Source organism: Salvelinus fontinalis, chromosome 35 (assembly GCF_029448725.1).
Source record: "Salvelinus fontinalis isolate EN_2023a chromosome 35, ASM2944872v1, whole genome shotgun sequence".
Lineage (NCBI taxonomy): Eukaryota > Metazoa > Chordata > Actinopteri > Salmoniformes > Salmonidae > Salvelinus > Salvelinus fontinalis.
In genome coordinates this window covers 26,426,020-26,487,128 of record NC_074699.1, presented here as the reverse complement: position 1 = coordinate 26,487,128, position 61,109 = coordinate 26,426,020, and the positions used below count along the sequence as shown (strand labels likewise).

Below are 61,109 nucleotides of genomic sequence, written 5' to 3'. Positions count from 1 at the left end.
TTATGGGCTGTGATGTTGAGGTTTCCGCAATTACAGTGGTGGAAGTGGTTGTTGGGCCGGAGGTGACTTCTTTAGGTGGCTTTGTGGATGTTGATGGAATTGTCTCCGTTCTGGTTTCTTCATCTGTTGCAGTTCCATGTGTGGTAGGTGTAGTTACCTCAGTAGTTGCGGTGGTTGAAGTCGTGGGAGTGTAATCAATGACAACTGGCCCTATTGTTTCTCCACCTGTTGCTGTGGGCTGTGATGTTGAAGTAGAGGTTTCCGCAATTACAGTGGTGGAAGTGGTTGTTGGGCCTGTGGTGACTTCTTTAGGTGGCTTTGTGGATGTTGATGGAATTGTCTCCGTTGTGGTTTCTTCAACTGTTGTAGTTCCACCTGTTGTAGGTGTAGTTGTAGTTGTTGTTAAAGTAGTGGGATTGGATGTAATGACTGTTGGCCCTGATGTTTCTTCACCTGTTGCTGTGGGCTGTGATGTAGAGGTTTCAACAATTACAGTGGTGGAAGTGGTTGTTGGGCCGGAGGTGACTTCTTTAGGTGGCTTTGTGGATGTAGATGGAATTGTCTCCGTTGTGGTTTCTTCAATTCCTGTAGTTCCACCTGTGGTAAGTGTCGTTGGTGTGGGTGCAATTGTAGTTGTTGTTAAAGTAGTGGGACTGGATGTAATGACTATTGGCCCTGATGTTTCTCCACCTGTTGCTGTGGGCTGTGATGTTGAAGTAGAGGTTTCAACAATTACAGTGGTTGAAGTGGTTGTTGGGCCGGAGGTGACTTCTTTAGGTGGCTTTGTGGATGTAGATGGACTTGTCTCAGATGTGGTTTCTTCAATTCCTGTAGTTCCACCTGTGGTAAGTGTCGTTGGTGTGGGTGCAGTTGTAGTTGTTGTTAAAGTAGTGGGATTGGATGTAATGACTATTGGCCCTGATGTTTCTTCACCTGTTGCTGTGGGCTGTGATGTTGAAGTAGAGGTTTCAACAATTACAGTGGTGGAAGTGGTTGTTGGGCCGGAGGTGACTTCTTTAGGTGGCTTTGTGGATGTTGATGGAATTGTCTCATTTGTGGTTTCTTCAACTGTTGTAGATCCACCTGTTGTAGGTGTAGCTGTAGTTGTTGTTAAAGTAGTGGGTTTGGATGTAATGACTGTTGGCCCTGATGTTTCTTCACCTGTTGCTGTGGGCTGTGATGTTGAACTAGAGGTTTCAACAATTACAGTGGTGGAAGTGGTTGTTGGGCCGGAGGTGACTTCTTTAGGTGGCTTTGTGGATGTAGATGGAATTGTCTCATTTGTGGTTTCTTCAACTGTTGTTGTTCCACCTGTTGTAGGTGTAGTTGTAGTTGTTGTTAAAGTAGTGGGATTGGATGTAATGACTATTGGCCCTGATGTTTCTTCACCTGTTGCTGTGGGCTGTGATGTTGAAGTAGAGGTTTCCGCAATTACAGTGGTGGAAGTGGTTGTTGGGCCGGAGGTGACTTCTTTAGGTGGCTTTGTGGATGTTGATGGAATTGTCTCATTTGTGGTTTCTTCAACTGTTGTAGTTCCACCTGTTGTAGGTGTAGTTGTAGTTGTTGTTAAAGTAGTGGGATTGGATGTAATGACTGTTGGTCCTGATGTTTCTTCACCTGTTGCTGAGGGCTGTGATGTTGAAGTAGAGGTTTCCGCAATTACAGTGGTGGAAGTGGTTGTTGGGCCGGAGGTGACTTCTTTAGGTGGCTTTGTGGATGTTGATGGAATTGTCTCATTTGTGGTTTCTTCAACTGTTGTAGTTCCACCTGTTGTAGGTGTAGTTGTAGTTGTTGTTAAAGTAGTGGGATTGGATGTAATGACTGTTGGCCCTGATGTTTCTTCTCCTGTTGCTGTGGGCTGTGATGTTGAAGTAGAGGTTTCAACAATTACAGTGGTGGAAGTGGTTGTTGGGCCTGAGGTGACTTCTTTAGGTGGCTTTGTGGATGTAGATGGAATTGTCTCCGTTCTGGTTTCTTCATCTGTTGTAGTTCCATGTGTGGTAGGTGTAGTTACCTCAGTAGTTGCGGTGGTTGAAGTCGTGGGAGTGTAATCAATGACAACTGGCCCTATTGTTTCTTCACCTGTTGTTGTGGGCTGTGAAGTAGAGGTTTCAACAATTACAGTGGTGGAAGTGGTTGTTGGGCCTGTGGTGACTTCTTTAGGTGGCTTTGTGGATGTTGATGGAATTGTCTCATTTGTGGTTTCTTCAACTGTTGTAGATCCACCTGTTGTAGGTGTAGTTGTAGTTGTTGTTAAAGTAGTGGGATTGGATGTAATGACTGTTGGTCCTGATGTTTCTTCACCTGTTGCTGTGGGCTGTGATGTTGAAGTAGAGGTTTCAACAATTACAGTGGTGGAAGTGGTTGTTGGGCCGGAGGTGACTTCTTTAGGTGGCTTTGTGGATGTTGATGGAATTGTCTCATTTGTGGTTTCTTCAACTGTTGTAGATCCACCTGTTGTAGGTGTAGCTGTAGTTGTTGTTAAAGTAGTGGGTTTGGATGTAATGACTGTTGGCCCTGATGTTTCTTCACCTGTTGCTGTGGGCTGTGATGTTGAACTAGAGGTTTCAACAATTACAGTGGTGGAAGTGGTTGTTGGGCCGGAGGTGACTTCTTTAGGTGGCTTTGTGGATGTAGATGGAATTGTCTCCGTTCTGGTTTCTTCATCTGTTGTAGTTCCATGTGTGGTAGGTGTAGTTACCTCAGTAGTTGCGGTGGTTGAAGTCGTGGGAGTGTAATCAATGACTATTGGCCCTATTGTTTCTTCACCTGTTGTTATGGGCTGTGATGTTGAGGTTTCCGCAATTACAGTGGTGGAAGTGGTTGTTGGGCCGGAGGTGACTTCTTTAGGTGGCTTTGTGGATGTTGATGGAATTGTCTCATTTGTGGTTTCTTCAACTGTTGTAGTTCCACCTGTTGTAGGTGTAGCTGTAGTTAATGTTAAAGTAGTGGGATTGGATGTAATGACTGTTGGCCCTGATGTTTCTTCACCTGTTGCTGTGGGCTGTGATGTTGAAGTAGAGGTTTCAACAATTACAGTGGTGGAAGTGGTTGTTGGGCCGGAGGTGACTTCTTTAGGTGGCTTTGTGGATGTAGATGAAATTGTCTCCGTTGTGGTTTCTTCAATTCCTGTAGTTCCACCTGTGGTAAGTGGCGTTGTTGTGGGTGCAATTGTAGTTGTTGTTAAAGTAGTGGGATTGGATGTAATGACTGTTGGCCCTGATGTTTCTTCACCTGTTGCTGTAGGCTGTGATGTTGAAGTAGAGGTTTCAACAATTACAGTGGTGGAAGTGGTTGTTGGGCCGGAGGTGACTTCTTTAGGTGGCTTTGTGGATGTTGATGGAATTGTCTCATTTGTGCTTTCTTCAACTGTTGTAGTTCCACCTGTTGTAGGTGTAGTTGTAGTTGTTGTTAAAGTAGTGGGATTGGATGTAATGACTGTTGGCCCTGATGTTTCTTCACCTGTTGCTGTGGGCTGTGATGTTGAAGTAGAGGTTTCAACAATTACAGTGGTGGAAGTGGTTGTTGGGCCGGAGGTGACTTCTTTAGGTGGCTTTGTGGATGTAGATGGACTTGTCTCAGATGTGGTTTCTTCAATTCCTGTAGTTCCACCTGTGGTAAGTGTCGTTGTTGTGGGTGCAGTTGTAGTTGTTGTTAAAGTAGTGGGATTGGATGTAATGACTATTGGCCCTGATGTTTCTCCACCTGTTGCTGTGGGCTGTGATGTTGAAGTAGAGGTTTCCGCAATTACAGTGGTGGAAGTGGTTGTTGGGCCGGAGGTGACTTCTTTAGGTGGCTTTGTGGATGTTGATGGAATTGTCTCATTTGTGGTTTCTTCAACTGTTGTAGTTCCACCTGTTGTAGGTGTAGTTGTAGTTGTTGTTAAAGTAGTGGGATTGGATGTAATGACTGTTGGCCCTGATGTTTCTTCACCTGTTGCTGTGGGCTGTGATGTTGAAGTAGAGGTTTCAACAATTACAGTGGTGGAAGTGGTTGTTGGGCCGGAGGTGACTTCTTTAGGTGGCTTTGTGGATGTAGATGGAATTGTCTCCGTTCTGGTTTCTTCATCTGTTGTAGTTCCATGTGTGGTAGGTGTAGTTACCTCAGTAGTTGCGGTGGTTGAAGTCGTGGGAGTGTAATCAATGACAACTGGCCCTATTGTTTCTTCACCTGTTGTTGTGGGCTGTGAAGTAGAGGTTTCAACAATTACAGTGGTGGAAGTGGTTGTTGGGCCTGTGGTGACTTCTTTAGGTGGCTTTGTGGATGTTGATGGAATTGTCTCATTTGTGGTTTCTTCAACTGTTGTAGATCCACCTGTTGTAGGTGTAGTTGTAGTTGTTGTTAAAGTAGTGGGATTGGATGTAATGACTGTTGGTCCTGATGTTTCTTCACCTGTTGCTGTGGGCTGTGATGTTGAAGTAGAGGTTTCAACAATTACAGTGGTGGAAGTGGTTGTTGGGCCGGAGGTGACTTCTTTAGGTGGCTTTGTGGATGTTGATGGAATTGTCTCATTTGTGGTTTCTTCAACTGTTGTAGATCCACCTGTTGTAGGTGTAGCTGTAGTTGTTGTTAAAGTAGTGGGTTTGGATGTAATGACTGTTGGCCCTGATGTTTCTTCACCTGTTGCTGTGGGCTGTGATGTTGAACTAGAGGTTTCAACAATTACAGTGGTGGAAGTGGTTGTTGGGCCTGAGGTGACTTCTTTAGGTGGCTTTGTGGATGTAGATGGAATTGTCTCCGTTCTGGTTTCTTCATCTGTTGTAGTTCCATGTGTGGTAGGTGTAGTTACCTCAGTAGTTGCGGTGGTTGAAGTCGTGGGAGTGTAATCAATGACAACTGGCCCTATTGTTTCTTCACCTGTTGTTATGGGCTGTGATGTTGAGGTTTCCGCAATTACAGTGGTGGAAGTGGTTGTTGGGCCGGAGGTGACTTCTTTAGGTGGCTTTGTGGATGTTGATGGAATTGTCTCATTTGTGGTTTCTTCAACTGTTGTAGTTCCACCTGTTGTAGGTGTAGCTGTAGTTAATGTTAAAGTAGTGGGATTGGATGTAATGACTGTTGGCCCTGATGTTTCTTCACCTGTTGCTGTGGGCTGTGATATTGAAGTAGAGGTTTCAACAATTACAGTGGTGGAAGTGGTTGTTGGGCCGGAGGTGACTTCTTTAGGTGGCTTTGTGGATGTAGATGAAATTGTGTCCGTTGTGGTTTCTTCAATTCCTGTAGTTCCACCTGTGGTAAGTGGCGTTGTTGTGGGGGCAATTGTAGTTGTTGTTAAAGTAGTGGGATTGGATGTAATGACTGTTGGCCCTGATGTTTCTTCACCTGTTGCTGTAGGCTGTGATGTTGAAGTAGAGGTTTCAACAATTACAGTGGTGGAAGTGGTTGTTGGGCCGGAGGTGACTTCTTTAGGTGGCTTTGTGGATGTTGATGGAATTGTCTCATTTGTGGTTTCTTCAACTGTTGTAGTTCCACCTGTTGTAGTTGTAGTTGTAGTTGTTGTTAAAGTAGTGGGATTGGATGTAATGACTGTTGGCCCTGATGTTTCTTCACCTGTTGCTGTGGGCTGTGATGTTGAAGTAGAGGTTTCAACAATTACAGTGGTGGAAGTGGTTGTTGGGCCGGAGGTGACTTCTTTAGGTGGCTTTGTGGATGTAGATGGAATTGTCTCCGTTCTGGTTTCTTCATCTGTTGTAGTTCCATGTGTGGTAGGTGTAGTTACCTCAGTAGTTGCGGTGGTTGAAGTCGTGGGAGTGTAATCAATGACAACTGGCCCTATTGTTTCTTCACCTGTTGTTGTGGGCTGTGAAGTAGAGGTTTCAACAATTACAGTGGTGGAAGTGGTTGTTGGGCCTGAGGTGACTTCTTTAGGTGGCTTTGTGGATGTAGATGGAATTGTCTCCGTTGTGGTTTCTTCAATTCCTGTAGTTCCACCTGTGGTAAGTGTCGTTGTTGTGGGTGCAGTTGTAGTTGTTGTTAAAGTAGTGGGATTGGATGTTATGACAACTGGCCCTGATGTTTCTTCACCTGTTGCTGTGGGCTGTGATGTTGAAGTAGAGGTTTCAACAATTACAGTGGTGGAAGTGGTTGTTGGGCCGGCGGTGACAATTTTAGGCGGCTGTGTGGATCTTTCAGTAGTAGTATATGTAGTTACCTCTGCATTTGTTGTGGGTGCCTTTGTAGTTGAAGTTGAAGTTGATGGCTGTGATGTTGAGGTAGAGTCTTCAACATTTACAATTGTAGATAATGATGCTGTGGTGTGTGTGAATATCTCGGATGCAGTTGTATTGATAATCTGGGAGGTAGGCTCTGTTGTCATTATTCCACCTGTGATGGCCGATTCTGTTATTGTTGAGGGCTGTGTTGTTGATGTTAAAGGCCACAATGTACCTGTAAAGTAAGGTAGTGTTTTTGTAATTGACGCAATCGAAGTCACTGAAGGTTTGGTTGTGACATGTGATGTCGTTGTTATGGTACCTGTGGGGACTACTTTAGGTGGCTTTGTAAATGTGATGGTCTTAGTTGTGGTTTCTTCCATAGTTGAAGTTTCAGCTGTGGTCGATGTAGCTACTTCTCCACTTGTTGAGGGTACCGTAGTTGTTATAGCTCCAGTTTTCGGGTTGGGAATTGTGACTGTACTTGTTCCAGATGTTGTAGTTGAAGGATTGAATGATGAAGTTGTGGTGCCAATAGTGATTTCAGGTGTTGTCTCCATTGTTGTGGATGACCAAGTAGATGTTGGTTCTGTTTTTGACAAATATATATATTTTGTTAACTATGCCAGAAAAATAACATTTGAATTTACCAAGTATTTACAATACTTACCAGTCATATTCAATTTGAACATATCGTCAATATGAATTAATCTCATCACTACCACCTAGGGTCCACCCGAACCTGAATACCCGAGACCCCACCAGGGGCCCGAGCTGGTACGGGTCCAAAATTCTAACTATTCCTTCGGGTCCGGGTCTTGTCATGTTTGATTGTCATCGGGTCTTGGGTCTATGTAATTACAGGTGATTGACGTGAGTGGACCTGAATGGACCCGACCACAGCTCTGCATAGCCTGTACCATATTTATTTTCCACTAATATGGTGAATTTATTGACTTATAGAAGGCCTAGGCAAAATATAAAGACCTATTAATTAACCAGAGGAGCATCTTGGCTGATAAATATAATTTGTTTGTCACTTGGGTCCAATCAGGTCTGGTCTAGACCTGGATCCGTTAGGGTATGGGTCGGATCTAGGTCTGGTTGTCGTCGGGTCCATTCGTGTTTGGGTCTGATTGTTCTCGGGTCTGTTTGGGTCCAGGTCCCACTTTATTTTAAATGATCGTGTCCGTTCAGGTCCGGGTCTGATTGTCCTCGGGTCCGTTCGGTTCCGGGTCCAACTGTTTGGACCCGAGAAGACCTCTACTACCATCTTACATACAAATTGCTATTCATTTCACATCAAGATTTTCATTTATCAGTATGGTAGTTAGCAAGAATTGGGCTGAACTTTAATCATTCAAGAGTTTCTCTGCTTACCAGGTGTTGAGAAGTGGAAGACAGTTGTGGGCTTTAGTGTTGTCGTAGAGACCTGTGTTGTTGTTGTTGTGGTCAGAGGGGAAGTTGTGGTTGGTACTGGAGTTGTGGTCACTTTACAAGGGGAAATGTTCCTGGTAATGGTTCCGTTTGCAGCACAAACAGCAACTATGCAGTTACCAATCCCATCTGTTGTATTGTAGAGGGTTGCTCCATATGGCTGTTGTTTACCATTATGCAAGCATGTACAATCTGCAGGGGGCAAAGTATTTTACAATTAGATTTAATCAATGTTGCTTTGATCATTGTTAAATATGTTACTTTTATTTGGGGATGTCATCCTTACCATTTACATTATAACTACAACTCACTCCAGTCATTGTACAGGTGCTTTATTAAAAGAAGAAAAATAATTTAAACATTTGAATTATTCCCAGTTTCAACTGAATAAGATATACATTTTTGTTCAAAATACCATTATAGAGGTTAAACTAGTCAGGGCTTGGTAATAAAGTACTGTAAGTTGTGAAATGGTTGGGGAGCAGGGCACGTTTTCAGATTGCAATATAGCCATAATTGGCATCACTATGGAAAAACTAGCATGACCTTCCCATCTTAGACAAACCCCTACCCAACCTCTTCCCTAAAATTCACGCAAAACAGAAAACCTAATACTTTCACAGTTGTAACATTCAGAATAGGCTCTGAAATAGTACAGGTACTGTGAACTGAATTATTCAAACATACCACGTTTCACAATTTTGTGCCGGAAGATTCTGTCCATTGGTGTACTGGTTTCCTTCATAGTCATAACAGCCACATTGTTCCCTCTCCACACACTTCATTGTCTCCTCATTGAAGTAAGGTTGTGCCGCAGGACAGTTAGGATAGCAGCCTGTAATAAGCACAATAGCCAAGAGGTTACAAAAGGTCAAGTCTTGTTAAGGATAACAGTAGTCAGGTAAATGTAGCCTGAGGCTGCTCAGACACACAGCATGTAGATGTATAACAATTGTTGGGGTCAGTTTCAGTTACAATTGTTATTCAGAAATAATATCCAAAATGAGACAAAATATGAGTTAGACGGTCATATCCCTACCTTCCAATGCTGGTATTAAACTAGAACAGTCTCCGGAAGGGTTTCTGCAGGTCTTCATACACTGAGCTCCACATGCCTTGTAGTGCCACTCACATTCTCCAGTGGGGTTGTAGTAATCACAGAACAGTGCTGTTTGTGGTGTACAAAATATGGTGGACAAAATTTTTGTCATGATTTGAACTAGAATAATGATGCCTTTCCATGATCAACTGTCCTATATGATAATGTGTCAACCTAGTCCAGTATTGAATTGACAAGCGCCTTATTGTAGTTGAAAATCACATTCACTGTTGATTGTGAAGAAACTTACGGCAAATTCGAGGGGTTCTCCAGGCTACGCATGCTCCAGCTTCATTGCAGGCCTCTGCATAAGCTGCCACAGCGGTACAGAAGCACTCACAGTCTCCACCACTGTCACAAGCACATGAGTCTCTCACACAAGCATCGTAGTAAGGAGAGGGGTCCACCTTAAAAGCACAGAAATGTGTTGTAAGATATACAGAAGTTGCATGGTGAAGTACATTTCTTTGTCCACAAAAGACAAATCCACATATCTTACTAGTAGTATATCCTAGTTGAATATATCCATACCTGGTTCTGGCAGGCTGCGAAGACATCACTCTTAATGATGCTGCACTGTTTCTGGGCCCAAGACGCTCTGTACGGGTTGGAGGCACATGGGTGCACTACAGCGGATACACTTGGGCAGCTTGATGAAACTTTCCAGCTGTTTCCAAATTCCACCGGATCAACAACAGTCGCTTGGGCTCTAGTGGTGAAGTCATTGTTTGCGTTGCCATCATAGTTTCCACACAGACCACACACTTGCCCCTGAAGAAAAGAGATCATGAATGAAAATGATTGATTTGGCAGGGTTCTACAAAAGTCTTGGTAATATCAGTTTTGACTGAATTCTGAATTCATTTCTTCATCAGAGTATTTTAATGTACCTGGTATTGTGGGCTAAGCTTGATAAAGAGACTGGTCTTCTTGTCCCACATGAGGATTAGACCACTTTTGACTTCAATGACCAGATAATTCCCCAGAAGGCTGATCTGTTTAGGAAACTGCTCTTCTGGAGTACTCCTGATAACTTCAGCGTTCCCATCTGCCAGTATTAGCTCACTGGTCTGAAGAAGAGAAATATGTTTTCATACATAACTTGGTCTAAAATCGGATCTCAACCTGATGTTTGGTTGATGATTTGTTGATTTTTCTTTACATGAGGGATGGAATGTACAGTATTGTGTGAAGTCAAGTTGCTCATTACCCCCAGGAAGAGCTTAATGGTCTTGGAGCAGGTGGTGCCTTTAGTTCCACAAGGAACATTCTCAGTGAGAACTCTGAAGCTGCCACTGCCATTAGTATTGCCACAGTAGTCCTGTGCGAAAGGAAAATATTCTTAATATGGTTAAAATTCACACTTTTCAATGCTGATACAATTCTACCAAATAAAGAGACACAAACCTGAATGAGAGTGTATTCACAGTTTCCATTAAAGTTGAACCTTTTCTCATCAAAGGTGATATAGTGACCCTCTCCGTAGATTGCACAAACTCCATCACAAAGATGTGTGGTACACTGCCATTGACTGTCCTTGCAAGTACTGTGAACAACACACACATATAATGTCAGGTTTTTCATTATTTGTAAGTCTGTGTTCCATATGTTTTCTCCCCCATGAGTTGTAAAACACAAAACAGGCATACCATGTATTGCAGTCAACCTTAAGGGTCTCTCCAGCTTGGTAAGTAGCTCCATTGTGAGAACAAGGACAAAGTTCCTCCTTGATGCAGTCTCCATTCCCATCAGACACCAGTCCGTTGGGGCACATACAACCTGATGTGCACTCTGTGCTAATCTAAAGGGATTTAACCAAACAAAGTACATAAATAAGTCATGGCAAATGAAAGAGATGTGGACTATGTTTTTGTACGCAGGGGGCGTGTCTATTTGACATAATTTCGATTTTCCAAGGATTTTGTTCATTCAACACGAATCTGTATAATAGTCTCAGTGTTTGACAATCCCATTTAGAGTGAATGGGGGACTCACACAGGTCATATCCAGAGTTGTGCAGCTCTTCTGACACTCTGAACCTGAAGCTCCTGGAGGTGCAGTTGAGCAGTTGAAGAAAACCATAGGCAGTGTGCATACTGGGGATATATGAGAATACAAGTAAAAAAAAAAAAAACGATTTTCAATTCTCAAACAAGCAGAATATAATTGTAATATGTACAGAAATATTCACAGTCATTAATCACAATGTCTTGTGATTGCTTGAATCCTCTTGGTTCATTTCAAATGTACCTGTTTTGTGAAGGATACATGTAAAGTTAAATAATATCGAACCATATATTCTATAAATAACTACTAAATTGGAAGCAAAGAACATAAAACTTACTAAATAGTCTTGCTCCCCCAGTGCAACTCAGTGTCCCTTGTCTGCAAGTGCTGTAAAACAGTTACAGTATTAATAGTTATAGTTAGATAATCAAATGAACAGCAAATATCATTATGCCATAATTTAATTCACAGCATTGAATATATCCATCAAGTTTCATTAGTACTTGTATTTATTTTGGTCTCCTAGCTTTATACGTATGAGGGAGGTGCTTACCAGGTGGCACCGTCTCTGCTGATAGTCTCTCCTGCAGGGACCACCGAGCCCTTGTCATAGCAGGGACAGTTGGTGGGGGCAACACACTTGGCAGCCTCGTCCATGTAGGTGCCCTCTGCGCAGCCACAGCCGTCCACCGGAACAAACTCCACCTGGCAAGATTGGTCTGTCATGCTCAGGGAGCGGCAGGTGCGTCCACAGCTGGTCATGTTGTAGGTATAAACTGTTTGACTGGGGCAAGTGGCAAATTTATCTGAGAAAAGTAATTAGATATGAGTAGTATTAGCAAGACCATTTTTTGTTTCCTTATATCTTTGTATTTGTGCAGTTATTTATTCAGGTTATTTGTATTTAGTAACTCAACCCTACGGTTGTTGTTTCAGTAAATCATTCTATTGTAATCCATTTGCAGCACTTATTAAAATCACACATTGATGCCGTGCTGTCTACTCACTGCAGATAGTGTCTCTCCAGCCGCTGAGCTGGATACCCTCGGCAGCACAAGCGTGGACATAAGAGGAGACGGCAGCACACATGCAGTCCTCACTCTTCTCACAGTTACAGCTGTCATACATGCAGTTCTGTTGGAAAAAGGGTCAAAGTGTGTCAAGACTATAACCTCATCACATAAGAGTTTAATGGTTTTACTTTGTGATTGTATCCTTCTTAACTAACTTACGGTTTTGTAGGTGTCAGGTCTTATTTCAGAATGGCAAGGGGAGAACACTCCTTTAGGATCCGATAACATGGAACACCAGTGCTGGGCATATTTCTCTGTGAAAAAGACAATCATAATTTCAACATATGCATATACTATCTCATATACATTTGTTATAATCATTCAACAAGTGATTCATCTGTAGGCTTAATAAATATGTACCATTTTCAATGCTCAAACTGCAGGGGTTTTCAAAGCTAGTCTTGACATCGGGGCAGCTAGACATGGTCTTCCATGTGTTGGCAAAAGCTACAGCTGTGCCCTCCACCAATCCACTGATGACTCTGAACTCATCTGCCTGAACATCATTGTAGTTTCCGCAAAGGCCTGTGGAAAAATAATTGAAGCCATATGATGTATTATATTTTTATGAATAGAGATACTGAAGAAAAAGGTATGAAACTGGTGGATGAATCTGAAGCATACCACAGGTTGTTCCTTTGTAGGATGAGATGGCAGTTATGTAGATCTGCATAACTGGTGAAAGCTGGATCTGAAGTTGAACTCCAAGAGTTGTCTGTATAACAATGTAGAATGAGGAGGGCTTGAAGACGGTCACTTCAGCTGCAATACATGAAATAAATAGAGTGACATCATTAAGGCTTCATCTAGTGAATATAAATGATATGGTGTTCATACACGGATCCACAACACAGTTTAATTTGGCATTACAATGGATTGTCTCACCTGTATTGAGTGGGAGCTGAGAAAGAATCTGATTTACAAAAACACTTCCACATGACTGGACTCGGATCACCTGTGAATTAGAGAAGATAATGTATTCTATAAAATTGAAAAAATAAATATTTATTGAACAATCCCCTCAAGACACAAACATTACCATGCATGAGCACTTGAAAAGATTGCAAACAGCCAGGCATTATTTGCCAAATCAGGGCAATTTTAAATAACCTTATTGTGTGTTTAGTCAAAAAGGTTGACTAAAAGCGGTTTTGTTTGGGAATGAGATGACAGGTCATTGTGTTATTTGCTCTGAAACATATTTGGAGAGTTGCCTTACGGTGGATCTGCTGGAGAGGGAAAGGGTAACAGCCCTCATACACGTCTCAGTGTCAGTCAACCCACACTTCACAATATCTCCCAGCACGGTGAATTCAGTTCCATTGCATTGCTGAAAGAAAACAAGCATGAGTTTAAACGCAAAAATTTGTAACGAGAGTGACTCGTTTGAACCCATTTCTACATCAACATATGGCTTGAGGAAAATCTATTTTACCTCACCCTTTCACCTTAGTTTGCACTGAAAACTTATTAAGATTTTCTTCTTGCTTCTATTGCTTTGCTATGCTGCACCACATGCACTGACCTTGGTCAGAATGTAAGAGCAGTCCCCATGGAAGGTGTAGGCTTTCCCATCATAGGTGTTGATATGGGATCCTCCCTCCACAGAGCAGGTCCCAGGACAGTCCTTGTCCGTGCAGGTCCACTGACCGCCAGCACAGGAGCTAAAGGGAACATTTATACAGGCTCATCTCACAACTGCATTCATACAGTATTTTAGAAATATTTACGTGGATATAGTTTTGATAATCACACTGTAGAGTTTGGCATGATTCATGAAAATGAGGCATGGGATATGTCATGTATAAATCAGAATATGTACTTGGCCTACCATTCTTTACAGTTGCTGGTATAAGATTCTCCAGATTTGTATACTTGTCCATTGTGGACACAAATGCATTCGCTCACTGGAATACAGCCACTGTTGTTGACATCATCAAAAACAGTACCTTTTTGGTGAGAGATCAGACAGAATTTAGTAGATTTAAGTTATTCTAATGTGTTCTTTACACAGAGAACTTAATTGATTCCAGGAAGTAACTGAGAGAAACAACCAATATTTATGTATATCATTATCAAAGACTTTGCACACATTGACATCAACGGCATAATGGGTAAAAGGTGTGGTGTTTTCATGATGTGCTTAAGGTTAACTTGTACAACAGAGTTGAACCTATGTGGTACCTAGAGGACAGAAGCAGCCGCCTGTACAGTGGTCTTCACACAACTGGCTGGCCTCTGGGTTGGAGCAGGTGTCAACACAGGGGCTTCCACACTCCTGGTACTCCATGTTGTAGGGGCATGTCTTATCTGAGAAAATAAACATTGTGATTAACAGTTTCCTTAAAATAGATTGTGAACATGATCATTAAGTGTTTGGTGGGCATGTTGAAGAGTATCTGCATGCTTACAGCAGAACTGTTCAGTCCTCCATTGCTGGGGCTTCCCCCCTGCGTGAACACACTGACGGGAGTACTCTGAGATGGTGTTGCACAGGCAGAAGGAGTTGGTGCTGTTATCACAGTGGCACAGGTCAGCCAGGCAGGTCTCGACGAAGGAGTCCTTGTCTAAATAATTAGTGCAGCTACTGAAAGCTGCACTGGAGAACAGCTGCTGACAAAATTCCTACAAATAGAGACAAACCACAAAAGGTTACCATATAGAAAACATTTGATGGATCACATGGATTAATTACCATTTCTAACTTCTATTAATATTGTTTTGTATTCTTCTTTTGTGGTGTGAAATGGAATACCTCATCTCCACAACTCTCCTCAGAAGTTAGCGTAGGCTCCTCACAGACTTCCAGAGGACCATCCAGTTTCCAGAGGTTTCCATAGTCAGAGCTAGAGAGTTTCCCACCTGCAACAGCACAAACATTGACAATTAGCTTTTCCACCTACACTATGTAATGCAGTTACATTTCAATAGTTTTGGTAGTTTCAGAAATTATTTTACCATTGATGATGAACTCGTTGTATGTTTGGACTTCATTGAAGTCACCACACAGTCCGCAGGTCTGGTTTCTGTACTTATCGTTCATTTCAATCTGTAGAATGACCAGACCCAATGTGTATACTCAACAAAATCTCATCCTGTTCAGCACTATTCACATGTTCAGTCTTGGCTATCCTCCACGTTACCAAACTTTATTTTTATTAGTCTTTGTATTAGGGAGTGACAAAAAATCTCATTCAAATGTACAAATATTTGCAAACACGTCATCAAATAAACATTGGAGCATGAGCCTGTGTGTGTATAGCCTATACATCTTCACAGATCCTGTTAAATTCATCCTCGTTCTTCAGGTAATTCTGCCTATCAATGTTAACATATCTGGAGGTGAGTAGACAGTGCTTCAGCCAACATGAGACAAAGTGCAGCCAAAAATAGGTGTCTTTCACTCACAATCAACTGCTGATCAATGCCATTGACGGCAAAGATGATATGCTTTTAATCTGAAGACAAATTAAACATGGTTAACTAATCAACCATTGGAGATTAGAAAATTATAAAAGCAGGTATTTTACCATTAGGGAGTCATCCTTGTTCCAAACAGCAACCAGCCCCAGTTTGGCTACGACCTTCACATTAGATGTAGTCTTCACGATGCTGACTCCAGACAAGCTGAACGGCAGGGTCACCCTTCAGGAGGAAGAAGATACTTAAAGGTCATCCTATACATTATGATTGTAATGTTTATTAAACTCCAGAATGTAGCACATAAAATCCTCAAGAGAGGTGCTTGCAGAATGGCGAATCGGTCAAATGACAGGGAAACTCACGTCTGCCCATTGACCACAACAACACCCTTGGATAGCTCCACCACTACACCATCCAGCTTCATGGTGATCTTGCTAATGGTGGGCTGGTTGTCCACCACCTGCCGCCTCATCTGGATGTTGAAAGCCTCATAGCTGCTCTTACACAGTGAGGTCAAAACATGGTTGCAGGTGGAGGGGAGCTGGAAAAAGTACCCGTCGAAGGTCTTGAAGTGGTAGTTACCCCATGTGCTGCAGACCTGGTCATTGTGTGAGGCATTCACTCCTTAGGGACAAGGAATACAAATGTCAGTTCCTTCTTAGCTTATTGATGGATACTCAGTCATTTATTTGGTGTACATTCAGTCAGTCATTTACCTGAAAATGTGGGTATCGTCGTGGTCATTGTCGGGATGATTGTTACACTTGTGGTGGGGCTCACTGAAATAAAAGCAATTCATGAGTATTTTACAATATTATATGTACATTACGGATGGAATTCAATCATTGCAGATATAGATTGTTGCACTGCGCTTTTAGAAGTGTATTTGATTTGCACAGCAGTATGTCCGGACGAAGGGACATTTGAGGCATGATGTGACCCATTCAATATTTACGGCGAACATAAGGCTCAATTCAATCCATATTGCCAAAGTTCAGCGCTATCGTGCAATTGAATTTTAAACGGAATGTTCCTGCGTTCGCAGAGTTTGTGTTCAAGGTAAACGCTGCATATGTCGGCTCAATCGGAAATTACCTTCACATTTCAAGTACGGCGATAGGGATTGAATTGAGCCCCTAGTTTACCAAAAGCTGCATGGTTAATGTGGCACTTCATTTCACTTGACAATTGTCAAGTCAAACAGCTGCAAGGGGCTAACAATTGTAAAATCAATGTTTCAGGGTCTTCTGTGCCTGAACTACTTTGATGTTCTATGAATTGCATAGGTGGGGTCAAAGCTTTTGGAATGCTCAGCCCTGGCTGACAGGTCATCTGACACATGCAACAGGCCTGAAGATTCCTTAATCAAGTGTCATCTGCTGTCTAAACTATACACATTGAATTCCAATGACAGTTCAGTTCCTATTTTACATATTTAGGCATCAAATTTTTCCTGTCAGTATTATTTGAATAATATCAGACATACTTACCACAACTATTATTTTAACGATATACATTTGAGTTTTTGACTGTATTCTGTTCTTGTTTTCATTCCCGATCTAAATTTGGTTTGAAAAGTATTAACTCGCACCCAGTGGGGGGAGTGCTTTATGTATTTATAACACTATACACTATGCTACAACCACTCATTATAACAATCACTAATGAGAATGATACAAAGTTACAGATGTTTCACCACTAATGTGTAGCATTTTCAAATTTAGACAGAAACAATCTCATAAACAAATGTGTATAGGGAACAGAAATAGGATGAACATTTCAATGAATAATGTAATAATATGATCGTAGTAAATGTGTTTCCTGCCTAAAAGCAGAAAACAGGGAAACCGTTATTACTGATTGCGTAAAAACTGCTACTGTAAGCCGACTGTTGAATTCTTCAAAATGCTTGTATAATACATGTAATACATGTTCTGTGTGTTAGTACATTTCTGAATAGCTAATACATACATTTTTTTTACATAATGAGATTTTACTCAAAATATATATGTTATCAAATCTGAAAGTTACCTAATCGTACTAAACTTGTGGTTACAGCTTTTAAAACCTATCAACCTGCTGAGTGTCAATAATCATACTCATTTGGTGTTGTCCTGAATACTTACTATTTGTAATTAACAATTAGTCTGATTTGTGAAATAATATGTAGATTTTACAGATTTGTCAGATTTTTTTAAATGTAGAATAATTATATTCTAGTAATAATCAGAACAGTTTCTGATTTAGGCAAATTAATGAATATTCTACCAACCTGTTTGTGTTGATCTGATCAGTAGTGCCAGGCATATCAGCCTCCATATCGGTGTATCCTTGGTTGTCCCCATGGTGATCCTGTGGGAAGTGAACAGGTCCTACACAGGTGATATGAGAGAGGTGCTTAGGATGGATCTGGTCTTTATAACCACCTGTATTTGAGGAGGGACCTTAAAGGTTAAAACAAAGGTGGGGCCAAAGGTTAAACATGACTCAATGATGACTTTAAGACTTCAATGTTCTGTCTTATGAGGTTTTTCAGTACATTAACAGTACATTAAGCATGAGCATTTACATACAGATTTAGCTGTTTTCATTAGGTATTCTATTATTGGGATTATTTGTGTACCCCTATTGTTATTATAAACTCAGGTGGTTCATAATGTCCTTTATTATAGACCTATACATCTATATTGCACAAGATACGTTACTTAGTCTGATGTGATTTCCTTTTTTACAAGGAGAGGTGCCTTCCTTCCTCATTCAGTATCTATTTATTTCAGGCAGCATCTCCACTCCAGTGGTTTGAGCTTTTGGTATTTGGTATTGTATTAGGATCCCCATTATCCCGAAAGCAGCAGATACTCCTCCTAGTGTCCACAACACAGTACATGTTTTTTTATTTATGTAATGTATATTTTAATGTATAATTACAGATATGTTCATAATAAATAAGTAGTGAGGTTTAATAGAACAAAATGGTGTATCTCCACAGCCATCATAAACTCAGCCAATGTATAGCGGATTATTAATACATTAATCCACTCTATTGGCTCAGTATCTTGAGCAAACATTGTACAAATGCAAACATTTGTCTCTCTGCTGTTGCTCAAAGGAACGATCGGGCTAATTGTATTCATAGTTAGTATTCATAGGCTAGTGTGTCTCACCAAGCTGATCCAGGAACTGCATCCTGATAAAAAATTATAAAAACATAATTTTAAATAATAAAAAAATAATTTTAACACATTAATGTGTATTTTTGCACAACTATTGTAAGTACTATTTCACAACTATTATAACGTTAATCACTTCAGCTTTCTCATATGGCCACTAAGTCTATCAACAGTATCAACCTATTATTTTTGGTGTGTTTTTAAACTCAACAGGAATAACTAGTTTGTATATAGCACATACTGTAACGTAGGGTAGGGTAGGGTGTTAGCCCACCGAATCAGTTGGTCCCGAACACCAAGCGGCAGGTACTTACGCCCAGCAAAGACACTGAGGAGGCGCAGGCTCCGCCCGTAACGCCCGCTCGATGTCCGAGTCCACCTCCCATACCACTGGTGCCATCAGCCTCGAGGCTGGAAGGATGGGAGTAGGCTCGGTGGACCGATCTTCCGTGTCATAAAGACGGGACAGCGCGTCGGCCTTTACGTTCAGGGAGAACATGGTCCACCTTGCCTGACGTGGATTCAGTCTCCTAGCTGCCCGAATGTACTCCAGATTCTGATGGTCAGTATAGATGAGAAAGGGGTGCCTAGCCCCCTCAAGCCAGTGTCTCCACACCCTCAGGGCCACTACTAACAACTCCCGGTCCCCCACATCATAGTTACGCTCTGCCGGGCTGAGCTTCCTCGAAAAGAAAGCGCAGGGGCGGAGTTTTGGTGGCGTACCCGAGCGCTGTGGTAGCACGGCACCCACCCCAGCCTCGGAGCGTCCACCTCCAATATGAATGCTAGAGAGGGGTCCGGGTGCGCCAACACGGGTGCATCCGTGAACAGCGCCTTCAACCTATTGAAGGCTCTGTCCGCCTCTGCCGACCACCGCAAATGCACCGGCCCCCCATTCAGCAGTGAGGTAATGGGAGCCAGTACCTGACCAAAACCCAGGATAAACTGGCAAACCCCAATTGGCAAACCCCAAAAACCGCTGCACCTCCTTCATCCTTGTATGGAGTTGGCCAATTACGCACGGCCTTAATGCGGTCACACTCCATCACCACCCCCGAGGTGGAAATGCGATAACCCCGGAAGGAGACGGCTCGTTTGGAGAACACACACTTCTCAGCCTTGACTTATAGGTCATGCTCCAGCAGTCTACCAAGCACCTTGCGTACCAGAGACCCATGCGCGGCGCGGGTTGCGGAATAGATCAGAATATCATCGATATAAACGACCACGCCCTGCCCGTGCAAGTCCCTGAGAATCTCGTCTACAAAGGATTGAAAGATGGCTGGAGCATTCTTTAACCCATACGGCATGACGAGGTACTCATAGTGGCCCGATGTGGTACTAAATGCGGTTTTCCACTCATCTCCCTCCCGAATACGCACCAGACTATACGTGCTCCTGAGATCCAGTTTTGTGAAAAACTGTGCTCCGTGAAATGATTCCACCGCCGTAGCGATGAGAGGTAGTGGGTAACTAAACCCCACTGTGATGGCATTTAGACCTCTATAATCAATGCACGGACGCAGACCTCCCTCCGTTTTCTTCACAAAAAAGGAGACGGGTGAGATAGAGGGCCGAATGTACCCCTGTCCCAGAGATTCCGTGACATATGTCTCCATAGCCAACGTCTCCTCCTGGGACAATGGGTACACGTGACTCTTGGGAAGCGCAAAGTTTACCTGGAGATTTATCGCACAACCCCCCCCTCCCCCCCCCCGGTCGATGAGGTGGTAATTTAGTCGCTCTCTTCTTACTGAAAGCGATTGCCAAATCGGCATATTCGGGGGGAATGTGCACCGTGGAACCCTGGTCTGGACTCTCCACCGACGTGGCACCGATGGAAAATCCCAGATACTTTCCAGAACACTCCTCTGACCACCCCTGGAGAACCCCCTGTCTCCACGAAATCTTAGGATTGTGACTAGCCAGCCAGGGAATCCCCAGCACCACTGGAAACGCAGGCGAATCAATAATGAAGAGACTAATTCGCTCCCTATGATTCCCCTGCGTCACCATGTCCAGTGGAACTGTGGCCTCCATGACCAACCCTGACCCTAATGGCCGGCTATCTAGGGAGTGCACGGGGAAGGGAGAATCTATATGCACGAGCGGAACACCCAGCTTGATGGCGAGTCCGCGATCCATAAAATTCCCAGCTGCACCTGAATCGACTAGCGCCTTATACTGGGAAGAGGGGAAAAGTTCAAGAAACAAAATCAAGACAAACATGTGACCAACAGGGGGTTCTGGGTGAGTTTGATGCCGACCTGGGGTGACCGAGAAGCGTTCCGCCTGCCATCTCGACTCCCAGACGGGCCCCCCTCCTCCTCCGGTACCCCTCGGCACGCCGCCCCCCCCCCCCCCAACTCCATAGGAATGGGAGCGGGGGCGCTGGATGGTGGAACGAACAGGACCCTCTCCGAACGCCCGTGGGCAGCCAGCAGATTCTCCAGCCGGATAGACATGTCGATAAGTTCATCAATGGAGAGAGCGGTGTCCCGACACGCTAGCTCCCTGCAGACGTCCTCCCGGAGACTACACCGGGAGTGGTCTATCAGGGCCCTGTCGTTCCACCCAGACCCAGCGGCCAAGGTCCGGAACTCCAAAGCGTAATCCTGGGCGCTCCTCTTCTCCTGCCTAAGGTGGAACAGTCGCTCTCCCGCCGAATTCCGGGTAGTGCTCCTTTGCCGAGTCTGGGCCATTCCAGACCGCGTTTGCCCACTCCAGAGCACGACCCGTCAGGCAGGAGATGAGGACACTCACCCTCTCCGCTCCCGAGGGAGTGGGCCTCACGGTCGCAAGGTACAGTTCCAGTTGGAGCAAGAACCCCTGACACCCCGCCGCCGCTCCATCATAGTCCCTCGGGAGCGCAAGACGGAGAGCGCTAGAGCCGGAGGATGGGGAGAGAGGAGAAGAGGGGTCCAGAGCTGGGGAAACCGAAGGTGGAGAGAGGAGACCACTCCTCTCCCATCGGTCCATTCTCTCCATCATCTGGTCCATTGCGGATCCGATTCGATGGAGAACGGTTGTGTGGTGGAGGACACGTTTCTCCATCGATGGGAGGGGGTTGGCCATTCTAGGTGGTGCGGGATTCTGTAACATCCAGGGTGTAGTGGAGGAAGAAGTCAGGCGCAGAGTTCAGGGTAGCGATACTTTTAATACACCACACCGGTGAAAATGACGCCAACTCAAACAAATGCCCCAAACAGGGGAGAACTACATAGTTCATCAAAACACACACACGGACAACCGTGACTTACAGTCGTGCACAACAGTACACTGAAAAAGAATCCCGCACAACCAGCAGGCGGGCCGGCTGGTAAATAAAGCCCAACCAATTAACCTAACTCAACACAGGTGCAACTAATAAACAGACAAGGGGGAAAAAAGGATCAGTGCTAGCTAGTAGGCCGGTGACGACGACCGCCGAGCGCCACTCGAATAGGAAGGGGAGCCACCTTCGGTAGGAGTCGTGACACATACAGGCCATGCTGTTGCAAAATTAACTTAGCTTTAGTCAAATATTAGCATTTTTTATGTTTCATAGCATATCTATGTTTTCCAAATTCATGTTTGAAAATGTAACATATTTACTTTTTTGTCAAACATTCCCTGTTCAATTGATGGTTATCATTTTAAGGCTTATGGTTATTGTTAAGGTTAGACACACTTTCAAACGCTCACTTTAAGCATACATTTTAAAAACGTCAATATGTTACGTGTCTCAACATAAATATGTGCCACATGTAAAATATCACACTAAACGACCAGAAAGTACACATTTGACTTAAAACCCATTACACAAGTTTGCTATACCTGCATGGCTTTCTACATTTCATTTTACTTTGATGATAATTTATTTTACCACCGATGTATATGTAACTGCCAAAATAACGAAATCACTTGAGTAAATGAGGGATACAAATTGAAAAGCAGGTGCTTCCACACAGATGTGGTTCCTGAGTTAATTAAGCAATTAACATTCCATCATGTTTAGGGTTGTGTGTATGGGTCTCTGTGTGTGTGTGTTTCAGTCACCAGATCTCAACACAATTGAACACCTATGGGATATTCTGGATCGGAGCCTGAGAAGGTGTTTTCCACCGCCATCAACAAAACCACAAATTATGGAATTTGTCATGGAAGAATGGTGTTGCATTCCTCCAATGGAGTTCCAGACACTTGTAGAATTTATGCCAAGGCACATTGAAGTTTATATAGCGCCTCATGGTGCCCAACGCCCTATTAAGACACTTTATGTTGGTGTTTTCTTCATTTTGGCAGTTCGGTCATGCCAAGTCCTGCTTGGTTTTAGTGGTTTTCCTGACATGAATGTAACACATTAAATATTGTACCATCAGTTGATCAACATTTGTTGAAAAATTGCCTTTTTTTATTAAGTCAATCATCTAACTTTTTTTATCATCCATTGCTGACAGAGCCGACCTATGTGTGAAATGATCATATCTGTATATGATCATGTCTACATTCACCTGCTAAAGGGAAGAATCTGTTGCAGGTTTGTCGGTTAGTACTTTTTGTATCTGAACCATCTTTACATTGGACAATGGAATATTCATTGTGGTCAGTCTGGAATTCAGACAGAGCTCAAACCTCACTACCGTACCTAGGGCACTCTTCCAAAATTCTATTGACTGATTTATGACTGATAATTGGCCCAACCTTTAAATGTCTTTCACACTGCCTAGGCTATGGCATATGCCCTTGTGTCTACACCACAGGTGGTTTCTTTCCTAACAAAGCCTTCGCTGACTGAAAGCCTTCCCCACACATCCCCATCTAGGTCTTGCCAGAGGCTGTGTGCGGCTCCACCTTACCCAAAGGTTTCAACAATGTTTGATGATTTTAGCAGCTCCGGGTTGTGTATTTGGCTGCTTTATCGTGATAGCTATACTTGTTTTTTGTATAGAACCATTACTACACAAGCTCTTGGTAAATAGATTGAGGTTGAGAGTAAACTCAATTCAGCATACAGAAGTAATATCATACAGAGCAAGTTGATGAGCACTCTGAATAACTCAAACAAACGGTGATGATTTATGGGTGACAGCTTAATGTTAAGTGTAACTACAGGTTAGATTGAGGTAGGTTGATACAGGAACCTTTATGTAAAAGTAAGTGTAAAATTAAAACATGTTGAATAGAGTGGGAGAAATGAATCATAATTAACTATCCAGGGTGGAGCACGCAGTTGAGCAACATATGTTACTGTTTTATTGGCTATATAGGCTAGTAAAGAGAAGTTCCCCAACAACACTACTGTATGTTTAATAAAAAAATACATTAGTTATTTATTTGACCATTATATTATTTCATGGGTATTTTACTGTCCCTGGTCTAATTATGGCACACATATGACATATGAGCTCAGAGTTCCTTTTTTGATGACTTGGCAGCAAATATACAGTGCCTGGAGCTGGGTAAAACTAATAAACAGTCCTAGTATTATGGCCTTTGGGCATTGGGGTCCCTATTAAGTTGATCCTAACTGTTCTACTGCATACTCTTTATCTCACAGGAATGTTGTTAACCTTCTTAGGTGGGACTTTCAATGTTGATTCAGAGTCAATACAGTTATTGATCTAATTGCAATTTAAATGCATATCTAATCCACTGTGACACTATGGCACCTCAAGGCATAATCTTCTAAATGTCTGTCATGTCCTGTCCATAGCAATTGGCACCACACTGACTTCGATTAAATCGAAGTCTATTGAAGAGCCCATTATTCCATTATCCACCATTCTGTTTCAGGTAAGGGGTTTCAAGAAACTGTAGAGAGTATTTCTCATTTTAAAGAGCCATTGAAGCCTCAACTAACCAAAAGCTGTCAGCAAAATGTCCCTTAGACACCAACACTTGTGCTAGTTGTAGACAAGTCTGTCACGCCCTGACCTTAGAGAGACTTTTTATTTCTCTCTTTGGTTAGGTCAGGGTGTGATTTGGTTGGGCATTCTAGTTTTCTATTTCTTTGTTGGCCGGGTAGGGTTCCCAATCAGAGGCAGCTGTCTATCGTTGTCTCTGATTGGGAATCATACTTAGGCAGCCTGTTTTCCACCCTAGTTTGTGGGATTTGGTTTTTGCAATCTTTCTAGTAGCCTGCAGAACGTTACGTTCGTTCATTCTAATAAAGAAAGATGTACGCTTACTACGCTGCGCCTTGGTCTCCTTCTAATGACGAACATAACAAAGTCAGTATAACATGATCATGCTATAAAGCAGGCAGAGTGCTAAGATCCAAGATGGCGTAGCAGTGTAGGCGTGTTTTGTTTCGTCGTCTTGTGTACTTATTTTTTGTATATATTTTTTTTTTTAAATGTCTATCTCTTTTCGATTTTTTATTCGATTATACCTTCCGGTAACCTGCCTCACCCAATGTGATACGGGATCGCTATTATTTTTTAACTTTGGAACACATTCAAGAACCTCCAGTAGCTAACCAGCTACAAGCTATTTAGTCATTTTTAGCCACTGCTAGTAGCTTTTACCTTCTGCACAGACACCAGCACTGTTATTAGCCTGGATATTACTCACCAATTTACCAGCATCGGACTGTCTCTCCACAACAACGCAGGATTCCTGCCGTAATCCCTGAGCCACTACTTCTGATCCTCACAGCTAGCGTGCAGCTAGCGCCACTGCCACGAAGCTAGCACCAGTTAGCAAACAAAATTCTACAATACCTCTTTCGCCATCTGGCTTGGATTCTCTGTCGACACGGCGCCCCGCCGCACCACCACGTCTGGTCTGCCGACAAATACCCCATCCGCTGTGCCCTCAACCGGCCTCCGTCTGAGCAGACCTCCTCCGTCTGAGCAGACCACCCCCGGGCTACTAACTTTAAACGCTGCGTGCTAGCGTAGTGGTGGCTTCCCTGCTCCATCTACGGCTGACCCTGGACACTATGATCAATTGGCTACATATCTAATGCCTGCTGGACTGTCCATTAATTCACGGTACTCCATTCTGTTTATTTGTGTTTTATCTGTAGGCTCTGTGTTTTAACTCAGGCTGTGTGTGTAGTTAATCCGACCCTCTCTGCCTAGTCATCGCCATTTTACCTGCTGTTGCTGTGTTAGCTGACTAGCTGCTGTTATCTCACCTGTTGTTTTAGCTAGCTAGCTGCTGTTATCTCACCTGTTGTTTTAGCTAGCTCTCCCAATCAAGACCTGCAATTACTTTATGCCTTACTGTATGTCTCTCTCAAATATCAATATGCCTTGTATACTGTTGTTCAGGCTAGTTATCATTGTTTTGGTTTGCAATGGAGCCCGTAGTTCCACTCCCCGTACCTCTGATACCTCCTTTGTCCCACCTCCCACACATGCGGTGACCTCACCCATTGTGACCAGCATGTCCAGAGATACAACCTTTCTTATCATCACCCAGTGCCTGGGCTTGCCTCCGCTGTACCCGTGCTCCACCTTACCCCTGTCAGCACATTATGCCCAGAATCTATTCTACCACGCCCATAAATCTGCTCCTTTTATTCCTTGTCCCCAACGCTCTAGGCGACCAGTTTTGATAGCCTTTAGCCGCACCCTCATCCTACTACTCCTCTGTTCCTCGGGTGATGTGGAGGTAAACCCAGGCCCTGCATGTCCCCAGGCACCCTCATTTGTTGTCTTCTGTGATCGAAAAAGCCTTGGTCTCATGCATGTCAACATCAGAAGCCTCCTCCCTAAGTTTGTCTTACTCACCGCTTTAGCACACTCTGCCAACCCTGATGTCCTTGCCGTGTCTGAATCCTGGCTTAGGAAGGCCACCAAAAATTCAGAGATTTCCATACCCAACTATAACACTTTCCGTCAAGATAGAACTGCCAAAGGGGGAGGAGTTGCAATCTACTGCAGAGATAGCCTGCAAAGTAATGTCATACTTTCCAGGTCTATGCCCAAACAGTTCAAACTTCCAATTTTAAAAATTAATCTCTCCAGAAATAAGTCTCTCGCTGTTGCCGCCTGCTACCAACCCCCACTCAGCTCCCAGCTGTGCCCTGGACACCATCTGTGAATTGATCGCCCCCCATCTAGCTTCAGAGTTTGTTCTGTTATGTGACCTAAACTGGGATATGCTTAACACCCCGGCAGTCCTACAATCTAAGCTAGATGCCCTCAATCTCACACAAATCATCAAGGAACCCACCAGGTACAACCCTAAATCCGTAAACATGGGCACCCTAATAGACATTATCCTGACCAACTTGCCCTCCAAATACACCTCTGCTGTCTTCAATCAAGATCTCAGCGATCACTGCCTCATTGCCTGTATCCGCTACGGGGCCGCGGTCAAACGACCACCCCTCATCACTATCAAACACTCCCTAAAACACTTCTGCGAGCAGGCCTTTCTAATCGACCTGGCCCGGGTACCCTGGAAGGATATTGACCTCATCCCGTCAGTTGAGGATGCCTGGTCATTCTTTAAAAGTTACTTCCTCACCATCTTAGACAAGCATGCTCCGTTCAAAAAATGCAGAACTAAGAACAGATATAGCCCTTGGTTCACTCCAGACCTGACTGCCCTCGACCAGCACAAAAACATCCTGTGGCGAACTGCAATAGCATCGAAGAGTCCCCGCGATATGCAACTGTTCAGGGAAGTCAGGAATCAATACACGCAGTCAAACAGGAAAGCAAAGGCCAGCTTTTCAAGCAGAAATTTGCATCCTGTAGCTCTAACTCCAAATAGTTCTGGGATACTGTAAAGCCCATGGAGAACAAGAGCACCTCCTCCCAGCTGCCCACTGCACTGAGGCTAGGTAACACGGTCACCACCGATAAATCCGTGATAATCGAAAACTTCAACAAGCATTTCTCAACGGCTGGCCATGCCTTCCTCCTGGCGACTCCAACCTTGGCCAACAGATCCGCCCCCCCCCCCCCCCCCCCCCCCCCCACTGCTACTCGCCCAAGCCTCCCCAGCTTCTCCTTAACCCAAATCCAGATAGCAGATGTTCTGAAAGAGCTGCAAAACCTGGACCCATACAAATCAGCTGGGCTTGACAATCTGGACCCCCTATTTCTGAAACTGTCCGCCGCCATTGTCGCACCCCCTATTACCAGCCTGTTCAACCTTTCCTTTGTATCATCTGAGATCCCCAAGGATTGGAAAGCTGCCGCTGTCATCCCCCTCTTCAAAGGGGGAGACACCCTGGACCCAAACTGTTACAGACCTATATCCATCCTGCCCTGCCTATCTAAGCTCTTCGAAAGCCAAGTCAACAAACAGATCACTGACCATCTCGAATCCCACCGTACCTTCTCCGCTGTGCAATCCGGTTTCCGAGCCGGTCACGGGTGCACCTCAGCCTCGCTCAAGGTCCTAAATGATATAATAACTGCCATCGATAAAAGACTACTTTGCAGCCGTATTTATTGACCTGGCTTTCGACTCTGTCAATCATCGCATTCTTATCGGCAGACTCAACAGCCTTGGTTTCTCAAATGACTGCCTCGCCTGGTTCACCAACTTCTTTTCAGACAGAGTTCAGTGTGTCAAATCGGAGGGCCTGTTGTCCGGACCTCTGGCAGTCTCTATGGATATAACACTGGGTTCAACTCGCCGACTCTTTTCTCTGTATACATCAATGATGTCTCTCTTGTTGCTGATGATTCTCTGATCCACCTCTACGCAGACGACACCATTCTGTATACCTATGGCCCTTCTTTGGACACTGTGTTAACAAACCTAAAAAAAAGCTTTATTGCCATACAACTCTCCTTCCGTGGCCTCCAACTGCTCTTAAATGCAAGTAAAACTAAATGCATGCTTTTCAACCAATCGCTTCCTGCACGTGCCTGCCCGTCTAGCATCACTACTCTGGACGTTTCTGACTTAGAATATGTGGACAATTACAAATACCTAGGTGTCTGGTTAGATTGTAAACTCTCCTTCCAGACTCACATTACGCATCTCCAATCCAAAATTAAATCTAGAATCAGCTTCCTTCTTCGCAAAAAAGCATCCTTCACTCATGCTGCCAAACATACCCTCGTAAAACTGACTATCCTACCGATCCTTGACTTCAGCAATGTCATTTACAAAATAGCCTCCAAAACTCAGCAAATTGGATGCAGTCTATCACAGTGCCATCCGTTTTGTCACCAAAGCCCCATATACTACCCACCACTGCGACCTGTACGCTCTCGTTGGCTGGCCCTCGCTTCAAATTCGTCGCCAAACTCACTGGCTCCAGGTCATCTATATGTCTTTGCTAGGTAAAACCCCGCCTTATCTCAGCTCACTGGTCACCATAGCAGCACCAACCCATAGCAACCTCTCCAGCAGGTATATTTCACTGGTCACCCCCAAAGCCAAATTCTCTTTTGGCCGCCTTTCCTTCCAGTTCTCTACTGCCAATGACTGGAACGAATTGCAAAAATCACTGAAAATGGTGACTCATATCTCCTTCACTAACTTTAAGCATCAATTGTCAGAGCAGCTTACAGATCATTGCACCTGTACATAGCCCATCTGTAAATAGCCCACCCAACTACCTCATCCCCATATTGTTTTGTTTTTCCCCCTTTGCATCCCAGTATCTCTACTTGCACATTCATATTCTGCACATCTATCACTCGTGGTTAATTGCTAAATTGTAATTATTTCGCCGCTATGGCCTATTTTTTTGCCTTGCCTCCGTAATCTCACTTTATTTGCACACACTGTATATAGACTTTTCTATTGTGTTATTGACTGTACATTTATTTATTCCATGTGTAACTTTGTGTTGTTGTTTGTGTCACACTGCTTTGCTTTATCTTGGCCAGGTTGCAGTTGTAAATGAGAACTTGTTCTCATCTAGCCTACCTGGTTAAATAAAGGTGATCTCGACTACCTGGTTTATATAATCACACATAGCCCCATGTATTTCCATTTGTTTTATATAATCACACATGGCTCATGTATTTCCCTTTGCATTTTGTACACTTGGTACAGTTAAAATGAAATTATATGATTTTCATTTTTGGTGAAACCAAAGGACAATTATTGCCCGGACAATATAGTTTCTATTTTGTATACTTTATTTAATATGAGAGATGAGTTAAGACAAATATTTGATTATTTTATTAGTCCATCAAAGTGGAAAATGTGTCTTTAGTACTGTATAGGGAGCACAGTGCCAGCCTCAGTGCTGCCCCTGGAGATATGTAGAGGTTAACTAAGTGCATTGCTCAAGAACAACAGTAGGAAGTGGTGCCAGGGATCTGAAACCAGCAGCCTTCTGATTACTGATCCGTTTCTCTAACCTAACACCATCTCAAATAAAAAAAGTGTTTGAGACTTTGAATTGTGGTTGTTTGTCTGGAAGAGGACAGGCCATTGTTGAACTGCGTGTCTGCAATCAAATATTTCTCAACAGAATTTCAAAAACAATGAAAACAAGAATGTGGTATAGATGCATAGCCTTTTGCCAACTTTATTTTGGCTCAAATAAAAATTGAATAAGAATCTGAAACTATTTCTCCTACGTTTAGCAGACTACTTTGCAGGAAAGTGAACAAGTTGAACATAAATAGAAAAGTAATCTAGGCAGTAAAGAGATGGTAGTAAAGAGTCATTCATCTTCTCCTGCGTCGTGACCTTGTGACCTGGGTCGCCTCCGGGGTCACACACTCTGTCCTCTGGCAACCACATTTATTGATGTGGATGTAGGAATGGTTGAACTTTGACCCGTCTGGGCAGATCATCTCTACTTCCTTCTTGGTAGTGGATTCTTCCCGACAGCAGGTACAAGAGCGCTCCATCATGTTGGCCTCAAGAGAATACCTGAAAACAGAAAGGAGAGGCGATGTCATTATGTGGAAGTACTGATGGTAGCAGTTGTAATTATATAACATTGGCTGCATTTACACAGGCTGCCTAATTCTGATCTTTTGACCAATCAGATGAGCTCTTTTGACAATAATTGGGAAAAATATCAGAATTGGGCTGCCTTTGTAAACACAGCCATTGTAACATAACATATTACTGAAAATATAATTTGTAGTTTGCATTTAGACAGGCAGCCCAATTCTGTTTTATTGGGAGGAATAATGTGTTAGTGTTCCTGAAATATTTCAGGAATGATCAAAATACTCACATGGCATAGGTGACACAGGATCCACCGCATGTTGTCACTTCCACCTTGTTTGCAGACTTGCAGCCATTGCTGTCCACGTACACTTTGCTCTTTGTCACGTTGCATGGCTTAGTTATTGGAATACCTGCACACAAAAGTGACACAAAACTTTCAAACTAATTAACGTTAATCATCCTGAGGACCATGGCAATAGCTAAAACACTTTTCCCAATGCCTGATAAAGGGCATGAATGATTTACAAATGTCTATCAAAAAGGATGGTGTTAAAAAGACACTCACAGACATGGCAGCAACCATCTGGAGCAATGACTTGAGTTCCCTTAAAAACAAGAAAATGGAAGAAAAAACAAGAACATTTTTAAGTCACTGACGTAGTGTTTACCAAACTGTCTCCACTTGTTTTTCAGTGCAGTGTTCTTGCATTGTTAACTTTAAGCAGCAGGTGTTAATAACCTCACATAAATACACAGTAGGTATACTATATTAAGCAACAGGCCTTGATCTGAGTGACTGGGCATGTTTAAACTGTATTTCACGAATATGATTTTGCACATTGTCCAGTTGTTTTTAAATGGGCCAGTTTCCCGGACCCAGATCATTTGCCAGATGGTTATTGTAACTCACGGGTACGCAGTCTTCTGGGTAGAAGTCAGGGCACACAGTCTTAGCCTCGATTGGGATGAGTTGGTCCATAATCTTTACGCACTCATACTTGAGACACTTGTCTCCAGATGGTATCCAGACGGAACCAGGCTGTAGAGGTGAGAATATGAACGATATCAACAGGAGATTCTTCAAAATATATACGATATACTGTATCATTGCTAAGATAGTTATTTTGCATAACACTTTATTACTACAGTAAAATGACATGTTGTTTTTAAATTATCAAGTGAAATAGGACGGATATGTTTTACGAATTGTAAAAATAAAAATACAATTTGTGAATCTGTGAGAGATAACTAATGCGGCTTGATGCTATTTTACCTGAATAGTGTGTGTGGTGTTATCTGGCAGCATAACCACACAGCTTGTCTGTACACACTTCCCACAACACTGCCCAGGAACGGCTTGATGATCATAGCCCTGAAAGGAAGAAGACAGACCAGAGAGGAGAAAACCTTTATGATGTGGACATGATCTCTCTTATACCAATGTGTGATCCTGGTAACTCACTAGTATTTACACATATCCAGTAGTAGCCCAATAGTGGACACAGAGGAATCAGTGTTATTATAATATTTTGACATGGATAAGAACTCACATTACACTAAGTATGTTAAATTACATAATGAGGTCAAAGGGTGTCGATGTGTCAATGGAGATCACTTACCTGCTGGCAGTGAGTGTCACATTCAGTAGGATGACACTCAATGATATGTAGATGGGTTTGCGCATCCACACTGTCACCACACACACAATTCTTACACTTGTCCTCAGGAACATTGGCACCAGGCTGGAATGAGAAAATACAATATTTCTATGGAAAATCTATGAATTGAGACACTTTTTTTGTCCTATCTAATCTCATACATGGATTGACCAAAAAATATTGTTGGCACCCTGATAGAGGCCTCTACTTGCTTAAAGGAGGTATTTGCTTAGTTTAACTTGTTTTTTAATTAATGTATGCAAGTAAAATAACGTTGTCCTCTTTTATTAAGTTGATCATTTAGAAGTGGTGGGACTGGCAAAATGAAAATAGCATAGAATGCATTCTCACCTGATATTCAGTGTTGTTAAACACACAGACATCCTTTGGCACTGTGGGGCAAAGAACATGGATAATCATTTAATACTGCAACTAACATGTTGGGATTTCTAGGATATGCACAAATACTGTACACGCACACTCAAGCACATGCAGACGCAAACTCACTGCATTGATAAGTTAGGCAGCAGACTCCCATAGTTGCCTCTGTCTCGAATCCGACTGGGCAAGTTATCTTGGAAGTAGAGCATCGTGTGACATCACACTCTGTTTGTAATGAAAAAACGATTGTTTTAAAAACTTTGCGAATGGCCACAGTGGTTGGATATATTAGGTAATCACCAAAAATGTTAATGTTTTTACCGAGATGTTAAAAAGCCCACATATAAAGTACATTATCCAAACAAGTCACTCACCACATTTGTTCTTTTTACAACAGTCAACGGTTTCTACGACCTTAATTTGGCCCTCCTGGTCACAGGTGAGAGGAGGCTGATGTTGGCATGCCACAGGCTGGCACTGGATTTCCAGACTGTACGGGTCACACACACACTTCTGGCAGTTGCTCACCCAGGTCTCATTAGCCTGCAATGAGGAACAATTTAAGTACACTAAGGTTTGTATGGACACTACCAGTGCAAAGTTCAATCATTCAGTGTGTGGAATTATAAATTACTGAAGCGCTTTGAGGTTCTATGAAAGCGCTATAGAATTGTAATACATTATTATTATTATAATTAATATTATTGCATACATTACTATACATGATTGTCAAAAGTGAAATACAAGCCACATTACCCTTTTTTTTCAATTTTCGCCTAAATTACATACTCAAATCTAACTGCCTGTAGCTCAGGCCCTGAAGCAAGGATATGCATATTTTGGTACCATTTGAAAGTAAACAATTTGAAGTTTGTGGAATTGTGAATTGAATGTAGGAGAATATAACACAATAGATCTGGTAGAAGAAAATAGAAAAAAGAAAAAGAAAAAAAATCTACCACCATCTTTGTGAGTGAAAGGTCACTGTTCTAGCCATCACCCTGGTTGTAATTCTAATAGTGTCCACAAGATGGCAGCAGTGTATGTGCAAAGTTACAGATGGAAAACTTGAAGTATGAGGGAACTACAATACTTTTAGTGTGAAGTCCCCAGGTACATTTGGGCAAAACGCGAAGGAGACATTCACATTCATATAACAAAAATTCTGCAAGAATATCATCAAATCTGTATACTTGGAGTTTGATTTAGCTTTCCAAGTATTAGTAGCAATATTATAAGTTCAACATTTGCAAATCAACCAGTTTTCATAACTTCATAAGTCTGAAAATCCTTAAAATTGTTGTCAAAAATGAAAAGGCATGCTGTCGTACAAGGTTAGTAGCAACAGTTTACAACATATACATGGTTTCCGGATACTCCCGTTAAGCCCAGCTCATTGGATATCTAGCTAGCTTTGTTTGACCACGATTGGTGCTTATTTGACAAAGATACAGTCGTTCAAGTGATGGCCACCCGAGTCATCGGCGTGCCATGAAGGCGTCGCTCTCTGACCAAATATGGTGTTCTATAGGATATACTACACCCCTAATGATATAGTGAAGTCGTGTTACCTTCTAGGATCTCTGAGGAATACATACGAATGTGATTTTACTCGTTGAAACAACGTTTAAGGTGAGATTTTCACAGACTCCTTTCTTTGCAAATTGAACGAGTGGAAATACAAAATAGATTGTGCATGCTATATGAACCTTTTTAGGATATGATTTATTTAACAAAACGACACTTCATGTTATCTCTGGGACCCTTTGGATGGCAAATCAGAGCAAGATTTTAGAATGTAAGTATACATTTTACCTTCAGAGGTGAATTTATCAAACCTATCACGGTGAAAAAGTGTTTTGTTGTTAGGAGCTCTCCTAAAACAACTGCATGGCATTTTTGGCAGTAATGGCTACTGTAAATTGGACAGTGCAGTTATATTAACAACAATTTAATAAGACACTATGTATAAGACACTTCTATTTACCGACGTTTGTTGTTTCTCTAAAATCTGCGATCTTGACATAACGCGCTGCATGATTTACAACTGTCCCGTTGATGGGACGCCGATCCTTAAGTTAATGTGTATATCAGAAATGAATAGTTTCTCTTCCCTGCTTAAACCTGTGAGTGAAATTCAAACACAATTTTACCTCTTTCCATTCTCCATTTGGCAATGGGCAAATATCTGATGAACCAAAGAGAAAAAAATACATTAAAAAAACTAAGTCATTGAAATACATTCCACAACTTCATTTTGATAATGCATTTTATATACCGGAAGCACTTAATAAAATCAATATCAATCAAAATTAACCAAAACCCGCACAATTGAAGTATCTGTGAAAAATGCTGTGGATATTTTTTGTTTGTTATACAAAAAGCTAAAGCAGCTTTCAAAAGACCCCTACAGTAGCAACTAACAATTAAAACACTTTATGCTTCCCAAAGTGAAGGTCAGCAGGATGTAGGGTTACTATCACAGCACCATACTGTAAGTCACCACACCCTCATTATACAATGCTGTTATTTGACCATTCTTACCACAGCTGGGGATACAGTAGTTTGAGCTGGAACTCATAAGAGTGGTCCCAGGGGGACAATAACATCCCTCCAATTGTATATCTCCCATGACACTGAACTCATTTTGAGTCTGGATGAATTTGAAATTGTACCTGCAGAGATATTTAAAAAAAGTTTCAATAGCTGAAAGACTTTCCCCATCATTATACCCATCCACTGAACAACAACAGCATTATACATACCAGGCATTACAGGTTGGTTCAACTTGTGGACCGCAGGCATTATAAACCTTGGGTTTCTCACATGTGAAGTCTGTAGCGGGTGAGATAAAAAGGTTAATAACCAATAAGCTACATCATAGAGAGGCTATCTGAGCTTTATGGTCTTGAGGAGTGACCTACTTACCACATTGTCCATTTGTATAATTTCTCCACTCAATACAGACTCCTGCTTGTGCACATGCATCAGCATAGGTCTGCAAGCTGGTGCAGCCAATGGTAACATCATCCATATAACACGCATCAAAGATACATGCCACAAGGAATGGCTCGTATGGGATTATCTTATGGCAACTCTCAAAGACCCTTGAAAAGATGTCACGCTTCAGTTAGAGTAGATACTTAAATATGATAATTCACTTTGTTTTGTCATCAGGCTTTGTCAAATGATTGCCGTGTTTTAGTATGTCAAGTTATTGTTTTTACTGAGATGATTCTGATTGAGAGGTTATCAATACTACAGAGGAGATTTATTGTGAATACTAATTGCTACTTACTTGCTTTGAATGAGATGACAAATGGGTGGATCGCAGCCTGGTGGTTGTGTTGGTGTCGGCTCTGGTGGTGGTGGTGTGCACTGACTGTTATTGTGGTCAGCAACATGCCATTGGTGTGCCATGTCTGGACAAGATGAATCGATAGTCCCATTTGGCAAGCGGCAGTCATCTGTCCGGTTGTTGTCACATGTACCTGAATAAGATTGAAAACTATTGTTAGACAATGAGACATCATGGGGTAATCATTGTAACAGAGTGACGGTTAAACACCTGTACTCACCACACTGTCCCTCAGTATTGCCACTGAACTTGTCCCAGGGCAAGTATATGCTAAACATAAGACCAGTGAAAGACACCTTGGCATTAATTGCTGGTATGACTAAAAGAGTCTCAATTCCGTTGTCTGTGATGCGGAAGTCCTTGGTCTCATATGCTGGGATGATGCGTTGCTGGTTTACATAAATCTAGTTCAAAAATATTAAGAGATGGACAAAATGGTTACAATAATTCAATATTTGTATACCCAATAGTATTCTAGAACTGTATCCTATATCTAATACATAAAGGAAGTATATCAATCTTAAATGGAAGCTAATCAATATCTAAGCTAATCAAAAGCTAATCCCTCTTAAATGAAAAACGACTGAAAATGTCTTGAACCTACAGTATTTGAGATATTTTAATTACCAGACTTGTGAAAACTCCATCAACGTCCTTCTTGGTCATGAATATCTCATAAGATTGGTAATAAATTGTCAGAGACTGAGGGCAGGAAAGTCCATCTGGGGCATCACAATAGTAATTGTCGATTACGACACTGAAGTTGTACTTTGGCAGGATTTCTTTGACCAAGACATAAGAACAATTTCCTTGGAAGCCATAGTATGTTCCATCAAAGGTGACATAGTGAGGGTCTCCCCAACCATAGCAGATACCTTTGTAAGAAGAGAATGATTAGCATTTAAAAGGACACGGATGTGGAATGTTTCATGCAAAATTAATGGTGCTGTACTGAACGTTTTCCAATGTTAGACATTCATATACATTTACTGCTGGTAATTATTAGATAAACATAAACAAGTCAAAGAGAAAGAATAATTTCTAAAGTGGATTTTGTGACATATTTGCATACTTGCATATATTTTGGGGGGAGGTTAAACTTACATTGACACTCGTAGTGGAAACAGCATCCAGATTCGTCATACACTTGGATTGGAGGATAGTTATTTTCACATGCTATAGGCTTCGGAGTCTCACAATGTACATGCTCATGAATAACTTTCCCGTTGGCGCATGTTCCGTTGGTGCACTGGTTATGTATCCAGCTCTCACCATTCTACAAATACAGAAAAATATTAGATCTACAGGAAATGTCTTTAAAATCATTCATTTCTTTTTGTAATATAATCATCCTTTTGTAAATAATAATTCCTATGGAATGTTTCAACAAAAGTTATTATCTATAGCAGAGTAAATACCTGTCTTGGAGGATGGTCATGGTCACAGTTTTTCTCAGATGGATATGTTACATGTGGTACTGTTGTTGTTGTTGGGGACTGTGAAGTGGTTGGTGTAGTAGGAGTAACTGGGGTAGTTGGTGTACCACATCTGGTCAAAAGTGTTTCTACTTTACAAGTCTTGTTGCAGAGACCAATGTAGCACCATCCATCATGGTCAGAGACATTGTAGACAATTGAGCCTGAAAGAAATATGAGGTGTAATCATTAAGCCAGTTTCCAAATTAACATGTAAAATTACATATAAATTGAACATCACTAAAAGCTGAAATAATAGTACACAAGGTTTAAAACTTGGAAAGGTGAAAAGTAAAACTTACCAATGAGGAAATCAGTATGATTGAAATGGCAAGAATAACAATGAAGGGGTAATGTGGTTGGAATCGATGGTTTCGTTGTTCCACCAGTTATTACAGCAAAAGTTGTAGAAATAATAGTTGTGGTGGGTGGCAGAGTTGTTGTTGTTGTTGCAGGTGGAACTGTTGACGTTAAGGTTGTAGTAGTGGGTGTAGGAGTACTGACGTGAGGAACTGTTGTTGTTGTGGTGGATGGGACGTGTGTTGTGGTTCCACATTGACAACATTTCACTCGAATCTCGTAATCGAAGCACTTTTGCTGAAGACCTTGCTTATTGTTTTGACATATCAGTCCAACGGATGGATTGCAAGTCACATCTTGACCAAGCTGAGAGATCTGAAGTCCAGGGTATTGTTTTGCTCTACATTCAACTGCCTCTGGAGCAGAGCAAATGTGATAACCAGCAGCAATAATGTTCTTAATGGATTCATTATCTCCACCTTCAGAGCCAGACGTTGGCTCACCAAGATTGATCCAGTCTGACCACACACATTTTTCTTCACCACTGCATTGGGTAGGTGTTACTCCTGTTGAGGTTGATGTAGGAGTAGTGGTTGGAGTTGGTCTAGGGCTGGGAGTCTGAGTCGTTGTTTTTGTTGTAGCTGGAGCTGTCGATGTTAAAGTTGTAGTAGTGGGTGTAGGAGTAGTGACAACAGGAACTGTTGTTGTTGTGGTGGATGGGATGTGTGTTGTGGTTCCACATTGACAACATTTCACTCGAATCTCGTAATCGAAGCACTTTTGCTGAAGACCTTGCATATTGTTTTGACAAATCAGTCCAACGGATGGATTGCAAGTCACGTCTTGGCCAAGATGAGAGATCTGAAGTCCAGGGTATTGTTTTGCTCTACATTCAACTGCCTCTGGAGCAGAGCAAATGTGATAACCACTAGCAATGATGTTCTTAATGGATTCATTATCTCCACCTTCAGAGCCAGATGTTGGCTCACCAAGGTTGATCCAGTCTGACCACACACATTTTTCTTCACCACTGCATTGGGTAGGTGTTACTCCTGTTGAGGTTGATGTAGGAGTAGTGGTTGGAGTTGGTCTAGGGCTGGGAGTCTGAGTCGTTGTTTTTGTTGTAGCTGGAGCTGTCGATGTTAAAGTTGTAGTAGTGGGTGTAGGAGTAGTGACAACAGGAACTGTTGTTGTTGTGGTGGATGGGATGTGTGTTGTGGTTCCACATTGACAACATTTCACTCGAATCTCGTAATCGAAGCACTTTTGCTGAAGACCTTGCATATTGTTTTGACAAATCAGTCCAACGGATGGATTGCAAGTCACGTCTTGGCCAAGATGAGAGATCTGAAGTCCAGGGTATTGTTTTGCTCTACATTCAACTGCCTCTGGAGCAGAGCAAATGTGATAACCAGCAGCAATGATGTTCTTAATGGATTCATTATCTCCACCTTCAGATCCAGACGTTGGCTCACCAAGGTTGATCCAGTCTGACCACACACATGTTTCTTCACCACTGCATTGGGTAGGTGTTACTCCTGTTGAGGTTGATGTAGGAGTAGTGGTTGGAGTTGTACTAGGGCTGGGAGTCTGAGTTGTTGTTTTTGTTGTAGCTGGAGCTGTCGATGTTAAAGTTGTAGTAGTGGGTGTAGGAGTAGTGACAACAGGAACTGTTGTTGTTGTGGTGGATGGGATGTGTGTTGTGGTTCCACATTGACAACATTTCACTCGAATCTCGTAATCGAAGCACTTTTGCTGAAGACCTTGCATATTGTTTTGACAAATCAGTCCAACGGATGGATTGCAAGTCACGTCTTGGCCAAGCTGAGAGATCTGAAGTCCAGGGTATTGTTTTGCTCTACATTCAACTGCCTCTGGAGCAGAGCAAATGTGATAACCAGCAGCAATGATGTTCTTAATGGATTCATTATCTCCACCTTCAAAGCCAGACGTTGGCTGACCAAGGTTGATCCAGTCTGACCACACACATTTTTCTTCACCACTGCATTGGGTAGGTGTTACTCCTGTTGAGGTTGATGTAGGAGTAGTGGTTGGAGTTGGTCTAGGGCTGGGAGTCTGAGTCGTTGTTTTTGTTGTAGCTGGAGCTGTCGATGTTAAAGTTGTAGTAGTGGGTGTAGGAGTAGTGACAACAGGAACTGTTGTTGTTGTGGTGGATGGGATGTGTGTTGTGGTTCCACATTGACAACATTTCACTCGAATCTCGTAATCGAAGCACTTTTGCTGAAGACCTTGCATATTGTTTTGACAAATCAGTCCAACGGATGGATTGCAAGTCACGTCTTGGCCAAGCTGAGAGATCTGAAGTCCAGGGTATTGTTTTGCTCTACATTCAACTGCCTCTGGAGCAGAGCAAATGTGATAACCAGCAGCAATAAGGTTCTTAATGGATTCATTATCTCCACCTTCAGAGCCAGACGTTGGCTGACCAAGGTTGATCCAGTCTGACCACACACATTTTTCTTCACCACTGCATTGGGTAGGTGTTACTCCTGTTGAGGTTGATGTAGGAGTAGTGGTTGGAGTTGGTCTAGGGCTGGGAGTCTGAGTCGTTGTTTTTGTTGTAGCTGGAGCTGTCGATGTTAAAGTTGTAGTAGTGGGTGTAGGAGTAGTGACAACAGGAACTGTTGTTGTTGTGGTGGATGGGATGTGTGTTGTGGTTCCACATTGACAACATTTCACTCGAATCTCGTAATCGAAGCACTTTTGCTGAAGACCTTGCATATTGTTTTGACAAATCAGTCCAACGGATGGATTGCAAGTCACGTCTTGGCCAAGCTGAGAGATCTGAAGTCCAGGGTATTGTTTTGCTCTACATTCAACTGCCTCTGGAGCAGAGCAAATGTGATAACCAGCAGCAATGATGTTCTTAATGGATTCATTATCTCCACCTTCAGAGCCAGACGTTGACTGACCAAGGTTGATCCAGTCTGACCACACACATTTTTCTTCACCACTGCATTGGGTAGGTGTTACTCCTGTTGAGGTTGATGTAGGAGTAGTGGTTGGAGTTGGTCTAGGGCTGGGAGTCTGAGTCGTTGTTTTTGTTGTAGCTGGAGCTGTCGATGTTAAAGTTGTAGTAGTGGGTGTAGGAGTAGTGACAACAGGAACTGTTGTTGTTGTGGTGGATGGGATGTGTGTTGTGGTTCCACATTGACAACATTTCACTCGAATCTCGTAATCGAAGCACTTTTGCTGAAGACCTTGCATATTGTTTTGACAAATCAGTCCAACGGATGGATTGCAAGTCACGTCTTGGCCAAGCTGAGAGATCTGAAGTCCAGGGTATTGTTTTGCTCTACATTCAACTGCCTCTGGAGCAGAGCAAATGTGATAACCAGCAGCAATGATGTTCTTAATGGATTCATTATCTCCACCTTCAGAGCCAGACGTTGGCTGACCAAGGTTGATCCAGTCTGACCACACACATTTTTCTTCACCACTGCATTGGGTAGGTGTTACTCCTGTTGAGGTTGATGTAGGAGTAGTGGTTGGAGTTGGTCTAGGGCTGGGAGTCTGAGTCGTTGTTTTTGTTGTAGCTGGAGCTGTCGATGTTAAAGTTGTAGTAGTGGGTGTAGGAGTAGTGACAACAGGAACTGTTGTTGTTGTGGTGGATGGGATGTGTGTTGTGGTTCCACATTGACAACATTTCACTCGAATCTCGTAATCGAAGCACTTTTGCTGAAGACCTTGCATATTGTTTTGACAAATCAGTCCAACGGATGGATTGCAAGTCACGTCTTGGCCAAGCTGAGAGATCTGAAGTCCAGGGTATTGTTTTGCTCTACATTCAACTGCCTCTGGAGCAGAGCAAATGTGATAACCAGCAGCAATGATGTTCTTAATGGATTCATTATCTCCACCTTCAGAGCCAGACGTTGGCTGACCAAGGTTGATCCAGTCTGACCACACACATTTTTCTTCACCACTGCATTGGGTAGGTGTTACTCCTGTTGAGGTTGATGTAGGAGTAGTGGTTGGAGTTGGTCTAGGGCTGGGAGTCTGAGTTGTTGTTTTTGTTGTAGCTGGAGCTGTCGATGTTAAAGTTGTAGTAGTGGGTGTCGGAGTAGTGACAAGAGGAACTGTTGTTGTTGTGGTGGATGGGATGTGTGTTGTGGTTCCACATTGACAACATTTCACTCGAATCTCGTAATCGAAGCACTTTTGCTGAAGACCTTGCATATTGTTTTGACAAATCAGTCCAACGGATGGATTGCAAGTCACGTCTTGGCCAAGATGAGAGATCTGAAGTCCAGGGTATTGTTTTGCTCTACATTCAACTGCCTCTGGAGCAGAGCAAATGTGATAACCAGCAGCAATGATGTTCTTAATGGATTCATTATCTCCACCTTCAGAGCCAGACGTTGGCTGACCAAGGTTGATCCAGTCTGACCACACACATTTTTCTTCACCACTGCATTGGGTAGGTGTTACTCCTGTTGAGGTTGATGTAGGAGTAGTGGTTGGAGTTGGTCTAGGGCTGGGAGTCTGAGTCGTTGTTTTTGTTGTAGCTGGAGCTGTCGATGTTAAAGTTGTAGTAGTGGGTGTAGGAGTAGTGACAACAGGAACTGTTGTTGTTGTGGTGGATGGGATGTGTGTTGTGGTTCCACATTGACAACATTTCACTCGAATCTCGTAATCGAAGCACTTTTGCTGAAGACCTTGCATATTGTTTTGACAAATCAGTCCAACGGATGGATTGCAAGTCACGTCTTGGCCAAGCTGAGAGATCTGAAGTCCAGGGTATTGTTTTGCTCTACATTCAACTGCCTCTGGAGCAGAGCAAATGTGATAACCAGCAGCAATGATGTTCTTAATGGATTCATTATCTCCACCTTCAGAGCCAGACGTTGGCTGACCAAGGTTGATCCAGTCTGACCACACACATTTTTCTTCACCACTGCATTGGGTAGGTGTTACTCCTGTTGAGGTTGATGTAGGAGTAGTGGTTGGAGTTGTACTAGGGCTGGGAGTCTGAGTTGTTGTTTTTGTTGTAGCTGGAGCTGTCGATGTTAAAGTTGTAGTAGTGGGTGTCGGAGTAGTGACAAGAGGAACTGTTGTTGTTGTGGTGGATGGGATGTGTGTTGTGGTTCCACATTGACAACATTTCACTCGAATCTCGTAATCGAAGCACTTTTGCTGAAGACCTTGCATATTGTTTTGACAAATCAGTCCAACGGATGGATTGCAAGTCACGTCTTGGCCAAGATGAGAGATCTGAAGTCCAGGGTATTGTTTTGCTCTACATTCAACTGCCTCTGGAGCAGAGCAAATGTGATAACCAGCAGCAATGATGTTCTTAATGGATTCATTATCTCCACCTTCAGAGCCAGACGTTGGCTGACCAAGGTTGATCCAGTCTGACCACACACATTTTTCTTCACCACTGCATTGGGTAGGTGTTACTCCTGTTGAGGTTGATGTAGGAGTAGTGGTTGGAGTTGGTCTAGGGCTGGGAGTCTGAGTCGTTGTTTTTGTTGTAGCTGGAGCTGTCGATGTTAAAGTTGTAGTAGTGGGTGTAGGAGTAGTGACAACAGGAACTGTTGTTGTTGTGGTGGATGGGATGTGTGTTGTGGTTCCACATTGACAACATTTCACTCGAATCTCGTAATCGAAGCACTTTTGCTGAAGACCTTGCATATTGTTTTGACAAATCAGTCCAACGGATGGATTGCAAGTCACGTCTTGGCCAAGCTGAGAGATCTGAAGTCCAGGGTATTGTTTTGCTCTACATTCAACTGCCTCTGGAGCAGAGCAAATGTGATAACCAGCAGCAATGATGTTCTTAATGGATTCATTATCTCCACCTTCAGAGCCAGACGTTGGCTGACCAAGGTTGATCCAGTCTGACCACACACATTTTTCTTCACCACTGCATTGGGTAGGTGTTACTCCTGTTGAGGTTGATGTAGGAGTAGTGGTTGGAGTTGGTCTAGGGCTGGGAGTCTGAGTCGTTGTTTTTGTTGTAGCTGGAGGTGTCGATGTTAAAGTTATAGGAGTAGTGACAAGAGGAACTGTTGTTGTTGTGGTGGATGGGATGTGTGTTGTGGTTCCACATTGACAACATTTCACTCGAATCTCGTAATCGAAGCACTTTTGCTGAAGACCTTGCATATTGTTTTGACAAATCAGTCCAACGGATGGATTGCAAGTCACGTCTTGGCCAAGATGAGAGATCTGAAGTCCAGGGTATTGTTTTGCTCTACATTCAACTGCCTCTGGAGCAGAGCAAATGTGATAACCAGCAGCAATAAGGTTCTTAATGGATTCATTATCTCCACCTTCAGAGCCAGACGTTGGCTGACCAAGGTTGATCCAGTCTGACCACACACATTTTTCTTCACCACTGCATTGGGTAGGTGTTACTCCTGTTGAGGTTGATGTAGGAGTAGTGGTTGGAGTTGGTCTAGGGCTGGGAGTCTGAGTCGTTGTTTTTGTTGTAGCTGGAGCTGTCGATGTTAAAGTTGTAGTAGTGGGTGTAGGAGTAGTGACAACAGGAACTGTTGTTGTTGTGGTGGATGGGATGTGTGTTGTGGTTCCACATTGACAACATTTCACTCGAATCTCGTAATCGAAGCACTTTTGCTGAAGACCTTGCATATTGTTTTGACAAATCAGTCCAACGGATGGATTGCAAGTCACGTCTTGGCCAAGCTGAGAGATCTGAAGTCCAGGGTATTGTTTTGCTCTACATTCAACTGCCTCTGGAGCAGAGCAAATGTGATAACCAGCAGCAATGATGTTCTTAATGGATTCATTATCTCCACCTTCAGAGCCAGACGTTGGCTGACCAAGGTTGATCCAGTCTGACCACACACATTTTTCTTCACCACTGCATTGGGTAGGTGTTACTCCTGTTGAGGTTGATGTAGGAGTAGTGGTTGGAGTTGGTCTAGGGCTGGGAGTCTGAGTCGTTGTTTTTGTTGTAGCTGGAGCTGTCGATGTTAAAGTTATAGGAGTAGTGACAAGAGGAACTGTTGTTGTTGTGGTGGATGGGATGTGTGTTGTGGTTCCACATTGACAACATTTCACTCGAATCTCGTAATCGAAACACTTTTGCTGAAGACCTTGCATATTGTTTTGACAAATCAGTCCAACGGATGGATTGCAAGTCACGTCTTGGCCAAGATGAGAGATCTGAAGTCCAGGGTATTGTTTTGCTCTACATTCAACTGCCTCTGGAGCAGAGCAAATGTGATAACCAGCAGCAATGATGTTCTTAATGGATTCATTATCTCCACCTTCAGAGCCAGACGTTGGCTCACCAAGGTTGATCCAGTCTGACCACACACATTTTTCTTCACCACTGCATTGGGTAGGTGTTACTCCTGTTGAGGTTGATGTAGGAGTAGTGGTTGGAGTTGTACTAGGGCTGGGAGTCTGAGTTGTTGTTTTTGTTGTAGCTGGAGCTGTCGATGTTAAAGTTGTAGTAGTGGGTGTAGGAGTAGTGACGTGAGGAACTGTTGTTGTTGTGGTGGATGGGACGTGTGTTGTGGTTCCACATTGACAACATTTCACTCGAATCTCGTAATCGAAGCACTTTTGCTGAAGACCTTGCATATTGTTTTGACAAATCAGTCCAACGGATGGATTGCAAGTCACGTCTTGGCCAAGATGAGAGATCTGAAGTCCAGGGTATTGTTTTGCTCTACATTCAACTGCCTCTGGAGCAGAGCAAATGTGATAACCAGCAGCAATGATGTTCTTAATGGATTCATTATCTCCACCTTCAGAGCCAGACGTTGGCTGACCAAGGTTGATCCAGTCTGACCACACACATTTTTCTTCACCACTGCATTGGGTAGGTGTTACTCCTGTTGAGGTTGATGTAGGAGTAGTGGTTGGAGTTGGTCTAGGGCTGGGAGTCTGAGTCGTTGTTTTTGTTGTAGCTGGAGCTGTCGATGTTAAAGTTGTAGTAGTGGGTGTAGGAGTAGTGACAACAGGAACTGTTGTTGTTGTGGTGGATGGGATGTGTGTTGTGGTTCCACATTGACAACATTTCACTCGAATCTCGTAATCGAAGCACTTTTGCTGAAGACCTTGCATATTGTTTTGACAAATCAGTCCAACGGATGGATTGCAAGTCACGTCTTGGCCAAGCTGAGAGATCTGAAGTCCAGGGTATTGTTTTGCTCTACATTCAACTGCCTCTGGAGCAGAGCAAATGTGATAACCAGCAGCAATGATGTTCTTAATGGATTCATTATCTCCACCTTCAGAGCCAGACGTTGGCTGACCAAGGTTGATCCAGTCTGACCACACACATTTTTCTTCACCACTGCATTGGGTAGGTGTTACTCCTGTTGAGGTTGATGTAGGAGTAGTGGTTGGAGTTGGTCTAGGGCTGGGAGTCTGAGTTGTTGTTTTTGTTGTAGCTGGAGCTGTCGATGTTAAAGTTGTAGTAGTGGGTGTCGGAGTAGTGACAAGAGGAACTGTTGTTGTTGTGGTGGATGGGATGTGTGTTGTGGTTCCACATTGACAACATTTCACTCGAATCTCGTAATCGAAGCACTTTTGCTGAAGACCTTGCATATTGTTTTGACAAATCAGTCCAACGGATGGATTGCAAGTCACGTCTTGGCCAAGATGAGAGATCTGAAGTCCAGGGTATTGTTTTGCTCTACATTCAACTGCCTCTGGAGCAGAGCAAATGTGATAACCAGCAGCAATGATGTTCTTAATGGATTCATTATCTCCACCTTCAGAGCCAGACGTTGGCTGACCAAGGTTGATCCAGTCTGACCACACACATTTTTCTTCACCACTGCATTGGGTAGGTGTTACTCCTGTTGAGGTTGATGTAGGAGTAGTGGTTGGAGTTGGTCTAGGGCTGGGAGTCTGAGTCGTTGTTTTTGTTGTAGCTGGAGCTGTCGATGTTAAAGTTGTAGTAGTGGGTGTAGGAGTAGTGACAACAGGAACTGTTGTTGTTGTGGTGGATGGGATGTGTGTTGTGGTTCCACATTGACAACATTTCACTCGAATCTCGTAATCGAAGCACTTTTGCTGAAGACCTTGCATATTGTTTTGACAAATCAGTCCAACGGATGGATTGCAAGTCACGTCTTGGCCAAGCTGAGAGATCTGAAGTCCAGGGTATTGTTTTGCTCTACATTCAACTGCCTCTGGAGCAGAGCAAATGTGATAACCAGCAGCAATGATGTTCTTAATGGATTCATTATCTCCACCTTCAGAGCCAGACGTTGGCTGACCAAGGTTGATCCAGTCTGACCACACACATTTTTCTTCACCACTGCATTGGGTAGGTGTTACTCCTGTTGAGGTTGATGTAGGAGTAGTGGTTGGAGTTGGTCTAGGGCTGGGAGTCTGAGTCGTTGTTTTTGTTGTAGCTGGAGGTGTCGATGTTAAAGTTATAGGAGTAGTGACAAGAGGAACTGTTGTTGTTGTGGTGGATGGGATGTGTGTTGTGGTTCCACATTGACAACATTTCACTCGAATCTCGTAATCGAAGCACTTTTGCTGAAGACCTTGCATATTGTTTTGACAAATCAGTCCAACGGATGGATTGCAAGTCACGTCTTGGCCAAGATGAGAGATCTGAAGTCCAGGGTATTGTTTTGCTCTACATTCAACTGCCTCTGGAGCAGAGCAAATGTGATAACCAGCAGAAATGATGTTCTTAATGGATTCATTATCTCCACCTTCAGAGCCAGACGTTGGCTGACCAAGGTTGATCCAGTCTGACCACACACATTTTTCTTCACCACTGCATTGGGTAGGTGTTACTCCTGTTGAGGTTGATGTAGGAGTAGTGGTTGGAGTTGTACTAGGGCTGGGAGTCTGAGTTGTTGTTTTTGTTGTAGCTGGAGCTGTCGATGTTAAAGTTGTAGTAGTGGGTGTAGGAGTAGTGACAACAGGAACTGTTGTTGATGTGGTGGATGGGACGTGTGTTGTGGTTCCACATTGACAACATTTCACTCGAATCTCGTAATCGAAGCACTTTTGCTGAAGACCTTGCATATTGTTTTGACAAATCAGTCCAACGGATGGATTGCAAGTCACGTCTTGGCCAAGCTGAGAGATCTGAAGTCCAGGGTATTGTTTTGCTCTACATTCAACTGCCTCTGGAGCAGAGCAAATGTGATAACCAGCAGCAATGATGTTCTTAATGGATTCATTATCTCCACCTTCAGAGCCAGACGTTGGCTGACCAAGGTTGATCCAGTCTGACCACACACATTTTTCTTCACCACTGCATTGGGTAGGTGTTACTCCTGTTGAGGTTGATGAAGGAGTAGTGGTTGGAGTTGTACTAGGGCTGGGGGTCTGAGTTGTTGTTTTTTTTGTAGGTGGAGCTGTTGATTTTGAGGTTGTAGTAGTGGGTGTATGAGTAGTGACGTGAGGAACTGTTGTTGATGTGGTAGGTGGAGCAGTCGATGTTAAGATTGTGGTATTGGGTGTTGGAGTTGTAGTTAGAGGTTGAGTTGAGGTTGCAGGAGTAGTGATTGTTGTTGGTTTACTTGTTGTTGTAGGTAATGTGGATGCTGACATTGTTGTATTTGTGACGGTAGGTGTAGTTGTATGGACTGGTGTTGTAGTGTGACATTTCACAGTCTTACAACACTTCACCTTAATTTCATAGTCAAGGCATATTGGAGGAATGCCTTGATCTTTGTTCTGGCATATTAGTCCAACCTTCGTATTACATTCTACCTTCTGCCCTAATTCAGACAATGGGACCCCTGGATATCGCACTGCTTGGCATATGACATCCACTGGTTTTTCACAAATATGTTTTCCAGATTCTATAATCTTTTTAATTGATTCATTGTCGCCACCCCCAGGACCAAATTGAGGATAGTCCACGTTATACCAAGGTGACCACTCACAAACTGTGCAGTTCGGGGTTTTTGTAGTCAACGTGGTTGTTGATGAAGTGGAAGTGGTTGCTGTTGTTGTCGTCGTCGTAACAGGTGGTCTTGTAGTTGTTGGTGAAATGGTTGTAGGCTTAGATGTGCAAAGATTTTCATCACAGCAGAGGACTCGAACTTGGTAGTTAAAGCACAGTGGGAATTTGCCTGACTGGTCTTCATTTCTGCAAGTCAACCCTTCTGCTACATTACACTGCACCACTTGGCCTACTTGGCTTATGCTAACATTTGGGTACTTCTCGGCTCTGCATTGGATCTTGCTTGGCTTCTCACATATATCATGTCCCTCTGCTCTTATGTTGTTGTAGGTTTCAGAGTCTCCTCCTGGAGTTCCAAGTGTAGGGAATGTGGTATCAAACCATTTTGACCACACACATGGATATCCACATGTAGTAGTGAAGGTTGTTGGAGACGCTGTTGTCTCTGTTGAAGTTGTGGTTGGTGCTATAGAATCAGGGATTACATTACAGATATTTAGTTCAACTTAAAACAAACAAACAATTTTAAATTGTGTAAAAACATTTAATTTTGGTGCATAATTAGCAATGTTCTTAGCCATTTTGATCAGAAAAGATACCTGCTGTAGTTTTTACATTACACACATCAACTAATTCACAGTCATTCAAGTCTTAGTCTCAAGTACCCACCAGTTGTGGGTGTTGAGAAAGTAAAGACAGTTGTTGTCACTGTAGAGGATGGAGTAGAGTTAGGAACCGTTGGAGTTAAAGTTGGAGTTGTAGTTGAACATGGGTAAATGTCCCTCTGAATGTTTCCATTCTTCCCACAGATGGCTGTGATACAACTGCTGTGCCCATTCGTGGTGTGATAGATGATATGCCCATTGGGGTATTTGTTCCCATTGTAGGTGCAAGTGCAAGCTGAAAGGGTAAGATATAATTTAGGCTACTGGAATGTTGCAGAAATCATGTATGTGTTGTTGTTTTGGTTGAAGGATCTGTTCATACCTTGTACATCGTATTTGCAGTCCACTGTCACAGAATTACAATAGCTTTGGAAAAAGAAACATTTACAATTCTACTTAGTTTCATTCTTGACACTCAAACACAGTTACAGTGTTCACAATTTTAGCCAATACCAAGATTCTCTGTATTACCATGTCTGGCAGTTTTCTGTGGTCGGTACTTTTTCTCCATTATTGTAGTGTTTTCCATCTCTGCCATAGCAGCCACACTGCTCCTTCTCCACACACTTCATTATATCTTCATCAAAGAAGGGTTGAGCAGGAGGACATTTTGGATAGCAACCTAAAGAAGAAGAAAAATATTCAAATATTAATGATCAAAAAGCTATTTATTGATTGAGGTAATTTAAAGCTAGAATATTTTGTAGCTATAGCAATTTTCTGACATATAAATGAATAATATATTTCCATTACTTATTGAAGAATATCATTTATAAATGCCTCCTGAGCATTGTTCAACTGTCGTACCCCATAAGAACCCAAAATATATGCTTGTTTTACCTCAATGTTTGTAAACAAAACCAATTAAATCCAGCACTGTATAGCCTCAAAACATGGTTAAACAATCATTTTTATATCATAAATTGTCAGCCCTTGCATCCATAGCTCTGTCTATGGATTTGAGAGTGGTTACAATTTTCCTGGGCCTTCCCTCAGCTTTTTACCTAAACAGAGGTGGGGTTGCGACTTTGTTATTGTTTCAATTAAGGACTCTAGCTTTAACATTAAAGAAATACTAAGTACCTGTTATAGAAAATTGTTGTTGCCCAAAATAGATAATGTCTACTGTACCTTCAAGAGGTGGTATCTGAGTTGAGCAGCTCCCAGAGGGATTCCTGCAGGTCTTCATACACTGAGCTCCACATGCCTTGTAGTGCCACTCACATTCTCCAGTGGGGTTGTAGTAATCACAGAACAGTGCTGTATGTGATGGACAAAAGCTCTCTGTAAGTATTATCTTCAATTTGGTTTAAACTGACTGGATTAAGCTTATTTTTATGTCAGCACTTAAATGAATTGAACACTTTAGAAACTCACGGCAGATTTGTGGGTTTCTCCAGGCTATGCAGGCTCCAGCTTCATTACAGGCCTCTGCATAAGCTGCCACAGCGGTACAGAAGCACTCACAGTCTCCACCACTGTCACAAGCACATGAGTCTGTCACACAAGCATCGTAGAAAGGAGAGGGGTCCACCTAATCGGAAAACAGATCTTATTTGACATGATCATATCAAATTCCAAAACATTCAGTGAACGACTAAAGTCTAAACCTACTTTAGAATGGCAGTCTGTGAAAACGTTGCTCTGTATGATGCTGCACTGCTTCTGTGACCAAGACTGCCTGTAAGGGTTGGCAGTACAGGGGCTCCTTTTGCTCTTTGCATCGGGGCAGCTTGCAGAGACTTTCCAGCTGTTTCCAAAGTCTAGAGGATTGACAACCACTGCCTGGCTCCTGGTAGTGAAGTCATTGTTTGCGTTGCCATCATAGTTTCCACACAGACCACAGACATGTCCCTGAAGAGGACATAGCAAAAGATTCAGTTGAGTGATAAAAAGGAGTCATAACAGACTTGTGAATACCAGTTGATGGAATACTAGAACCGTATTTTAATATCTAATTTGTCATCCAATCAAGTTTGAAATGTACCTTGAACTGTGGGTTAAGTTTGATGAACATGCTTGTTTTCCTGTCCCACATGAGAATCAAACCATTATTGGCTTCAATCACAAGGTAGATACCCATTGTGCGAATCTGGTAAGGAACCGCCTCCCCTGTATTTCTCTCAACGACTTGGTAGTTCCCTTCTGTCAGAATTAATTCATTGTTCTGAAAGAGATTTTTTTTTAAATAGTTTGAGTATACAGTTAAAATATTAATTTATGTAATTACTCATTATGTTATAATGTATGCCATAATGTAATTTTTTTTCCAGGCCTCATGAAGCTTTGATTTATGTGTATATAGTGTGCTTTATAGTATGTATGTATGTATGTATGTATGTATGTATGTATGTATGTATGTATGTATGTATGTATGTATGTATGTATGTATGTATGTATGTATGTATGTATGTATGTAGGAAGCAGGAATCTAGTTACCCCCAGGAAGAGCTTAATGGCCTTGGAGCAGGTGGTGCCTGTTGTTCCACACGGGATGTTCTCAGTGATGACTCTGAAGCTGCCGTTGGCATTGTTGTTCTCACAGTAGTCCTGTTTAAGGTAGAGACAATTTCAGTAATACATTTAACAACAGCCAACATAGTATTTTGGTGGATGGCACATGATCTCCAACCAAACATGTTGTAAGTCAATCATTTAAATAGTGAAAAGGTTCAGCTTGTTGGGAATGCTACAGCAACATCCACAAAGCAACAGCAGATAATGTCCAAACAGTTTCAAATATTGCTTTTCAGGCTCCCCAGAAACACCTACAGTATATACCTTAAAACAATTAACACAAACCCTTATTGTTCAGCATGTAATATTGGTGTTGATCACTTAGACTATCAAGAAACCCTGCAAGCATACCTTTGTAAGAGTGTATTCACAGTCTCCTTCGAAAGTGAATCGTTTCCCATCAAACGTAATGTAGTGTCCATCTCCATAAATGGCACAGGTTCCATGGCACAGGTTAGTTGTGCACTGCCATTTTCTGTCTTTACAAGTGCTGAAAGTGGCAAAAACAGATATATCAGACTGAAGTCTTAATTGGTTTAAAACCCCAATTGAGGCAAGATAACCTTACCAGGTATTGCAGTCGACCTTGATGCTGTCTCCTGGTTGGTAAGTAGCTCCATTGTGAGAACAAGGACAAAGGTCTGGCTTGATGCAGCCTCCTTTTCCATCGGATACCAGTCCAGAGGGACACATACAGCCTGATATGCACTCTGTGCTGATCTGTAAAGTGAAAATGATTGATTTGAAAATCTGCTGTGTAAAGAATTGTGTTAACTTCCGCCCAAATGCGTGAAGAGTCTGGTGGACCAAAAGGTCAAACTTGGCCTTCATTAGCCATTAGCCAATACAGAAAGACCAGGAGAAACTCCCAGGGCATAGGCATTGGCTTATTCAGCATAATCTACCAACCAATCATCTCCCACAACACCTTCCCCCTAACCCTCCCCCATACGCTAGCACACCACAAGCACAGAGCCACGCCTCACAGTCGTGTGATTCGCTCAAAATTAAATGATGACAAATACTTTACTCAATAAAGAAACTCCCATGGAATTATATGGTCACTCCCACTAAGGACAAATATTAATTGTTGATGTACCAAGCTTATATTTTCTGTGCGCAATAGCTTGGAGATGACGTTAACTGTATGTTAACAGTACCAATATAAAAATAAAAAAATGAAAGTTTATATTTTACACAAAATTTTTATTCACAATCCTATGGGCATTATATGACTATACACTGAGTATAGAAAACATTAAGAACACCTGCTCTTTCCATGACATAGACTGACCAGGGGAATCCAGGTGAAAGCATTGATCTCTTACTGATGTCACTTGTCAATCAGTTTAGATGAAGAGGGGGAGACAGGTTAAAAAAGGATTTTCAAGCCTTGAGACAATTGAGACGGATTGTGTATTAATATCAGTATTAGGAAGGTGTTCTTAATGTTTTGTACGGAGGCTTATATCCGCTGTGCGGAATGGCCTGGAGACGAGGTGAATAGGGGACTTACACAGGCCATATCCAGAATATTGCAGCTCTTCTGACACTCCAACCCTCTCACTCCTGGGCTTGCACTGGAGCAGTTGAAGAAAACCATTGGTGCAACACATGCTGTGGAAATAAAGGGAATTCATGTGTCATGACTCTGTTGTGTCGTTCACAAAATCCAAATGCTCTGTAAAGTGTGTACTAGGATGGAGAGATAATATTTTAACATGCACATAGCCTGGTTCTGTTGCCAATAGCATACTATTACCACACACCATGAATGTATATAGGATTTGGCAGAGTGCCATTAAAAGAATATACTTATTTCAAATTCACTGTTGCCTGGCACAGTACAATAGCTCAAAATTGTGAGTTGTTTTGACAATTTATATACATGAACTTACATGGCTGATCGGGTGAATCTCCAATGCAACGGAGTTTTCCCTCCTTGCAGGTGCTGAAATAAAATTGTGTTAATGGTACTTGAATGTCCCTATGCTCACTGCAGGAAAGCAAGGCCTAAGGATCTTGGTTCATAAAGTCCCAAAAATATGCCTTTGAAATAAAATGTGTAGTGAATTACAATGATATACAGCTTGAGTATAGATAAGTAAATAACTTGGTCCATACCACATGGTTCCATCCTTGCTGATGACCTCTCCAGGGGACACCACTGAGCCCTTGTAATAACAAGGGCAGCTGGCTGGTGCAACACACTTGCCCTCATCATCCAGGTAGGTTCCCTCAGAACAGACACACCCATCCACAGACTCGAAGGTGATTGAACAGGTAAAGTCAGAGTCGCTGTAGCAGCGGCAGGAGCGATCACTGCTTTTTATGCTGTAGCTGTAGACCATGGTGCTAGGGCACGAGGTGGAGTATTTGTCTGGGGATGGCAACAATTAGTGTTTGATGTAAATATTTATAATATTTGTATCTAATTCTCCCACAATTGACACATCTTCTTAGGTATTATGGTGTGACTGTCACTCACTGCAGATAGTGTCTCTCCAGCCGCTGAGCTGGATACCCTCGGCAGCACACGCGTGGACATAAGAGGAGACGGCAGCACACATGCAGTCCTCACTCTTCTCACAGTTACAGCTGTCATACATGCAGTTCTGAATAGAAAACCACAGTCAGAACAGCATCCATATTACACTGTAAAATAGTTTGAATTAATTGTGTGTGCATAACATGCACACATTCTGTGCAGATAAACAATACCTAACAGGAAGCAAAGTAATTCTCAATTTCCCCGTAAAGGCTGGCATCACGTTACATACATTTGTGAATTAGTTATGCTTAGGAAATTGTCCGAAATGAATCACATGGTGAAATGGTCTCACTTTTTTGTACATGTCTGGGCTTATCGCTGTGTGGCATTTAGCAAACAATCCTTTAGGATCAGCCAGCTGAGAGCACCAGTGCTGGGCATACTTCTCTGAAATAGTGAAAAAATAAACCACAGTTAGGCCAACTTTAAGAAACACTTGCACCATTCTCCATAACAATTAAAACAGACATGGAAAGGTGATAAACCATGCAGATACCATTGTCAAGACTTAAACTGCAGGGGCTTTCAAAGCTATTCTTGATGTCTGGGCAGCTGGCTCGTGTTTTCCAGGTGTTTGCAAAACCAATGGCTGTGCCCTCAGTCACTCCACTCAGGACCTTGAAATCATCTCCTTGGTTGTTGTTGAAGTTTCCACAAAGACCTGTAGGGTGAACATGTATTTATATACAGGGAAAAGAAATCATTCCCAGAACATGAACACCTCAGTGGACTGTGGTGGTTGGTCAACGGATGATGAGACATACCACAAGTTCTCTGCTGCCAAACGGGGCTTGCAGCAATATAGACCTGCATGATTGGTGAGAGTTGGATTTCCAACTGGAGGCCAAAGGTGGTCTGGACAATGATGAAAAATGAGGAGGCTCTGAAAATAGTTACTCCAGCTATAAGGAACAAAGTGGGAAGAGGAAGGAGTAAGATTCAGCATTATGATGTTAAGTAAAATATATGTGTCAGTGTTGAATGATAAAGCTGCATCACCATCACAACATTCCCATTTATCATATTGTATTCCCCATACAATGATGTGCTTTAACTGTAGGACACAAGTTTCATGTATGCCTAGTAATGACCACATTGATTGGACTGTATGTTAATTGTACAACAACTGTAACTTACCAGCAGAAAAAGGCAGCTGAGAATAGATTCCATTTACAAAGGCTTTTCCATTGGGTTGTATGTTGATCACCTGCGTAGAGTTGCATTGTGTAACTATATGCTTACTCATGATATTCAAATAATACATTAAAGTCTAAAACCTAACAACACTAGGGGAAAAACATTTACTGCAGTCAAAGGCTGATAGCATGTCAGTCAAAGAATACTTACAGTGGCTCCTTCTGAGAGGGACAGGGTAACAGCCTTTAGACAAGTCTCACTGTCAGAAAGCCCACACTGCACCAGATCACCCAGTACAGTGAATTGCATCCCATCACAGTCCTGAAAAAACATAAATCAGTTGTTACAAATATTTCCCTTAATAAAAGGAAATATCCTTCTGAATTTTTTTGAAAAAGGAATATCTCAGTGTAAAACAAGAGACAGAGTAAACATGAACAACCCACATTTCTCCATAGATAAATGTATCAATGCAAGATGAATAGTACTGTTCTATATGAGGGCTCCCCAACTCGTTTCCTGGAGAGCTACTCTCCTGTAGGTTTTAGCTCATTCCGCAGTTGTAACTAACCTAATTCAGCTCATCAACCAGCTTATTATTAGAATGAGGTGCGCTAAATTAGGGTTGCAGTGAAAACCTACAGGGCGGTAGCACTCCAGGAACATGGTTGGAAAGCCCTTTTCTATATTACAATTTTCATCATAAAAACTGGATACACCAGAAGAAAAGTAAACTAGATGGAGGCAAATCTGTAATACAGACATAATAACTACAAAGAAGGTAGCACGTTTCAAAATGTATTTTATGTGAATGAGATTGATGCACACAGAGCTTTGGTGAGGAAACTGTATATTGACCTTGGTCAGAACATAAGAGCAGTCCCCATGGAAGGTGTAGGCTTTTCCATCATAGGTGTTGATGTGGGATCCTCCCTCCACAGCACAGGTGCCAGGACAGTCCTTGTCCACACACTTCCACTGACCACCAGCACAGGAGCTAAGGACAAAATATAAATTATTCAATGGAACTTACAAATTGTCACCCCTGGAATAACTTTTTGACTCAAGTCAGAATTCTTAGCCTGGTTTTCTTACCAATCTTTACAAGTGCTTGAATAAGACTCTCCGGGTGCGTAGGTTTTTCCATTGTGGCGGCAGTAGCATTGAGTCAAGGCGATACAACCATTCCTGTTGACGTCATCAAAAACGGTTCCTTTGGGTGAGAGCATACATGTGTTTATTATGATCAACTGGCTTGTTCTTGTGTCAGGCACTAAATCCCACATGAATCAGATAATATACCTGGCCATTACAAAAACCAAACTTGTAATTGCCTTTGTAACGCAACAGAGTCCAGTCCACAATATGGAATCAATTGCTTTGCATTCTATCAGTATACAGTCTGCTACATTCCAATGGATTTTTATTACATGTCTTTGAAGAAGAGGATGTGCAGAGAACGTTTAAATATGTCTGCCCACCTGGAGGACAAAAGCAGCCATCTGAGCAGTGTTCCTCACACAGCTGGCCTCTCTCGGGGTTGGAGCAGGTGTCAACACAGGGGTTTCCACACTCCTGGTACTCCATGTTGAAGGGGCAGGTCTTATCTGCAAAGATAAGGTTGTGCCAAAATATGAGTACACTGTTGCAACTAACCAATGTGTGATTTGAATGTTGATACGGGAAGTAAGGGCATGCTTACAGCAGAACTGTTCAGTCCTCCATTGCTTGGGCTTCCCCCCTGCGTGAACACACTGACGGGAGTACTCTGAGATGGTGTTGCATAGGCAGAAGGACTTGGTGCTGTTATCACAGTGGCACAGGTCAGATACACAGGACTCAACAAATGAGTCAATGGCCAACAAGTCCTTACAGCTGCTGAAGGCAGGACCGGAGAGCAACTGCTCACAAACTGGTTTCTATAAAACAAAAACAGAGAGATGTTATAAGTAGGACATATACAGTGGAGTCTGAAATTATTGACACCCTTGATAAAGACGAGAAGAAATTACTGTGTAAAATAAATGCAAAACAAATTTGGTCAAATATATTATTTTATATTAATACGAATGCTTCTAGAAAGAGATTTTGTTATAAAAGTAATACAAAAAAAATCTCAGAAAGGTAGGGGTCAAAATGATTGACATCCCTGTTTTCACTATCTTTCAGTACCTCACCTTGTGAAGATAACTGCAAAAAGCCTTTTTCTAAAATGTTTTATGATTTGGAGAACAAATTAGGACCACAGGAGATTGGTGGCAACTTAATTGAGGAGTACGGGCTCGTGGTAATGGCTGGAGCGGAATTTGTGGAATGGTATTCCATTTACTCCGTTTCAGCCATTATTACGAGCCGTCTTTCCCTCAGCAGCCTTCACTGTTAAGGATCTTTGATGTCCTTTGGCTGTTCTTATGGACTGCCCTCTTTAATTCAAACCCCAGATTTTCAATGGGTTTCAAAGAGAGACTGAGATGGCCATTGCAAAAAGGGGCTATTTTGCTTCCACTGGTCCTGGGGCTCTTGTAAAGATCAATCATGAACCTTGTTGCCACTGCCACTTGGCCTTCAGTGGATCTTCCAGCAATACAATAACCCCATGCACACATCAAAATCCCCAAATAAATATACATTTGTCTTCAAAATCAACTCAGTCTCCGAACTTGACACCCATTGAAAACTGTGGTTTGAATTGAAGAGGGCAGTCCATCAGCACAGACAAAGGATATCAGGGATTTTGAAGGACTTGTATGGAGGGATGGTCTAAAATCCCTCAGAATGTGTTCTCCAATTCATAAAACATTTTAGAAAAAGGCTCAGTGCCATTATTTGCAAGGTGTGGTATTGAAAGGTATTGAAAACAGGGGTGTCAATAATTTTGAACCCAGACTGGAGAGAAACAAAATATGACTTTTAAACAAACTCTCTTTCTCAGAGCAATTGTATTAGTATAAAATAATATAATTTTCAAAGAAATGGAGCACACAATATACTGTAGCAGTACACAGTCATTTTTGCTAATCTTTATCAAGGGAGTCAGTCATTTCGGACCCCACTGTACATGTTGTTAAGTACACAGCAGCCTAGCCAATATCCCTATTCTTATCATAAGCGATAAAGTTTAACCTACCAGATTGGGGCAATTCTGATTTGAAGGCAGTGTGTTTTCAGTACAGCTTTCAGTCGGACCATCCAATTTCCAGAAGTTTCCGAAGTCGACAGGAGACAATTTCATACCTTTGGCATAAAAATATACCCAATTATTGTTAAATGTCAACTGTATTCCAAATAATAGGCAATGGTTGATGTGTTGATAGTGTCAGTGAAAATGTACCATGGCTATAGAACTCATCAAATTGCTGAATTCCATTAAAATCTCCACATAGACCACAGGTCTTATTTCTGAATTTGATGTCCATCTCCACCTGAAATAGAAGACCATTAGACATTTTAGGGTGACATTTTACCTCCATAACCGCATAACACTCGACAAAAACAGGAAATGACTGTAACAAAACAAAGATTTAACAGGAGTGACAACCTATTCCTTAATAAAATAACTATAGATTAGAACTACCTCAACTGTTGTTAACACAGTGCCCACCACAGCACAGGCCTTCAAATGTAGACATTGACCACACTGCAAAAACCTAACTCCACCAAGAAATATTCATAAATGCATAATTGTTGTACTACCAAGAAGGAATCATCCTGGTTCCATATGGCTACCAATCCCAGTTTTGCTTTGATCTTGATGTAGGAGGGAGTCTCTTCAATGAGAATACCAGACTGGCTGAATGGTAAGGTGGCACTGGAGGAAGAGGAAGACAAAGCACTAGATTTAACTAGAACTTAGTCAGACCAACCAATTTTACATTAGCTCAATTGACTACATTTTGAGACATTTTCATTGGTACTTTAAAAACAACATTCTCATCTCTGTCACTGTAAATGTGTGCTTGAGCATAATTACATAGTATAAGGTTGAGTCTAATCTGTTAAGTCAAAGCGACTGGGACAACAATATGACATCAAACTGTTTGAGCAGTGATTAAAAATTACAGCTACATGAGAAATTCTTGAGGAACTTACTTATTCCCATTAACAACAACTGAAACCTTGGATAGCTCCACCACTACACCATCCAGCTTCATGGTGATCTTGCTAATGGTGGGCTGGTTGTTCACCACCTGCCGCCTCATCTGGATGTTGAAATCCTCATAACTGCTATGGCACAGTGAGGTCACAACATAGTTGCAGGTGGAGGGGAGCTGAAAGATGTCTCCGTCAAAGGTCTTGAAGTGGTAGTTACCCCACGTACTGCAGACTTGGCCATTATGTATAGGACTCACTCCTGTGGGAAAGGACAACCAATTAAGCTATGATAGCATACAATTCAGCAGTTTTAATCTTTAGATATTTAGAAAGAAATTAATAGATAACGGGGAGCAGATATTATTTCCTATTTTTGCCCCTCGTAAAACCTTGCTTGGAGTCCATTGGTTGACTGCTAGATTGGCCTCACTCACTCACCATAAGAGTCTACTGACGCACCCGTGTGTCAATCTAATTAACATAATAAAAAAATCATCATCAAAATCTGTCATTTTAAACTAAGGATATCTGTTTTTTTGCATGGGCTGCGTGTCAATCCACCGCATCCACCTATGTCGACCTTCCGCATTTGCGGTTGAAAGTGGCAGAGCTACAGAGCTGTTTGTCACACCAGGGGACATCCTGAAAATCGGCATTCTCACGAAAACATCTTTAGCGTCCAAACGATTTGGCCTACTAGCTAATATGACCACTCTATGGTGTCACAGAACTCATCTGATGTCGGTACCGCCGATGTGCCAACTTCTGTCTGTAGCATCCGAACAGTTTGGTCTACGACCTCCACAAGTGTCATTGGACTCGTCTGAAGTTAACCCATACAAATGATTGGAAGTATGGAAGTAGTTTTGTGCCAACAAAATAAAAGGGGTTACATATGTGTCAGAAAAACACAAATTTCCTGAACTTTCTTATATCTCCAGACAGTTTTTTGGCATTTATGAATGTGTTATTCAATGCGTTTCTATGGGCTATAGAAGTAAACGCCAAATTCAATATTTAATCAACTAAAATACCAAGACTTTTCAAAGTACATCCAATGTCTATTATGTTTATGAACTTGAACCATAAATTAATGAGTTAGCCTACTTCTTGCTTTTAAACCGCAGCTAATACACAAAACCTGATGCACTACTTGCTATGACTGTCTCCATCATGGTTATTGTCCTTTCACCATTGTCTGTGGATATGTAAGGCTGCAGTGTTAATCATTGTCATCATACTCAGGGCTCATGCATCTGTATAGCACATGTATTATGAAGCTTACCTGCAATCTCAGGTATCCTTGACATCGAGGGGATGATGTTAACGCTGGCCTTAGATGTATCCTCTGAAATCAAAGTGTATGTTACAGGAATTTTTACTGAAAATCATTGTGTATTCCTGTATATTTCAGGCTCTGTTATGTAGTTCTCTTGCCAATCCTACATTTACCTATTCATCAATCATAACCCATGCTTAAAAGGCACACAAAGGCAGGACTGAGCATTTTCCCTCATTGTTAGGCTGTCCAATGAGATGAACATTGGAGCTATTGTGAGAGCGCTATGACATACAGTAACATACAGTTGAGCCCTGTCAACACTAAAGTAAGGTTTCAGGTAAATCAAAATCATGGATTCTACTTACCACTTTGAGAGGCAGTTAAACCAATCGCCAGAGCCATCCATATTAACACCCATGTGGGTGTCTGTGTTGGCCCCATGGTCATCCTCTGGGTAGGGAACACAGGTGGTATGAGAAAGGTACTTAGCTTGGTTTTATACCACCTGAGTGAAAGGAAGGTCTTAAGTTCTAATAGACGTGAAGGTGTGGCAGAAGGGTTGGCTCCATCCCAAGGATTTCATGGCCCTCTCAATTCAGTATAAGAGGTTTAAACCCCATTTGATCA

The 61,109-nt window shown here is 42.4% G+C and overlaps 6 protein-coding genes and 1 pseudogene across 6 annotated transcripts; all 7 read right to left on the bottom strand.

The window, feature by feature from the left end:
* Positions 1–6,174: 6,174 nt before the first annotated feature.
* Positions 6,175–6,829, bottom strand: LOC129834146 (integumentary mucin C.1-like; annotated as a pseudogene).
* Positions 6,830–7,512: 683 nt separating this feature from the next.
* LOC129834145 (mucin-5AC-like) lies at positions 7,513–20,826 on the bottom strand. The gene is made up of 29 exons (XM_055898884.1): positions 20,729–20,826; positions 18,676–18,722; positions 15,554–15,812; positions 15,299–15,413; positions 14,727–14,817; positions 14,524–14,630; positions 14,180–14,393; positions 13,953–14,078; positions 13,600–13,717; positions 13,294–13,432; positions 12,988–13,098; positions 12,654–12,723; positions 12,393–12,530; positions 12,129–12,293; positions 11,928–12,022; positions 11,703–11,829; positions 11,249–11,501; positions 11,030–11,082; positions 10,684–10,790; positions 10,338–10,489; positions 10,096–10,234; positions 9,899–10,009; positions 9,579–9,758; positions 9,220–9,459; positions 8,939–9,095; positions 8,629–8,757; positions 8,277–8,424; positions 7,876–7,919; positions 7,513–7,781 (listed from the first exon to the last, which is right to left on the bottom strand). The coding sequence occupies exons 1-29, from the start codon at positions 20,824–20,826 to the stop codon at positions 7,513–7,515; spliced, it is 4,002 nt and encodes a 1,333-aa protein (XP_055754859.1).
* An 8,705-nt stretch (positions 20,827–29,531) lies between these two features.
* On the bottom strand, positions 29,532–37,232 carry LOC129834644 (intestinal mucin-like protein). Its single transcript, XM_055899826.1, has 18 exons — positions 36,997–37,232; positions 36,683–36,854; positions 36,206–36,453; positions 35,799–35,982; positions 35,519–35,711; positions 35,149–35,327; positions 34,986–35,055; positions 34,765–34,895; positions 34,374–34,408; positions 32,595–32,763; positions 32,347–32,445; positions 32,191–32,231; positions 31,801–31,923; positions 31,455–31,553; positions 31,092–31,220; positions 30,747–30,786; positions 30,468–30,591; positions 29,532–30,154 (listed from the first exon to the last, which is right to left on the bottom strand). Exons 3-18 carry the CDS (start codon positions 36,242–36,244, stop codon positions 29,947–29,949), a joined length of 1,863 nt encoding a protein of 620 aa, XP_055755801.1. The 5' UTR covers positions 36,245–36,453; positions 36,683–36,854; positions 36,997–37,232; the 3' UTR covers positions 29,532–29,946.
* LOC129834143 (mucin-5AC-like) lies at positions 36,847–40,267 on the bottom strand. The gene is made up of 2 exons (XM_055898883.1): positions 38,343–40,267; positions 36,847–36,854 (listed from the first exon to the last, which is right to left on the bottom strand). The coding sequence occupies exons 1-2, from the start codon at positions 40,093–40,095 to the stop codon at positions 36,847–36,849; spliced, it is 1,761 nt and encodes a 586-aa protein (XP_055754858.1). The 5' UTR covers positions 40,096–40,267.
* Positions 40,268–41,105: 838 nt separating this feature from the next.
* LOC129834142 (mucin-5AC-like) lies at positions 41,106–46,980 on the bottom strand. Its single transcript, XM_055898882.1, has 2 exons — positions 41,398–46,980; positions 41,106–41,171 (listed from the first exon to the last, which is right to left on the bottom strand). Exons 1-2 carry the CDS (start codon positions 46,861–46,863, stop codon positions 41,106–41,108), a joined length of 5,532 nt encoding a protein of 1,843 aa, XP_055754857.1. The 5' UTR covers positions 46,864–46,980.
* A 131-nt stretch (positions 46,981–47,111) lies between these two features.
* LOC129834141 (mucin-5AC-like) lies at positions 47,112–49,008 on the bottom strand. Its single transcript, XM_055898881.1, has 3 exons — positions 48,975–49,008; positions 47,308–48,704; positions 47,112–47,117 (listed from the first exon to the last, which is right to left on the bottom strand). The coding sequence occupies exons 1-3, from the start codon at positions 49,006–49,008 to the stop codon at positions 47,112–47,114; spliced, it is 1,437 nt and encodes a 478-aa protein (XP_055754856.1).
* A 362-nt stretch (positions 49,009–49,370) lies between these two features.
* Positions 49,371–60,510, bottom strand: LOC129834140 (mucin-5B-like). The gene is made up of 26 exons (XM_055898880.1): positions 60,486–60,510; positions 59,198–59,459; positions 58,802–58,916; positions 58,440–58,530; positions 58,236–58,342; positions 56,811–57,027; positions 56,590–56,715; positions 56,204–56,321; positions 55,967–56,105; positions 55,319–55,429; positions 55,109–55,178; positions 54,736–54,873; positions 54,468–54,632; positions 54,264–54,358; positions 53,909–54,035; positions 53,545–53,800; positions 53,323–53,371; positions 52,937–53,044; positions 51,989–52,140; positions 51,772–51,910; positions 51,343–51,453; positions 50,891–51,070; positions 50,518–50,757; positions 50,281–50,437; positions 50,035–50,163; positions 49,371–49,525 (listed from the first exon to the last, which is right to left on the bottom strand). The coding sequence occupies exons 1-26, from the start codon at positions 60,508–60,510 to the stop codon at positions 49,371–49,373; spliced, it is 3,582 nt and encodes a 1,193-aa protein (XP_055754855.1).
* Between the last annotated feature and the right edge of the window lie 599 nt (positions 60,511–61,109).

What these genes read in the sequence shown, in the direction of transcription:
- LOC129834145 (XM_055898884.1), bottom strand. Translation starts at nt 20,826, where the DNA reads ATGTCTATCCGGCTGGAGAATCTGCTGGCTGCCCACGGGCGTTCGGAG. An exon ending in CCCGCTCCCATTCCTATGGA is followed by an intron (nt 18,723 to 20,728) that starts GTTGGGGGGGGG and finishes TCGGACATCGAG; the next exon opens with CGGGCGTTACGGGCGGAGCC. An exon ending in CGGCTGCTTCTGTCCTCTAG is followed by an intron (nt 13,718 to 13,952) that starts GTACCACATAGG and finishes CTCACCAAAAAG; the next exon opens with GTACTGTTTTTGATGATGTC.
- LOC129834644 (XM_055899826.1), bottom strand. Translation starts at nt 36,244, where the DNA reads ATGACCAAGAAGGACGTTGATGGAGTTTTCACAAGTCTG. An exon ending in GAACCAACCTGTAATGCCTG is followed by an intron (nt 34,896 to 34,985) that starts GTATGTATAATG and finishes ATATCTCTGCAG; the next exon opens with GTACAATTTCAAATTCATCC. An exon ending in AGATGGTTGCTGCCATGTCT is followed by an intron (nt 30,592 to 30,746) that starts GTGAGTGTCTTT and finishes TTTTGTGTGCAG; the next exon opens with GTATTCCAATAACTAAGCCA.
- LOC129834143 (XM_055898883.1), bottom strand. Translation starts at nt 40,095, where the DNA reads ATGCAAGGTCTTCAGCAAAAGTGCTTCGATTACGAGATTCGAGTGAAA.
- LOC129834142 (XM_055898882.1), bottom strand. Translation starts at nt 46,863, where the DNA reads ATGCAAGGTCTTCAGCAAAAGTGCTTCGATTACGAGATTCGAGTGAAA. An exon ending in CTTTAACATCGACAGCTCCA is followed by an intron (nt 41,172 to 41,397) that starts GCTACAACAAAA and finishes GCTCTGCTCCAG; the next exon opens with AGGCAGTTGAATGTAGAGCA.
- LOC129834141 (XM_055898881.1), bottom strand. Translation starts at nt 49,008, where the DNA reads ATGTTCAACTACAACTCCAACTTTAACTCCAACG. An exon ending in CTCCAACTTTAACTCCAACG is followed by an intron (nt 48,705 to 48,974) that starts GTTCCTAACTCT and finishes CTGATTCTATAG; the next exon opens with CACCAACCACAACTTCAACA.
- LOC129834140 (XM_055898880.1), bottom strand. Translation starts at nt 60,510, where the DNA reads ATGTCAAGGATACCTGAGATTGCAG. An exon ending in TGATGAGTTCTATAGCCATG is followed by an intron (nt 58,343 to 58,439) that starts GTACATTTTCAC and finishes TTTATGCCAAAG; the next exon opens with GTATGAAATTGTCTCCTGTC. An exon ending in TCAAGCACTTGTAAAGATTG is followed by an intron (nt 56,106 to 56,203) that starts GTAAGAAAACCA and finishes TTTTGTCCTTAG; the next exon opens with CTCCTGTGCTGGTGGTCAGT.